A 71,719-nucleotide genomic window follows, 5' to 3' on the forward strand; every position below is an offset into this window, starting at 1 on the left:
AATGACTTCATGCTATCATGCAGAGCAACTTAAGTGCTATTAAAAACTGCAGTAATTTCTTCCTGTTCTCTTACTATGATCTTCAGAATTCTTTTTCTCCTACTAAAACAGATTTTTCTTTTTACTGTGTTCAGTGAGAGGGGAAAATAAACCTGAAAACAGTGTATGCTTGCAAATCCTCAAACGCTTGTTCTTGAATCTCTCTATAAAAAAAGTAAACATTTGATGTAATTTTTATGTAGTGTTTGACAATTTGGCTAAGTGTCAATGACTCTTGCTTTGTGCATAGTGTATTGAAGTGTCATACTGGTTATGTGTACTGCTTTAAATGTTTTTGTACTTGCCAATCTTTGCTGCTACATGTCAACTTTTTATCTTAGTACTGCAGAAGCAGTCTTGGCAAAAAATGGATGACACGGAGAAGGCGCGTAGATGGCGAGTGACGCGAGACCTTAGGGCGTTCCACGACGCAGAAGTAGTAGATACTCATTTATTTTACTATTTCTATATGCGAGTAGTGTGTTTCACATAGGGAAAGTATTTAGTTGTAATTTTAATTTAGCTGAAATAACTTCTTCCAAAGAATAGCGTAGTCTAAAATCACGTTTGTTTTTGCTCTCTAATTCTAATTTACCATCTTACTGTTATGGTCGTGCTATAGATACACTCTAAGGGTGGAGGAAATACCTTCTTCAGAAGACATGAAAGAACAGTGATATGCTGAAATACATGTCTTCTACCACACTTTCTGAATTGCCCTGTGATTTTTGCATGGACACATTACAAACAGCTGGTTCAGGGCTTGTTTATTTTTTTGTCTGCTAGGAATCGCTTTTCCCTGGGTTCTGCCATACTCTTGAATTATTAACCTGTGATTAATTGATGCACTTGATTTTGTATCTGGATAAGTATTTAACTCTCACAGGTATTCAACTCTATTGTAAAGAAGAAATTTTTGCTAGTAATCCTGGGTGCCATAACGATGTTCCTTTTCTCTCCTCCCGTACCTCGCTTGAATCTTTTATGTATATGGAGTGCCTTGATAATGTTACTATATAGGCACCAAATAATGCCCGTGTCAGGTTTTCTGCATATTTGTAACTGATCTTTCTTGTTTCTTTTAATTAGGAGAACCTCGATAGGTACTCCCGAGGAAAGAAAGAAATCCAAAGAGCTGATGAAGAAATGGCTGATAATCAAGGTAGGCTAGTTCTGTTTTAAATTTTCTTTACTCTGCTCAGGCCAAAAGCATTGTCTTAAACAGTTGAGATGAGCTGAACTACTGAGTATTTTTCATCTATTAAAAAGAATCTGTATTGCTGTTGACATTACAAGCCCTAGTGACAGACTCTAGGGCTGTACTGTAGTGAACTCAGAACAGGTATCCAGAGAAAGAAAAAAATAAATGGTGCTGTTCCAAAATGCTTCCAAGTTAAAAGGCAGCAGATGGCTGTGGACAGGTTGGAATACAAAGAAAGGGACGGTATTACTCAGAAAGAATGATGTCGCTCCAGCAGGAGCATGACAGTTTTCAGTTTTGAGCAGCACAGGGAGAATTTTCAGGAAGTAAGGTGGGCTGCCAGATGTGTATGGAAAGCTCCTCCCGAGCATGAAGATCAGCAGGGGAGAAGATAGTGTTGTTCATTTTTGTGTTTAGCAGGTAGTGAGCGGAAGCTGCTGTGTGGGCCTGTAATTAGGAGCTGTCATCCCGGTACTCAGTGGGAAATAACACGAGGAGTAAGGTTAAATAGTACAAGGCCGTATTTCTGTTTGAAGTGAGGGGCAAAAACTTTGAAGTTTTAAGGAGAATGATAGTTGTGATTAAGGCAGTCAGTCCAACGATCCTTGTAGGAGCTTTCTGGATGGAACAGAATGGGGCAAGACGGTACTTAAGGACAGAAAAGGATGATAGTTGAGCCGATGATCAGTGTTAGGTTTTGTGATAGACCTCCTCTGCCCAGCCACAACGGAGCTGAGAGAGACAGTGGCAGGAGGGGGAGCCCAAATAATCCCGTGCCGGGCTACTCCCAGGGCCATCATCCCACCACAGTCCTGTCTGCAGAAGCCCAGAGGAGCACCGTGGGGGGGGTGGGTGCGTGTGCACAATAGCAGGCAGGGACACAAATGAAGGACTCAAATCAAGGAGGAACAGCCCCCTTGTGTGGGTCCCTCCCACGGCTGTCCCAGCAGAGCCCTCAGCCCCGGTGGCGAGGTGTGGAACCCATCTGGATGAGTGATGGGGGGCAGCACTCCAGATCACCTTGCGGACTAAGGGGTTATTGCCTAGGGGTGGGACATACTGTGGGATGCAGGGGAAAAGCAGTTCACACAGGCCTTATTATGGGATCTTTAGGGCAGGAACCAAAGGTGGGACAAGGGAGGGGTTTAGATGATGTTTGGAGGAACAAGAGTGGGAAAATAGAGGGGCAAGGGGAGAAAAAGGACCAGTCACGTGTAAATAGTTTGCTGGTCACTATGCTTGACTGGCTATGCCCTGTGCCTTATCACGTGTCTGACCATCAGAACTTGAATAAGAGCTGATGTATGCAATACCCAGTGAGGGCAGTATCTTGTACATGTTACACAGACTGTGTAAGACTTGACTGCTGGCAATGGAGACTCACAGAAAGGTTCAGGCTACATGTCCAGGTATTAATGAGCACTGAGGTGATCTTGTTCCGAATCAAGAACAGGCCAGAGAACAGTCCGTGGCCTGTTGTTAGTTCAGACCTAGCCTGTGGCTCCCAGGTGCGCACCTCGGTGATCACACCTCCTCATAGAGCAGCGAGAGAACACCTGGAGCCACAGGAGGAGTCCAGCCTGTGGCTGAGCTAAAGAAACCAAGGTAGGGAAAGGCACTAGCAAAAGAAACATGATCAGGTGTGCCAAGGGCTTTTGACTGGTAAGGGAGAAGCACAGCTGGCTCATCATTTGGAGATCTAGTTAGGAGAGCATCAGCTCAAGGCTTTAATGAGAGCAGCTTTAACACAAGGCGTGGGCAGTCTAGAGGGAGGAACTATATGGCTTGGTTCAAGGGTGTGGATCTCAGCATGTTGGGCAGGAGAGACTCGTAGAAAGGAGTTAAATAGTATGTTGAGTGGGAAGGAAAGAGTATGCGGCAACTCATTTGTGGTCAAAGTGAAAACTCTGGCGTTTTCAATTAGGAAACTGATGGGGGCAGCTCAAACCTGTGACTTGGCAATTATTGCTTATGTAATCTGTGGCAGAACTAGGACGTGGAGCTAGATTACCATGCTTAGCCTTACCGCTATATTATTTTAGTATTAGTACTAAAAACATTTCCTTGAACAGCTTTCTCAAATTAACAAGGAATGACTTTCTGAAATAGTGGTTTTCCTAGGAGCTGCATCTTACTTAAGCCGGATGACAGAATTGTTGTTACTAAGACTGATGAGAAGTCACCCAGCAATTTCAGCGAGGACAGAATAATATCTATATATATGCTTCCCTGTGTTTTGTAATTTCTAGAATGTGTCTCGCATAAATTGATCTTAAGGTTTTGCAGGTTTTGAGATCTATTGTGTCATTAACATGAAGGTAATAGTAAAACCTATAAGCATCTGTGTAGTGCATTTTGAATGTAATAGAATTTGCAACAGTACTCAAACAGTTTGATGGTATGTCGCTATACAGTAGTTTCATCGAAAGAAAGTGAAGCGAAAGAAGATGATGATGATGAAGACACTCTAAAGCATTACCCCTCCAGGCAGAGGAAAACCGTTCAGCGCTATCAAGCTCCATTGGAAAGTAGGTTATATGCACAGTTTCTCTTAAGAGTTCATTTTTGGCATATAAGTGAGGGTTTTTTTAATTTAATGAAAATACGTACGCATACTCAACTTCTGTTTAAATTTCTTACCTTTATTCTGCAAATGAATTTTATTAAATGCATGTATCCTGTGCACATTATCTTTCTTTGCCGTTTGGCATACTTTTTGTTGTTTTTCACTTCAAAAATGACCTGTGTATTCTTGAAAGAATAGTAATTAAACAGACTTACTACTCTTACTCTTGTGGTTTTCAGTTCTCCTTATAAAGCAGGTGTGTGTTCTTTCACTTCTCCTATGCACTGATTTAAAAAATAAATGTCACCGCCTCCAAATCCCTTGAAACTTCCCTTGAAATTAGAGATGGGTGAAACATCACATTTTCTGCCTCTTTCGCTGTCCTGCTTTCTCTTAAACTTGTTTGTACCATTATGCTAAATTCTTTGCTTTCAACAGAACCAAAACAACGAAAGAGACGTTTTTTGGGCCGGTCTTCACCTGTCGGAGAGAGAGATTCGTTTAGAAGTGCTCAGTCACAAGGCTCTTGCTGCAAAAGAACTGACAGGTTGGTGTATGGTTAGCACTACTGATAAAGAAGAACTATCGCTATCAGTCTTATTACTGAATAATGCTTTCAAGCATTTTTGGATTGGTGGTAATTACAGATTAATAGTATGATTCTTGCCGTGGTAGTCTGAAGGTATTAAAAAAACAAATAATGGGAGAGGAGACTATGCTTTTTGTGGGCCATTAGAATTTTTAAAAATGCCGTATTTTTTGGTCACTTATAAGGTGATTATGGAGGCGGTGGCTGAAACCATGTAACTGAAATTCTTTTGTTCTGGAATTGTAGCCAGAATCTCCCTCTCAAAATCTTAGACTGTTTAATCTTGAAGGATGCCAATTATTTTCTTAAAGCTGAAGATAATTCAGTTAGGGGGAGAGCCTGTGTGGAAGTTTCAGTGGATTTTTTCTTTTTAATCACTCAAATACTGATTCTCGTTTCATTTTGGAATCGGTTCATGTTTCTGTGTGAAACTGTCCTTAAACAAGAAAAATGCTAAATGAAATTATAAACTGTAAATTGCAATAGTAACGACAAAGGGGTTTTGGATCTTGTCAGCAGTTAGAGCATGGAGAGTGCTGTCTCTTGCTCAATAGGAGCTCTTTGTTTAGCATCCTTGAAAGCAGATGGTAATGGAAGGAAGGGTTTTTTGAAACCAAATCTTAAATGAGTTCGAAAGGTTTATGTTTCACAGAGCAGATACCTAATGGTAAGTGACACTCGATTTGTGTGTGTGTGAGAGAGAGAGATTGGACAAAACGAGTAATTTGTTTATGAGGTTTATTTGCAAAATAGTTAATCATTTTACCTTCCTAAGAACAATGAAATTTTGCTGCCACAAGGAAAATCACGTGATGTACCTTGAAGTCAGATTCATAAGGAGTACAGCGATCTGGAAACTTAATAGATCTCTGAGATAGAGTTCACTTAAATTTTGATATTACTTAGTGTGTACTTTAATTTTCAAATGAATATTTAACTGCTTAGGAAGCGTATGCTCATTTATAAGGTCTTCTACATTCCCTTGCCATCATTATGAAAGCAAAAATCTTGTAGCTGCATCTTAAGGTACAAAGTACCGTTCTCTTTCTCCTTCATTCAAACCAGGTGTCTTCCACTAAACTTTGGGAAAGATGGCTTAAAGGGAATTGACAAGGATCGAACGAAAATTGGAGCAAGTCTGGCTGATGTTCATCCAGTGCAAATAGATTGTTCGGTGAGTATTTTTAGTTGTGGCGGTGAGATGTTTCCAGTGTTTATGAAAGCTTTCAGTAACGTGCTGTCTACAGCTCCCTGGGTTTACAGTTTTCTCTCAAGCAGTTTGAAAATTGCCCAGAACATTTCCTGTGTGCTAACATATAATTTCTGATGGTACCTTATCGAGGTTGCAGCTTTCTTTAACATGCAAAATGTGTTCTGTTGAATTTATCTTTAGGTACCGTTTGATGGCGTGGGTGGTCTTTCTGACCACATTTCAGCCTTAAAAGAGATGGTCATTTTTCCCTTGCTTTACCCAGAAGTCTTTGAGAGATCCAAAATTCAGCCTCCAAGGTAACAGACATTGTTTAAAACGAGAAGTTCTAACTCACCCGTTTTCAGGAGAATATTCAACAGAGGTATCAATACGTTACCATGCTTCAAAATTTTCAGCAGTGGTGATGGGGTTTTTTGGCAGTAGTAAAGTAATTTCTTAAAAACGGATAGCATATATATATGTTCAAAGGATGTACAAGTCAACTTGATTAGTTAATAAGCAGGAAGGAAGCATCTACTGGTAGTCAACTGTAATTTGTTGCTTGGAAGTCCAGTTCTCTCTCCCACCGACCCTTTTTTTTTTTTTCCAGTGCTCAAGTATCAATTTTACAATTGATAGGACTTGCAGCTAGAACCTTGCAATGTTTGTTGTGCTTGGGCTAAAATAAGAATCTGTCCACTTCTTAGACAGCTAAAGTAGTTCTGCATTATGGAATGAAATCATTAGAGATTTGTTAGCTTTATATATTTTTGGTCAGCAAAACTCCATCATGGTATATTGAAATACGACTTTCAATTCCTTGCTTTCAGTAACTCTGAAAGTATTACAAATAATGACAAGAAGATCTTTCAGCGTTTTGCTGCTTTATTCATTGAAATCCTTTTTGAAACAGCAGTGTATTGGCTTTTCGAGTTGATGGCTGTATTTAATCTGGAAATGCAGAGTACCCTCCCAGCTTTAGACTTCCTCCTCATTTCTCATAAGCAATGGATGGTCTGGGACACCAAATCCAGTAACTTAAAGCTTTTTAAGGGAGAATGAAATGTTTTACTATCAAACCTTGCCTTTTGTGCAAATAAGAATGAATATGCAGTGTATCACTGAAGAATGACCTGGTGATTCATAAGTTAGCCCAATCTCAGATTCTGCACTGAAGTTTGTTCTTGTTTGGCTCCGCTGTGCTGTAAACACCCCTGTTAGTTTGTCAGCCGTTTTGGAAGTGTCCTTCTGGGACACTACGATCTTTCCTCGAGGTTTTGTACGTCTGCGTTATTCTCTTTTTATTCATTTCATTTACTGCCTTGTTGAATTGTGTAGGAACACAAAAGTTCCGTCTGTTTTGACTTTTCTCCCACATCAGCTGTTACTGCTGTATTCTACATGAAGTGTTTTGGTTCGGACAGTTGTGTGTTTTAGGGATGGGGGTTATAATAGGTACTTTTCCGTGATGTTTTTTTTCTTATGTGAATCTTCTTTTTTTAATTGCAGAGGCTGTCTATTCTATGGTCCACCAGGGACTGGAAAGACACTGGTTGCTCGGGCACTTGCTAATGCATGTAGCCAAGGTGACAGGAGAATAGCCTTTTTTGCGAGAAATGGTGCTGACTGCCTGAGGAAATGGCTGGGGGAATCTGAGCAACGGCTTCGTTTATTATTTGATCAGGTAAGGTTGAAATGCGCCGTGTGTTCTGAGTTGTAACTGTAATTTTCCGTGGTCAGTATTTTTAAGAAGAACTCACTCCTTTTTGTGTTTTGTCAGTTCCTGTCACTGAAATGGGTTTGTCAGTGTTTCCCTTTTCAGTGGGTTTTTTAGGGGCTTGAAATCTCGAGATGTATTGGGAAAGGTTAATAAAACAAATGAGAAAACCCTCACAAAGCAAACACCACCCTCGTCCCCCCCCCAAAAAAAAGAAACAAAACCAAACAACAAAGCACCACAACCCAGCCACAAAAAGAGGTTGCAAGAGGCAAGAGATGGTGGCTTTAGATCAGAGGGAAACAGATGCAAGCTGGAAGCGTGGTCATTTATATTCATAACGGAAGCTTGCTTCCAGAACCTGTAGTTGAATTAAGTCCCGTCTCTGTTCTCAGTGGTTGCCAAATAGCGGTAAAAACTACTGGTATGATTTGTTTCCTGTTCCCCAGTCTCAGTGGGTTGACAGAGGCTGCTGTCTTCTGTTACTCGTGCCACTTACTCCATTAGCTTCATTAGTAGAGGTCCCTGGTGCTGTTCTGAAAAATCTAGTTCCAGCGACTTTCCAACGATAACATTTTTCACGCATTTTTCTCTTTAAAATAGTGCTGGTTTACTTATGTCAATATTCCTGTGTTATCATTCTAGGCCTACCAGATGCGACCTTCAATTATTTTCTTTGATGAGATAGACGGTCTTGCTCCTGCGTGGTCCAGTAAGCAAGACCAAGCTTATAGGTAAAACATTTTTTTATCTACATAGGAGCTGCTTGATCTTTGTGAAAAGAAGAGCACAACCTGTTTAACTTTATGTGACACATTCATTTGTCCTGAAAACTAGTAATTCAATGCTATGAAATTCCAGATGATTTTTAAACAAGAATTGAAAACAATTCATAAGCCTGATATCAGCACAAGGCCTGTGTTACCTTATCTCTTTTTTTATGTCTTAAAAATGAGTCTTTCGCTGCTTAGCATCTCATCAATCAAAGCTTGTCCTTTTTGAGTGATCATTGGAGAAGGTCACGTAGAACGTAACAAAATTTACTAAACAAATGAATGAAAATTATATTTTCCTGTTAGCTCTATTGTATCCACACTTCTGGCGCTTATGGACGGCTTAGGCAGCAGAGGAGAGATTGTGGTAATCGGAGCCACCAACAGACTGGACTCTATAGATCCTGCTTTACGAAGACCTGGACGCTTTGATCGAGAGTTCCTCTTCAGCTTGCCAAACAAAGAGGTCAGAACTTCAACTCGGCGTTAATGCTAATGTGGCAAAGTCCGTCTTTATAACAAAACCACATAACAGTGCAACACCACAGAGCAGTTCAAGTCAAAATCAGTATTGTACAACTTGGACAGAAGCGGGTATCTGGAGAGGCTGTGCTGTACTGTGGAGGGCAGATCTGGTACTGAATGTATATGATTAAGACGATTTCAACAAGTAGTCAGTTGTAGGATTAGTTTTGGTTTCACTGGGACCGGACAAGAAAATGGCATGCTGCTAGCCATTGAAATGTTTAAGGAGGAAAATCTGCATTAGCCGTAAATTACTGCTACCTCATCTTGAAAATGAAAGAAATGGTGTGCACGCGGGAATTTCTTTTTGCTGACAAAAACTTTTATCAAGGCTGGTGCTGGAGCGAATTAAGGTTTTTCATTCCCAAAGCGGTTCGTGTTTGCTTACTTATTTAATCCCCTTAGGCACGTTCATCCTGAAGCGCTCTTGCCCCAGTTGTTGGTTTATGAATAGATAGTGGATGTACCTGTGTTGGATTGTTCCCAGGCTGGGTGTCCTGGGAGAGAATACCTATAAGTATTTTGGGATCTGATGTTTTTACTGGTACTTAGTAACAGGGACTTGAACAGCGATGTGAAGTACACTGCCCAGGTGCAGGGCTTGGGAAGCTTCGAGTTCAATGGCAATAGCTAAGCAAGGAAAACCAGGTGTACAGGAACCAAAAAATATTGGAGGGGGAAGGTAGTGTGCAAAACTGGAACCCTGTTCTTGTGTTTTTTCTCTGGCTATCACTGATATTTCCTTTTCTTTTATTCACACCTTTTGGAAAAAGGATAAAATGCGTATTGGATTGGAGGCTAGTAAAAGTGCCCTAAACAGTGTATAAACATTTGCCTACAGTTTTAATCTGCTTTCAGAAACAGGAGGGGAGATGCCGTGAAACAGATCTAGTACGTGATTCCCTGCTGTGGAAGAATTCTAGAAATCTGCCGTAATTAATCTGTGTACCCGGCAATACTTAAATGACAGTCTTGCTAAGATGAGAGACGAGGACAGACAACGTTTGACATTTTCTGGATCAGTGACAGTCTTTGAGTCACAATTGTTATTCTTTAGAGTAACTGTAGCAATTTGAAACTTAGTGCTAGGACTGCTTTCCTGGAATGAACTGGCAGAAAAGCAAATGTGCTGAACTAATGAGACCGTCACCATGAAATTTTGCTACATTTGAGAGAATTTGCTTTGCTCAAGAATCTCTGATTGCAGATAATTTTTTTTACTACAGTCTTTTCCTCAGGACCATTAGGTCTCATACTTGCGGAAACTGATTTTTTTATGGAAGCTATAAATGCCTTTTATTTCACTGCAGCCCCCCAGAAAGAGTTTAATGGAACAAGCTGAGAATTGTTAAATTTTCTGCTTGAAAAAGCAGAGAGCATATTGAGTGAACTTCAAAATACTTAAAAGTTTCGCAGATAAGAAAAGTATTTGTATTAATGTGAGGAGTTTTGGGGTTTTGTGTTGTAGGTTTTTTGGTTTTGTGGGTTTTTTTGTTTGTTTGTTTTTCTTTTTTTTTGTTTTTTTTTTTTAAGAGAAAACTTTGGACAAACTAAAACACAACCATTTTGTTTCCAGGCTAGAAAAGAGATTTTCAAGATTCACACACGAGACTGGACCCCTAAGCCATCGGACATGTTGCTGGAGGAGCTAGCTGAAAAATGTGTTGGTAAGCTTGAAAACAAAGCGAGTTACTGTATGTAACTGAGTCCTAAGGAATCTGAGCTTGTAGCAGGCAGTACCCGAGCTCTTGTGTCTTGCTGCAGAGCGAGGCAGTGAGGCAGCTGGCACCCCTTGGGACCAAACAAAGTTAGATGCTTCTTTTAATTTTCTTGTTGTCTCTCAGAACATTGAATGGGTTTTGGGCATCTTCCTCGGGAGTAAAGTTTTGATTAGGAGGCTGCTTCATAAGCGCAGGATATCAGGCTGCGAGCCACCTAACAAAATTCCTCTGCAGTGCAGTAACTCTTTAAATTCTCTCTTAACTTGTTAATTTTTGGCTGCATACAAAGTCTTTCATTGTTGCACTTTGGAAGCCTGAGACTGACGTAACATTTGACTCTTGTTTTGTTTATTAGGATACTGCGGTGCTGATATTAAATCCTTATGTGCTGAAGCTGTCGTCTGCGCTTTGCGCCGCTGCTATCCTCAGATCTACACAAGTAGCGAGAAACTGCAGTTAGATATTGCTTCCCTTAAAGTAACAGCACGGGATTTTGTCATGGCTATGCAGAAGACTGTTCCAGCTTCACAGAGGGCTGTGGCTTCACCTGGGCGAGCGCTATCCCCTATTTCAAAACCGCTGCTTGAAAATTCACTAGCAAGAATTCTACAAGCCTTGCGGAGAGTATTTCCCCACGCAGCGCTTGCACTAAAGAAGGACCAACAGCAAGGTATAACAGTAACGTCCACTTCTTCAAAATTCTGCTAAAGCAAAAACTTCTGATCTGTGCAATCAGCATACACAAACCTCTCAAACTTAATGACAGTAGCATTTGATAATACGCCTGTGCACACCTCTTTTTCAGGCATATCGTGCATAGTTTTTATTCTGGATTCTAAACTGAAGTGCTGGATTGGAGCTGTGAATGACTTGCAATAAGCAGTAGAGAACTATGCGTTCCCTACTACAGCACCCTGTTTCTGATAGAAGCTAACATCATGCTTAGCATTTGTAGAGGTGGATCTAAGGTTTAATGTATGAGGCACCTCTCAAAATAAATGTTTAGATGGGGGGGAAGGGCGTTTTTGCATGAATGCTTCTAATTCCCGTCTGAAGAACGTCAGGATCGCAATACAAGTACAAGGGGGTCAAGATGAATCCTGTTTTAGCTATCGTGATTTTTAACCATAGTCTCTTAATTTTAAACGTTTGTGGATCACGCCATACACTTGCGCGTGAGATCAGAATGTTTTAGTAGTGTATACTTTGGGGCTTGGCTTGCATCGCATGTGTGAGCTCGCACTCCTGACTGCCTCAGCCCTGATCGGGTTTATTGGTGACAGCAAATAAATTGATAAACTCCCTCCACTGCTGATTAATGAAGATCCATGAATAGTTAGTTCTTATGCTAATCCCTGGAGAATATTTTACCAGTATTACTCCCAGTAGAGCTGGTAGATGATTTGCATTGGTAAAACAGAGGTAGAAACCCACCAACAAAAGAAAAGCAGAGAGGCTAAGGGATTGGCAATTGCACCTCCTCTCTGTTGTCCGCCTTCCATTAGCTCCTCCTTTGGTGATCTTTGAGGAGCCTTATTTAGAAGATGGGTTGGTCTGTATATTCTGACTCACTAGTCGTAGACAAATGGAAGTCTGTGGCCATGGCATTCACTTAATTTCCTCACATCTGGTGGGGGAAACCTGCTCCAGAAAGAAGTGGCCTTGTTGGGTTTTTCAGGTGTCTATGAGCTAGAGAAGTTGTTCCTAATCATCTTCATTCTAAGGACAAAACCCTCACAAGTTTTCACCAACAGAGAGGTATACCTTATGCAAATCCTGGGACTTAGGACAGCTTTGCAGGGACTTGTGCGACCTCCTTAGGTCTGTGGTAGGATGAACTCTTCAGGAAATAGCACTCAGCGTTTGCCCTCAAATGAAGAAATACAAGGGGTTTCCAGCACTCATTTAGAGGCTGTGTTAATGCGAGAGGGAGATACGGACCATTCAGGAGAGTTAACAAACCTCTCTTGTCTTTCAGACAGTTTAAGTCATATTTTAAGAAATGATGCGATTGACAGTGATGATGAATCACCATCAATCTTTGAAGATAAGCCAACACATAAAACGCCTGGTAGGCAAAAGGAAAGATTCCTCAGTTTTAGCAGGTAAATATTTGTCCCCTTTATGTTTACATTTTTAAGATGGCTGGGTCTGTAAACAGTTCTGACGTGAGGGGTGGCAGATGAAGGAGTGAAATGTGGGTGGGGGATGTATAATATTTGCAAGAAGCGACTGGGAAGATCCATCTGGGTACTAATGTTCTAATGGAATACACTGCCGTAACCCATGAAACTGAATGGCCCAGCCCTCTTCTTCCTAAGTTGAAGTGAGCCATACGCTATTAGAACGTGTTGATTTAATCCATGGTATTCCTTGAAAGAGTCAAAACCAAAGAAATGTGCTGTCTGTCCTTTTAATGAAAAAAACAGTATGGATTTGTGTAGCCATCTTTTGCCTTTCTACCTTCCAAGATTGTTTAACTAGTAGCGAATTACGTAGCAGAAGCAAAATTGAGAAATGGTTTGTTAAAACACTGTGAGTGCGGCGGGCGGCAAGGAAGGCACAGACTCTGAGATGGAGGATGCAAGGGCCTGAAGCCGAAAGGCCTAAGGCTTTTTATTGTTATTCTACTACCCTGTTTAACTGCTACAATGCAGGAGCCAGACTATGCCGTTCAAGATAACATCAACATTCACACACTAAGCACTCATCACCCATTCTGGGCTCAAAACATCAACAACCATTCCCTGTTTTCAGCTCTGTGTTCAGAACTGACCTTCAACACATGTTTACTTCTTTCATGCCTCAAAAGGCCCTGTGAACTGGTCTCGGCTCCTCTATCTTAGAAGCAAGCAAAACCTATTCTCAGTGCAGTGGTCCCAAGCAAATCTTCTGCTCCCCAAGTAAAGCACAGCTGTTTGCAGGCCGAGGGTCTTCCACATGTGAGAAAAACTTAAAGGTACAAAATGCAGACATTGGTTAACCTGATAAGTTTATGTTAATCTTTTGGCATCTTAACGTGGAAGTCATCTAAGCCAACAGTTGAAAAAACAGATTGTTGTCGTCACTGTTGGCTCAATTTCTATTGCTGTGTTGTCCAGAAAATCTTCTGACCTGCTGATCTTGATTAGGTCTCTAGGATCTTTGATTTCAGTCAGTACAACAGTACAACAGTGTTGTGGCGGAAACAAGAAATGCTCTTCACAAATGTGTTTCATGCCAGTAAAGCAAGATTGCTAGGAAATTAATACGCAATTCAAAGATGAAACAATGAGAATGACTGGATAAAATAAATAGAAATCTCATCTGTATTTAGTGTACTGCTGTAATTTAACCAATCCAATTGTGTACTTCTTCAGATACAGCTAATGTGTTTCAGTGCCCACGTTCAGTTTTTTCCTAGAAATGTTGTTCTGCTCCTTCCTTCCCACCATCTCCACGAGCTATGGCCAAGTTTCAGCTAAACTTGACAGATGTAGAGACCTCACTGTTACTTAAACTCAAGACTTAACTGAAAATTAGTGTGTACAGGCGGTGAAGAGATGCAGATTGGTGTGTGCTGAGAGAGAGAGAGAGAGAGTTGTTATTCTCCCCCATATCAGGTTCCCAACCCGTTGTGGTGTGTGTATGTAGCTGGGCAGTACCCCTGTGTGATTTAAGAGCTGTTACTTAACCCAGCCAAACAAACAACAGACATGCTGGGGATTGACAGGGTTTCTTAGGGGAGGTATGGTACAAGTTTGTAAGAAAATGGGCTTTGATAGTCTTCCTGATCACAGACCGGCTTATTATTTGCTGGAATATGGAGAGTATTTACAAAAAAAAATAAAAGTGTATAGGAAAATAATTTTTAACATCTGTGTGCCTATTCGTCACTTCATTTTTAAACTTGTTTTCTTCTTATTGTTCTAGAAATGTGTATGACCAGCCAACATCTTGCAGGCCACGGTTCTTACTAGTTGGAGAGCCAGGATATGGGCAAGCTTCTCATTTGGCACCTGCAGTAATACATGCCCTGGAAAAGTTTCCAGTTTATACACTAGAAGCATTGGTTTTGTTCACTAGCATCACATCGCCAGCAGAAATGTGTGCGCAGGTATCCTCTTTCTCTTTAATCTCATAGGATTCATGACCTGTATAGAAACTAGTAAAGTAAGCAAAATGAAGTGTTAACGGAGGTGTCCCGGTTTGAATGTGCCGATAGGTTTACTTCTGTTTGAAAATCCACTTTTCTTCTAATGAAACAGTGAGGATGTTGCTAGCAGCTCAGAAAGCTGGGAGGTGCTGCTAATAAACCCCTCTTTATGGCAAGAAATCCTGCACATCTCAGTGGGATCATTGCTTCTAAGACTCTGTGCTCCCCGTAGATGGCTCTGCATCAGCCTGACTGCGTGTCGTGCGCTTTTTGTAGCCTTCTTTTTTATTATATTTGTAAGGCAATCAAGGTTTTGGAAAAAGCAGTGTTTCTTTTTTTTTTTTACATATACATATGCAGCTTCTACTGCTGCAGTATATGCAGTAAAAGCATTAAAGTTCGTGGAACGCTTACATTTGTACACCGGTATGCTTTCATTAACTAAGAAAATTAAATATAAGCAGATTTAGTGCTGTTTTCCTTTTTACTTTTAGGCATGAAATCCATTGCGTTGTTTGGCATCACTCTATTAAAATATTTTTGACCTTTAGTAGCAGCCTTTGAGAGCTGTACAAGTAAGGACAGACCCATTACGTGACTGGGTACTCCTTTGTCACGTAAGAGGAACAAATCCTTTTTTCTGATGTGATGGTGGCATCTGCGGTCATGTAACTACCACGCCTAGTCACTGCCTGGACATACCACGTGTGCTTCCCATCTTGTGATGGGAACTCCCAGAATACTGATAATCTGAAAGGGTGCACAGAGAAATTTGTCGTGGGAAAGGACTGTTGCCACTTCCTTCATGCGGTAGATGCACGTCCTCTTCTGTGACTGAGGAACCATCTGTAGGCAATGGCTTGTGATCTTCCAAAGCACGTCATCTGGTCTGGTGGATCCTTTGGTAATAAGGAGGGGCTGTGAGTAATTTAGCAGTTCAGGCAGGCTGAAGACTGGTCACCTCTTCTAAAATATACTTGAAATTATCAATTGTAACCAGGCTTCTTTCACAGTGTCAGCCCTCATCTTTTCACACAGGTCTTTGTTTGTTCAGACTGTGCTCCAGACTGACTTGGATATGTGCCCACTCTGAACTGAAAATGGTGTAGTCGCAGTCGTGTATCGTTTTACCGAGACAAATACATCTTGCTGAAGGGCGAGTCTTGTTTTTTCAGGCACACCAGGACACCAGCCGAGTTGTGAGGCTCTTTAGGAGTTCTCTTACACCTAAGTAGTTTTGAAGTCGGGCAGAGACTCAGATCTGTTTCTGTCTGCATAGCAATGTCTGTACTTGAGCCAAAGTGAAAATTTTACCTTATTGTTAAGGTGGTGTTCTTTGTTTTGATGTTTGGGCTTCATATACTCCTATGTCATAAGATAGTTTGAGTGATACGTAGTTATTTATTAGCCTGTTCTACGTGGTTTAGTTTTCTTATCCAAGCTTTCATTTTGCCAGTTGATGCGAGAAGCTCAAAGAACAGCACCAAGCATAATTTATATCCCACGTATCCATTTGTGGTGCGAGGCTGTTGGACCTACAGTGAACGCTACTTTTACAACACTACTGCAGAACATGCCAGCATTTGCTCCGGTTTTGCTGCTTGCAACATCTGATGTGTGTCATGCAGATCTCCCAGAAGAGGTATTTCTTTCTGTTGATACTTTCCTTACTTTTTTGTTCCATTTCTTGTTAATTTATAAATCCTGTAAGCGTTGGAGTACTGTGCACTCTTAGGCACATTCATCCTGTTATTACCCAGGCACCGTAAGCAGGTCTCTTAAAAATTTACTTAGACAAAACGGTGCTGAAAGCATTTGTCTAAAGTGTTTTCTGAGTAAAGAGACGGACTTTGACCCAACTTTTTCCCCCTTCTCACACACTCATGCTTATTAGACAGATGCATAAATTTACTTCAGACAGTAATTCCAGTGACTTGAAGATGGTTAGTTATGTACTTGGTCAACAATATATGGTGCTTGAAATGTAAATGGGAAAAAGATATTTTTACTGAAAAGTGCAAGACATTTTTACTATTCAATATATTCATTAATGACTTGGATGAGGGAATAGAGTGCACTGTCAGCAAGTTTGCTGATGACTCCAAACTGGGAGGAGTGGCTGATACACCAGAAGGCTGTGCTGCCATTCAGAGAGACCTAGAAAGGCTGGAGAGTTGGGCGGGGAGAAATTCAACGAAATATAACAAGGGCAAGCATAGTGTCCTGCATCTGGGCAAGAACAACCCCATGTATGAGTATAAGTTGGGGATAGACCTGTTGGAGAGCAGCATAGGGGAAAGGGACCTGGGGGTCTTAGTGGACAGCAGGATGACCATGAGCCAGCAGTGTGCCCTTGTGGCCAAGAAGGCCAATGGCATCCTGGGGTGTATTAGAAGGGGTGTGGTCAGCAGGTCGAGAGAGGTTCTCCTCCCCCTCTACTCTGCCCTGGTGAGGCTGCATCTGGAATATTGTGTCCAGTTCTGGGCCCCTCAGTTCAAGGACAGGGAACTGCTAGAGAGAGTCCAGCGCAGAGCCACGAAGATGATTAAGGGGGTGGAACATCTGCCTTATGAGGAGAGGCTGAGGGAGCTGGGTCTCTTTAGCTTGGAGAAGAGGAGACTGAGGGATGACCTCATTAATGTTTATAAATATGTAAAGGGCAAGTGTCATGAGGATGGAACCAGGTTCTTCTCAGTGACATCCATTGACAGAACAAGGGGCAACGAGTGCAAGATGGAGCACAGGAGGTTTCACATAAATATGAGGAAAAACTTCTTTACAATGAGAGTAACTGAACACTGGAACAGGCTGCCCAGAGAGGTTGTGGAGTCTCCTTCTCTGGAGACATTCGAAACCTGCCTGGACGCGTTCCTGTGTGATATGATGTAGGTAATCCTGCTCCGGCAGGCGGATTGGACTAAATGATCTTTCGAGGTCCCTTCCAATCCCTAACATTCTGTGATTCTGTAATTTTAACAGGAAAAGTATGGTGGTCATACTGTTAATGATGGAATGTAATTTCAAATTTAAAATCTTTACTAAAAATTTCAATTCCTTTCTTTATATAGGTGAAAGGATTACAAATTAGAAACCTAAGTTCCAACTTTTGTTTAAGTAACTTGGAAATCAATTTTTTAGTTGTATTCCCTAACAGAATTCAGTAAGAACACATGCTTAGCTTTCTAGTCATCTGAGAGTGTGCATTAAAGGAAGGTGTTCAAAATGTGAATATGCTGCTCTGATTATTTTGTCTCAGCTGGGGGGAGGGGGATTTACCTAGGTGTGTTGATCATCAAAGGCTTTGAAAGGGCTTAACTTTCTATGGAAGTTTTTATACTGTTAATAAATTACTTCTAAAATAAGTATTGAAATTCCTTCCACACCTTTTGGTAGTAGAGATTGAAAAATGGAGTAAAACTTGGAAGTATGCCAGACACCTCATTTAAAAAAAAAAAAGAAAAAAACAAACCCCACACCTTACCAAAAAGCCTGCACTTGTCTCCTGAACCCTGCCTGTTCCCTCTATAGCTGCCATCCAGATTCTAACTGAAGGAGAGCGAGGCAGGTAAATATGAAATAAGCAGTCTTGGAGGTGGTGAATGTCACGACTTTATCAGTGTATCATATGGTCCCTTCATTGAGCTTTAATTCTAAAGGTGTTCCTAGAGAAGATATTTTAATTTGCCGTGCTAACCTGTGAAAGTCTAGCCTTTTAAGGCCAAGAAGATAACTTTTCACAGTTGTTCTTATCTAGATGATTATTCAGTTTAATTTAGAAAGGTACTCATCTTTTTTTTGGAATAGAATATGAATTTGCATGGCCTTATATCTGAAATATCTTCTCACGCTTTAGATAAAAGAATTGTTTAATAATGATTGCGAAGAAGTTTTCGAAGTCCCGTTGCCTAATATGGAAGAAAGAAGAACATTTTTTGAGGACTTAATTGTAAATCAAGCAGCTAAACTTCCTGCATCAGAAAACAGCCCAGGTGAGGATATTCTACATAGAAAACTTTGCTAACTGTAAGTTAATAGCTCTACAGTATCTGGTGGTAACTTTCTTTCAATAATTTTTCATATGCTTGTATTTGAGTACCATAAATGGACTCAAAGTTTCTGATGAAATTAAGCTCGGCGGCCATTGGAAGTACTGCCTGTAGCACCGCCGCCTAAGACACTGGCCTTGATGACCCAGCTGACATTTAATGGCTCCTCAATAGCTACCTGGTGAAGTCAAAAATGTTGTACGTGTCAGTTTCTGAATACTCAAACGAGTTTTTAGTTATATGAAACAGTATTTTTCCCTTCCCTGCACTGATAATAGCTAAAATCTATTGCCACCTCTTACTGTGATTTCCAAGTGAAGGGGGAAAAGGGAAAAAAATAGGGGAGCGATAATGATAGATGTGTAAAGGAAAGATCATTATTTCCTTACTTTTCCTGTGAAAAGGACACAAAAGGACAAAGGGACTTGGGTTTCTTTCAGTTAAAGCGCAAGACACGGTGTGAAGTTTCCTGGTCTCACTGGCATGCCTGGGAATTCTGCCATTGACTTCACCCGTATGCTTTGTGCAGTACTCTGTGAATACAAAGAGTGGTGGGTTTTTCTGGAAGGCAAAAATGCAAAGTGTGTTTTAACCACCACTAAATGAATCAGAAAGCAGATGAGGTGTAAGTCTTTACGGACAATTTTTTCTCCAGCAGATATTCCCTTAAAATTGTCTCTTTTAACTCTGCCCAACACGTGTTTAGCTTTTGAAGTTTACAGCTTTATAAAAGATTTGAAGAAGGGCTCATCTCCAAACACTTTTCTGTTGTTCCAGAAGACCAAAATGAAGTAGAGAGGGATGAAGAGTCCCCAGAAAAACAAAATGGTAAGTGAAAGGTCAAACAGGTCATGTAGCTCCTATTTCTTCCTGAGAAGGATGACACTATTCATTAGGTTTTAGCCTTCTTTCATTCCATTCTGTTATTCCTGTGGTAGCTCTCTGAAATCAGCACACAGTGTTTCTGGCATAATGATGCTGCCCCTCTAGTTATGCTAGCCAAACTCATGTTTTTCTACAGCTGCTGTTTTTTTGATTCTGAATGTTGTTTTTCAAGTGGTACCTAATTGAAAAACACTCGTTGACTTTCTCTTATTGTATGAGTATCTTCCCAGTAACGAGCAGCGTTAAGTTAAAAAGCTGTACTCCAAGCAGTGTGGACCCAGAGTCACACGTGGAATAGGAGACTTATGTCCTAACATTTGCAGTGTAAGATGTGTTTCAAAACCTAAATTACTTTGCAGTTTTACCGTGCAGTGCTGTAATGGCAACATGACTATGTTTTTTTTCCTGTGTTTACCCTGCCTTTTTCTCTAGTGCTTTTTATTTGTGTCTGAATTTCTAATTTTAATGGAGCGGTGACTTTTGCCAGAAAGAAAGTAAAAGTCAAGCATTTCTCAGTGAAAACATGGTAACAGTTCAGTCTCTGTCATTGCAGACAGACACACTATTCCAGGTACAGGATACTTCACTGATACTGTGTTCTAGATAAACAGAAATCCTGACTTAAGAAATTTTGTGTCTTTCCAGATTCGGGGCTACACCTTGTGACTCGTGCAAGACGTTCTCGGCTGGAAGAGCAACGGGTGACAGGCGTCGAAAAAGCAACGGAAATTCTCACACAGCCAGTGATTGTGGATTACTGTGAGCTCCAAGTAAGTCTAATTTCAATTTTGTTCATACTGAAGTAGGATATTTTCTTGCTTACGTGCACAGTTGTAAATTAAGTCAGCTGTTAACCAATGCCAATTAAAACAATTTACAGGAAGGATATATCGCTTGTGAAATAATTCAACCTGTAACGGACTATGACTGCTGTGTTTCCGCACCTGGTGTAGACGGCTGTTCTTGCTTTTGGTGAACTGAATTTTAGGTGACTTGGTTCTCTTCCTCATTTCTAATTTAAAAGGGCCTGTTGAATTTTAAAATAGCCCGCTGACAACCTGCTAGTACTGTTGGTTATTAATGTCTTAAGAGTTTTCCTGATGGATTTGGGGGTTTTGTTTTGGGTTTTTTTGCACGTTTTCGATTATTAGGAACCCAAAAAGGACCTTTATTTCTAGCAGTGATGAGTTTAAACCTTAAGTTAACAGGTTCACATCAAGCTCATCATGGAAAAAGTATTAATACCTACTTTTCTGAATCTCTTTCAAAATCCAGTGTTAAAATGCAGCATTCACACAGTTACAGTGTTGTAAGGGTTTTCCAGTCCCTCGCAGGAGGCAAGTTGCTATCCTAGGCGAGAGTTGGGGAAAGGGTTAAAACTGGGCCTAGCTGCAGGGTGCAAAAGAGGTTCCTTTGCATGAATTGGAGAGGGTGGAACAAGGACCTGATCTTCAGGGGATACTGCAGTGAGGAAAACTAGGAAAATTGCTGGGTTGGAGTCCTGGACGTAGGCCAGTGCAGAGGAGGGCTGCTGTTCACCTGCCGTGATGAGAGAGGGAGTATTACATGGATGTTTCCCCTATGTGGGGAGAATGTGACCAGACAGGAATCCCCTTTGGTGAAGCGGCTTGTCGACACAACTTCTGTCCCATTTTTAAGCTGTGACCTAATTTGTAGAGATGAAACTGACTTTTTAAAGCTGGCTTCCTAAGGAAGCAGGTTTCAGGGGGTTTTGTTGTTCATGTCTGCCTGTGTACGTAGAGAAGCCCCACAGGGTTTTCCTAGAGTCAGGGTGCTAACAGCGTGTGTTCGGAAGTTATTGCCCACTGGAAACGGTATGGTAGAGCCCTTCTATGTGTTTCAGCTTATATATGTTTCAGCTATGAGGAGAGCTACAGTCGTGAAATGTGTCTTCTAGAAAACTTGTTTCGTTAACATGGGTGCCATTGGAACTAGCTGCTCATACCAGAGCGCCTCTTTGGAACTCAAGTGCGGTGAATCAATCGCTCTCATGAGACCCCACCTGGAGTACTGCGTTCAGCTCTGGGGCCCCCAACAGAAGAAGGACATGGAGCTGTTGGAACGAGTCCAGAGGAGGGCCACGAAGATGATGAGAGGGCTGGAGCAGCTCTCCTATGAAGACGGGCTGAGAGAGTTGGGGCTCTTCAGCCTGGAGAAGAGAAGGCTCCGAGGAGACCTCACAGCAGCCTTCCAGTACCTGAAGGGGGCCTCCAGGAAAGCGGGAGAGGGCCTTTTTACAAGGGCACGTAGCGATAGGACAAAGGGTAATGGTTTTAAACTGAAAGAGGGTAGATTTAGATTAGATATTAGGAAGAAATTCTTTACTGTGAGGGTAGTGAGACACTGGAAGAGGTTGCCCGGAGAAGTTGTGGATGCCCCCTCCCTGGCAGTGTTCAAGGCCAGATTGGATGAGGCTTTGAGCAACCTGGTCTAGTGGAAAGGTGTCCCTGCCTGTGGCAGGGGGTTGGAACTAGATGATCTTTAGGGTCCCTTCCCACCCAAACCATTCTATGATTCTATGAATAAGCTAGGTGGACCTCCCAAATGTAGCTGCTTTGTTTTGTTTGGGGTTTTTTTTGTTCGTTCATTTGCTTGGTAATAGGCCTAGAACTTTGTGATGATGTAGAGGAGCATGCAGTCATCTACGTGGCAGCGGTTAGAAATAGTTTCACAGGGGACGTTGACCATACACCTCTGTCACATCCTACCTTTTCTGTTTTCAGCAGCTGAAAGCACTCTGCATCGGTTTTGTGTGTCTTATCTGCATGTTGTACAGAATGAAGTTGAGGGGAATGCTCAAATTTTGTGCTGGCTGACCCGAGGGAGGCAGAGTTTGATGAAGGGCGGTTGGGAGGCAGTCCTATTTTCATTTGGTATGGCTGCTCTCTTAAGCTACATCTTCACAGCCTCACCCGACACACAGTTCCTAAACAGCCGCAGCAGTGGCAGAAGGTGCTGCCACTAGCTTGGTACTGCTGCTTTCCCAGAGAGTATCACATTTCCATCTCTGGTAACAGAAGCAACTGTGTGAGAGGTTGGTAACCTGCTACAGGCCGAGTGACCCTGCTGGTTGATCCGCTCTGCAGTTTAAAGGCAGGAGCTAACTGATCTAACTTTGCTTCCGGATCTGCTTCAGACACTCGAGCAGTGTGTTCTGCCAGCAGAGCTGCAGGCATGGTACGCGTTCAGCTAATGGGTAAAGGTGAGCACCTAAGGATGCTTCCGTTGCCAGCTGGCACAGCTGTATCGAGAATATCTGTAGCCTGGCTTCCAAAGGCCCATTTTACAGTGCCCTGCATTGCAGCAACGTTTTCTCTAATGAAATGCGACAGTGGGTTTGCTGTAGCAGCCACTCTTCGGCAAAATGGATCGTGTCATTCCCTGCTGTTCTGGAAGCAGCTGATTCGCAATTTTGATCGTCGCTGTAATAGATCGATCAGTAATAAAATATTGTCTGAAATGTAAGCCTTCCTTTTCTCTGAAGTACGAAAAATTACCTCATTTTCTCCAGTTAAATCTTGTGAGCTATTTAATCTGGTCTCTAAAGTGTCACTCATTTTATTTAACAAGGTAAGACAGCAGGATGTCACTTGTGTTGTTATTGTTTAGCTTCTGAAAACATAAAGAGCCTATGCAAAGGATCTGGCACTATTCTAAACTTGCCGTTTCCTTTTTCTTTTCCTTCAGCAACTGTTGCATTTTGTCACTGTGATAACTGAGAACTTCAATGTATTCGCTTTGGAAAAACTACATACTCTTCTCAGCCAGTGCATTTACCAGCATCGGGAGGATTACAACAAAACCGAATTAGTGAAGGTAATTTTTTTTTGTAGCACTTTCTATCACTGTCACGCATTTGTGTGTTATGCAGGCGTATGTGTGCACTCTGGACATCACGCTTATTTAGCATGACTCTTTACTGCTTAGTTGCCTGCGTTACAAGACTTTCTCATTTCAGTCTGGAAAACTTTTGTCCCTATTGCAAAACCATTGTTGTATTTGGCATAATTGTTGGCAGTTGCAGCAGGAAAGGGCTTGCACTTGAAGACAATGGGTCCACCCACACAGCCCTCTCAAAGCAGTTAACCGCAGTCTGTCAATAGTCCTTCTCCAGAACCTTTTTAAGGGTGGGTGGGGGGCTATGAAAGGAGGGCGCTTTTCTCAGTCTGTCACTTCCTCTCTCTCCCCTTACAGGCAGTCAGACGTGGCAATACTTCGTATAGTAGTCATTCTAATCTTGAAAAGAAATGAAGTAGGAAACATAACAAGAGGTTGAGACTTTTCTCTAGTCTCGCCATAATCCCTTCTTAACTAGCATGGCTCGAGCATCTGTAGTTTGACGTAAGGGGAGATTTCTGCCTGTGCCAGTTTAATGCTCATGAGTCAAATTCTCAGATCTCTTTGTGTAAGGGAGGATTTCTGAGTTGTTGGAACTCAACAAAAATTTTCCAGAGGCACCCATGGTCCCAGTCAGATATTCCCGATATTGAGTCGATTTAGATAGGCTGCATCTTCAGTCTTCAGATTCACCGTCTGTGAATCCAGTTGTCTTTGAGATGCTTGTGCCCAAGAATAGATAAAATTCTTTATGCCTCTCAGTCTGCCTTAAAAAAAAAAGAAGCCTCTGTTCTGATTGTGTGACAGTGAGGATTATTTGGAATCAGGGAGGCCATTCCTGACAAATGCGCCCTTCTCTCATCCAGTATAATGCTGTGGTTTAGCATGAGAAGGGTTTATTTCTGTTATCTCAGGGCTTGTGAACTTGTGTGACTTAACTTTTAATGCTTAAATTAAAAGGGACTTGATTTCTTTGTTTTCTACTTCTACATTTAGCTTTAACAAAAAGAAATCCCCTATTCAGAGGGCCTGTGCAAGTCAGTCAGGAGCAGGCTCTACTGTACTAAGAGACAGGCTTCAACAAGTAATTATTCTGAGTGCGGGAAATAACATTTCCAGCTTTTAGTTGTGGCTTCTCAGGAACTGTCTCCTCTTTCTACCTGTTGAAGCCACTGTTGATACAGATCCGCAGTCTCTTGATACAGATCCATACAGTTTCTCTAGACTGCTCTCTAGTTTGGCTGCCTAAGGATGCGTTTGAAGCTAGTGGGTATAGAAAGACATTGTGATGGTGGTAGCACATGTATTTGCTAAATATTACTAATAATTGTATGTATGTACAGATTCTTTCTTCTTTTATGCAGAAAGCAGCAGGGTTCTTAAGCTTTTATTCCTGCTGACTGATAGTTTGTCTTTTTTTTCTTACTAGGAAATGAGGAAAGAAATTGCAGCCTTCGGTCATGCACAGTGATACTTGATTTCAGCATCCTTCTGCCCTGTAATGTTTCCTTTTCATTGAGTGCTGTTATAAAGAGGATAAAGATTGCTTCTACGTACCTACTCATACATGTATTAAACAAATAAAATTTGTCTTAAAATTCCTTAAGACAGCTCAAAGTCCTTTTATTTTATATTTTCGTCCTTTATATGTATTTTTATGTGACACACTGCTGTGATTGCCCTTGGAACACTGCAGATCTGAACACCTCCCAGATAATTTCGGTACCTCTCTTTTAAAGAAAACGATTGAAAACTTGATAAACTCCTATCACTGGCATATTTTTCCCTGTCATAAAATACTAACTTGAAACAAAGCAAGACCTACTCCTGTAACTTTCTAAGGTGAAGTTTAGTCTTACTTGTCATAATGACAACCTTCTTGATACTGGGGAATAGCATTTAAATATAAACTGTTAGTTGCAGGTCAAGTGGTTTGTAGATGAATTAAATTGGAAATAGTTTTCTAATTCCCTGGAGAGAATTGGATCTGTTTATTACATAAAAGTGAATATATTGTTGGTGATGAATATATTTAAGTAAAAGCAAAGCACTACCCTGTTTTGAAGAGGTATGCCTCTTCAAACCAGCAGAGAAAATTTCTCTCAGTTAATTTGATGAGAGTTATTTTTTAAAAAATTGATAAGAAGATAGGCAAAGTTTAATTTTACAAGAATAAAATTGTATATCCCTTGCGATAAAATACGTGGCACGATCCATTGCTCTTATGTCACCTCATGTACACAACATCTGCTGATACTGAATGCCTAACACGGAATCACAGAATCACAGAATCAGCCAGGTTGGAAGAGACCTCTGGGATCATTGAGTCCAACCGTTGCCCTTACACCACCCTGTCAACTAGACCATGGCACTAAGTGCCATGTCCAGTCTTTTCTTAAACACATCCAGAGATGGTGACTCCACCACCCTCCTGGGCATCCCCTTCCGATGTCTAATAACCTTTTCTGTAAAGAAATTCTTCCTGATGTCCAACCTGAACCTCCCCTGGAGAAGCTTGAGGCTGTGCCCTCTTGTCCTATCGCTAGTTGCCCGGCAGAAGAGGCCAACTCCCACTTCACTACAACCTCTCTTCAGGTAGTTGTAGACTGCATTAAGGTCACCTCGGAGCCTCCTCTTCTCCAGGCTAAACAACCCCAGCTCCCTCAGCCGTTCCTCGTAGGTCAGACCCTCCAGACCCTTCACCAGCTTGGTCACCCTCCTCTGGACTTGCTCCAACACCTCAACATCTTTCTTGAAGTGCGGGGCCCAGAACTGAACACAGTACTCAAGATGCGGCCTCACCAGTGCCGAGTAGAGAGGGACGATCACTTCCCTAGACCGGCTGGCTACACTATTCCTAATAGAGGCCAGGATGCCATTGACCTTCTTGGCCACCTGGCCACACTGCTGGCTCATGTTTAGCCGGCTGTCCATCAGCACCCCCAGGTCTCTTTCCACCGGGCCGCTTTCTAACCACTCTTCCCCCAGCCTGTAGAGCTGCATGGGGTTGTTGTGGCCGAAGTGTAAGACCCAGCACTTGTTCTTGTTGAACCTCACACCGTTGGTCTCGGCCCATCTATCTAACCTGTCCAGATCCCTCTGAAGGGCCTTCCTACCCTCCAGCAGATCGACACTCCCACCCAGCTTGGTGTCATCTGCAAATTTACTGAGGGTGCACTCAATCCCTACGTCTAGATCATCTATAAAGATATTGAACAGCACCGGCCCCAGAACTGAGCCCTGGGGAACACCGCTAGTGACCGGCCGCCAGCTGGACTTTGCCCCATTCACCACCACTCTCTGGGCTCGGCCATCCAGACAGTTTTTAACCCATTTAAGAGTCCACCCATTCAAGCCCCGGGCAGCCAGTTTGTCTAGGAGGATGCTGTGGGAGACAGTGTCAAATGCCTACTGAAGTCTAGATAGACTCCATCCACAGCCCTGCCCTCATCTACTAAGCGTGTCACTTGGTCATAGAAGGAGACCAGGTTGGTCGAGCAGGACCTGCCTTTCATGAATCCATGTTGGCTGGCCCCGATGCCCCGACTGGCCTGCATGTGCCGTGTAATGGCACTCAGGATGATCTGTTCCATCACCTTGCCTGGCACCGAGGTCAGGCTGACAGGCCTATAGTTCCCTGGATTGTCCTTCCGGCCCTTCTTGTAGATGGGCGTTACGTTTGCTAATTTCTAGTCAGCTGGAACTTCTCCAGTTAACCAGGACTGCCGGTAGATAATCAAGAGTGGTTTGGCAAGTTCATTTGCCAGTTCCTTCATTACTCTGGGGTGAATCCCATCCGGGCCCATAGCCTTGTATGTGTCCATCTGGCACAGCAGGTCACTAACCGTCTCCTCCTGGATCATGGGAGGTTCACACAGCCCCCCCGTCCCTAACTTCAGGCTCTGGGGGGCCGAGTCTCTTGAGGACAACAGGTCTTGACATTAAAGACCGAGGCAAAGAAGGCATTGAGCACCTCTGCCTTTTCCTCATCCCCTGACACTACACTACCCTCCTCATTCAGCAAGTGGTGGAGGCTCTCCTTGACCCTCCTTTTGCTGTTGATGTATTTGTAAAAGCTTTTTTTGTTGTCTTTGACTGTAGCAGCCAAATTGAGCTCTAATTGAGCTTTGGCCCTTCTAATCTTCTCCCTACACGACCTGGCCACGTCCCTATAGACCTCCCAAGTTACCCGACCCTTCTTCCAGAGCAAGTAGGCTCTCTTTTTTTCCTTAAGTTCTAGTCTAAGTTCCCTGTTTAACCAGGCCGGTCTTTTTCCCCGACAGCTTGCCTTCCTACAGACTGGGACAGCCTGCTCCTGAATATTTAACAATTCCCTTTTGAAGTATGTCCAGCCTTCCTGGATTCCTTTGCCCTCCAGGGACTTGGTCCACCAGCCTCTTAAACAGGCTAAAGTCAGCCCGCCGGAAATCTAAGGCAGAAGTTCTACTCTTGCCCCTCCTTACTTCCCCCACTATTGAAAATTCTAACATTTCATGGTCGCTATTCCCAAGACGGCCACCGACCCTCACATCTCCCACTAGTCCTTCTCTGTTCACAAACAACAGGTCAAGCAGGGCCCCTCCCCTAATGGGCTCGTTTACCACTTGCATGAGGAAGTTCTCCTCCACACATTCGAGGAACCTCCTAGATTGCTTCCTCTCTGCCATGTTGTATTTCCAGCAGACATCTGGCAAGTTGAAGTCGCCCATGAGTACAAGGGCCGGCAACCGGGCGGCTTCTGACAGCCGCTTGTAAAACGCCTCGTCCACCTGCTCATCCTGGTTGGGTGGTCTATAACAGACTCCCACCGTAATGTCCTCCCTGCCGACCTTCCCCTTGATCTTCACCCATAAACATTCAACCTTGTCATCCTCACCATCTTCCTCAATTTCCACACAGTCCAAGCACTCCCTAACATACAGCGCTACCCCAGCGCCTCTCCTGCTTCGCCTGTCCCTCTTAAAGAGCCTATAGCCATCCATAGCAGCACTCCAGTCATGAGAGTCATCCCACCACGTTTCTGTGATGGCAACCACATCATAACCTTCCTGCTGTACACTGGCTTCTAGCTCTTCCTGTTTTGTTGCCCATACCTCGTGCACTGGTGTAAACACACTTCAGCTGGGCCAGTGGCCTTGCCCCTGACACAGGCCTGTCACCCCTAGGTTCATTTGTGGTTGACCCGGTCTTATCCCCCTCCCCCATTGAACCTAGTTTAAAGACCTCTTGATCAGCCCTGCCAACTTCTGGGCCATAACCCTTTTCCCCTTCTGACTCAGCTGTTCCCCATCTGGCCTAAGCAGGCCTGGTGCCATGAAAACCACCCCGTGGTCAACAAACCCAAAATCCCACCTACGGCACCAGTCTCTCAGCCACATATTAATCTGTTGTATTTTCATAGTCTTTTCCCTATTTTCACCTAACACTGAAGTAATTGAAGAGAATATCACCTGCGCACCTACCCCTTTTACCAAATGCCCCAGGGCCCTGAAGTCCCTTTTGATAGCCCTGGGACTTCTCTCTTCAATCTCATCCCTACCCACCTGGAATACTAATAGTGGGTAGTAGTCAGAGGGCCTCACCAGTTCAGGAACCCTCCTGGCAACATCCCTTACCCGAGCCTCAGGAAGGCAGCAGACTTCCCTGTGAGTCGGGTCTGGCCTGCATATGGGGCCCTCCATTCCCCTTAGCAGGGAGTCGCCTATAACAATTACTTTTCTCCTTTTTGGAGCTGGTTGCAACCCTCTTACTTGGTTGCTTCTGTTTACGTAGCCCCGTAGAGGGTCTTTCACCTAGATTCGTGTCTTCCTGACACTCAGGAAGACGCTCAGGCTCCAGCACCTCATACTTATTCTGCAGGGGCACGTGGGGAGGGGAGGAAGGTCGGGATGGGATTCGCCTGCCACCCCGAGCAGGGACCTGCCTCCATTCCCCCCCATCCCCTAGGTCTCCTCCTGCTCCTTGTGGAGGAGGAAGAGGATCCTCCACTACCCGGGGAGCATTAGGCCCGTCCGTTTTCCCCAGGACGGGCCGGGAACAGCACTGCCCGCCAACCTCTTCCTGGGATGCTCTTGTTCTCCTTAACCTTTCCACCTCCTCCTTGAGTTGGGCCACCAAGGAGATCAGGTCATCGACCTGTTCACACCTCACACAGGTGAGGTCTCCATTACCCTCGAGTGCCAGGGCCAGGCTCTGCCACTCCCTGCAGCCTGCCACCTGCACCTCCACATGCTTCCAGGGCAGGTCCGTTTGGGTTGCCATGTCTTTTCTGGCACCCGCAAGGGACTTAGGGCCCAGCCGAGTGGAAACCATACCTTCCTGCCCACCTACTCTGCTTGCCCTGCCTGTGCGAACTGCTGCGCAAACTGCCACGCCCCTGTTTGCACGCTCCTGTTCACCACACTCTGGGTAGCTCGCGCTCCCCAGGGGGCCCTTCAAGTCTCCCACGGTGTCTCTGGCTACGCTCCCTCCTCTCCTCAGTCGCTGCCGCTGCTGCCAACTGACATATAGTCATATAGTTTAGTTTTAGGTATTCCTGCGAGGAGCAGGGGTCTGGACTCCATAATCCTTATGGAGCCTTATGCAGCCCCCCCTCTCCCCTGCAAGCCCTCCCTTTTATAGTGACCTTGATTGTTAACGATATAGAACACACCTGTGGGCCAGCCTGGGTCAGCTGCCCTGCGTTTAACTGCTAATGGCCCTGATCACCATGGCTGGCCACAAACTGAAACAAAATCCCAGTGAAACCAGGACAGTCCCTTCCTACTTGAGATATTCTATGATTTGATGATTCTGTGTGCTTTTGAAAGGCATTTAAAGGACAATGTAAGTATCAGGCACAGTCAACATGGGTTCACAAAGGGAAAGTTCTGTTCAACTAATTTGAGATATTCTACGATTCTGTGATTTGTTCCTTCAGGTTCCTCTCATTTGCCAGTTGCTGCTGTTTTGAGCTTCAGGTATTTAAGAGATTTCCTGTCTTTCAACAGCCTAATTGTCTCCTTAAACAGCTCTTTAATTATGTTTATATCTATTCTTTTTTATCTACCTATTTAAAATATTTCTCATAAGTTTATCCCTTGTAGAAAGGTGACCTCATTAGAGGCAGCTCGTACTCAGCATATGGTTGCAGAGTCTGTTTAATTGTTTATGAAATTTTATCATGCTTTAGTTTTCTTTCCTTGCAAATAAGAAAAATTCTTCTGTGCCTGTGTGCAGCCAGTTCTCCAAGGAGAGCAGGTGGGAGATGGTGCAATGGAGCTGTAACATCCAGCTGCAAACTTTGGTGAAGAAGTCTGATGTAAGGAACAGTGACCTAAGTCCCAGGTGGCCAATGACAGAAATGGTGGGGCTGGGGACGTGAGGAGTAAAGTTGCCCATAGAGTGTCAGACCTCAAAGGACTGTTTTCCTAGCTTTTATCACCTCTTCTTTAAACTAAAATGTAATAAAAAATATCCTTTAAAATAAGAAATAATTATTAGCTGCACTTTGAAATCTTTCTCCTTAACTACACTATGAAACCTCTCTAATCAGCTGTACAAGTCTTGAAGACTTGAAGAAAATTACAGGAAGAGACATGGCTCCTTTAGGGCTTTCTGTATTTTAATGAGCCCCATGGTGTATTGGGTGCTGACTCCCTGAACCTCAGGTACTGAGAGAAGGTTGAAGAAACTGCTCAAGAAGTCAGAAGCAAAACTCAAAGTACCTGGAAGCATTAATGGGCCCCACTGGAGGCCATTACTGACAAAGCCTCCCCAAGGACTCGTTAAAGGAGATAATTGGAGGCTGTGATTATAGGTAGGCAGAGGCCCTGTGCAGGTGGCTGTAATGCTGAGAAAACCCTTTGGTTTGTTTGATGAAGCAGAAAGGCCAAGCCCTGACCCTCCAGGCCCTGGGAAGGAAGATCCTGTCCCTCACATGTAGGTCAGGGCTCTTCCTGGGGACAATGGGATATGAGGGTGAGCAACGACAAGTGTAGGAAAATTCTATAATATCTCCTGATGTCCCCAAGCAGGGGAAACAAAGTCTAGACCTTCAAAAGAAAGTTTGTCCTGGTGGGCCTCGGTGGCATAGGCAACTGCCATGGCCAAGGGGACAAAGCCCTCAGTCCTGCGGAGTCTTTTATTCTGGCCAGAGCCTTTGGCCATCTCTACTGCAGGCTGTTCTACACTGTCCCATGCCTGCATCTCTATTCTTGCTGGCTGTTCCTTGAAACACAAAGGCATCACAGAATCACAGAATGTTAGGGATTGGAAGGGACCTCGAAAGATCATTTAGTCCAATCCCCCTGCCGGGGCAGGATTGCCTAGACCATATCACACAGGAACGCGTCCAGGCAGGTTTTGAATGTCTCCAGAGAAGGAGACTCCACAACCTCTCTGGGCAGCCTGTTCCAGTGTTCAGTCACCCTCACCGTAAAGAAGTTTTTCCTCATATTTAAGTGGAACCTCCTGTGTTCCAGCTTGCACCCATTGCCCCTTGTCCTGTCAAGGGATGTCACTGAGAAGAGCCTGGCTCCATCCTCTTGACACTTGCCCTTTACATATTTATAAACATTAATGAGGTCACCCCTCAGTCTCCTCTTCTCCAAGCTAAAGAGACCCAGCTCCCTCAGCCTCTCCTCATAAGGGAGATGTTCCACTCCCTTCATCATCTTCGTGGCTCTGCGCTGGACTCTCTCTAGCAGTTCCCTGTCCTTCTTGAACTGAGGGGCCCAGAACTGGACACAATACTCCAGATGCGGCCTCACCAGGGCAGAGTAGAGGGGGAGGAGAACCTCTCTCGACCTACTAACCACACCCCTTCTAATACACCCCAGGATGCCATTGGCCTTCTTGGCCACAAGGGCACACTGCTGGCTCATGGTCATCCTGTTGTCCACTAAGACCCCCAGGTCCCAGGCATGGGCTGATCCAGACTCCCTCTGCGTGACCTCTTACACCACAAACGTTACTGTTTGAGTGAGACATCTTTTTCCTCACCTCCAGTCTGAACCTTCCAAGTTGCATTTTGTGGAGGTTTCCTTCTCTTCCCACTACCAAGAAAAGCTCCATCATCTCTGAAACCACCCTTGAAGCAGGTGCAGTCTACCCCTGTAGTGCCCTGAGGGTCCACTTCATCAGGCTAAAGAAGCCCAGGGCCCTGAGGCTCTCCTCAGAGGCCCCAAATCCCATCCTGACAGGTCTCATCTAGAACCTCTCCAGTTCCTCCCCATTCCTCCAGACTTGGGAGCCCCATGCCCAGACACACTAGTCTAGCTGTGGCCACATCAGTGCTGAGTCAGGGGGGATGATAACTCTCTTTCTGGGTGACCAAACTCCTCCTCATGCAGCCCTGTATGCAGTTGGCCTTATTAACTGTGAGCACACACCACTCACTGCTATGGCATCCCTCGTAACGCCCAGGCCTTTCTCCTCAGGGTCACTCCTGAGCTGTTCAGGTCCCAGCCTGCCCTCATGTCTGGGGTTATTCTGCTCCCAAAAAAGGACTTGCAACTTCTCCTTGTAAAACTTCATGAGGCTTCTATTGCCAAATCAGAGACTTTCTTAAGGTCCCCCTGCAGTGAAGCTCTCTTTTGACAGCTGTTAATGTGTACGTACAGATGGCCCAAAAAAGTTGTGGTGCCTCTGACAAGATAACAGCATGAGGAACTGCAGGACACTCCAGATAATAAAAGGAGGTACTATTTTAATGGAACTGCTGACTAAGGTAGGAAATGCAATGGCGACAAGCTCAGAAACCCCAAATGAATGTACAAGGAAGCCAAACAAGGGTTGGGGAGGAAAGAGAAAAGAGAGGTGACCTGTTTACATAGGAGGGTACAAGGATGGTCAACAGGAAGAAATTGTGAGAGGAAAAAAGGAAAGGAAAGGTGAAGCAAAGGAAATAATCAGGTACCCCCAAACAGCCCTGCATGTGTACTACAACGCCTGGAGTCAGACAAGGAAGTCACAGATCGCCTGATAAAACTTCTCTCTGACTGACATCAAAGATCACTGGGAACCTGAGTGCTTTCCCTCCCATCATAAAGGAAAGATCAGTTGTGGATAGAAATGCAGAATCATTCATGCTGGAAGGGACCTCAGCAGGGTCAGCTATGGGGTCAGAGCAATTTGCTCGGGGCTTTATTCATTTTGGGCTTGAAAATCTCCAAGGATGGAGATGACATAAGGTCTCTGGAAAATCTGCTCCAGTGCTTGACCATCTTCACAGAATGTTAGGGACTGGAAGGGACCTCGAAAGATCATTTAGTCCAATCCCTCTGCCGGAGCAGGATTACCTAGATCATGTCACACAGGAATGCGACCAGGCAGGTTTTGAATGTCTCCAGAGAAGGAGACTCCACAACCTCTCTGGGCAGCCTGTTCCAGTGTTCAGTTACCCTCACTGTATAGAAATTTTTCCTCATATTTATGTGGAACCTCCTGTGTTCCAGCTTGCACCCTTTGCCCCTTGTCCTGTCAAGGGATGTCACTGAGAAGAGCCTGGCTCCATCCTCATGACACTTGCCCTTTACATATTTATAAACATTAATGAGGTCACCCCTCAGTCTTCTCCAAGCTAAAGAGACCCAGCTCCCTCAGCCTCTCCTCATAAGGCAGATGTTCCACTCCCTTCATCATCTTCGTGGCTCTGCGCTGGACTCTCTCTAGCAGTTCCCTGTCATTCTTGAACTGAGGGGCCCAGAACTGGACACAATACTCCAGATGCGGCCTCACCAGGGCAGAGTAGAGGGGGAAGAGAACCTCTCTTGACCTACTAACCACACCACACCCAGGATGCCATTGGCCTTCTTGGCCACAAGGGCACATTGATGAGGAGAAAGTTTTTCCTCCCTTGTTTCAGCTGATGCCCATTGGCCCTCATCCTCCCATCATGCACAACAGGGAAGAGCCTGGCTCCATTTCCTTGCTGATATCCTGGAAGCTGTGGGAAGGCTGTGATACAGTTTTTCCAAAGGTTTTTCCTCTCCTGGCTTTGCACCTTTGCAGCAAAGGCGGACAACGGCATGTTGGGCTGAGGGGTTGGTGGAGGTCATCCTTCCTCTCTACTCAGCACTGCTACAATTTGTCTTGCTCGCTGCCCTCAGGGTTTTCTGCTATAACACCTCACTCGCACTGCAGTGAAATCTGCCCTCCACATCTTCCACCAGTCCTGCCTTGTCTCCTTGTGAAAACCAGATCCAGGAGAGCATTCTTAACATGTTGGAGCAGGGATCACCTTCCACCTACCCTCTGATTTCTTTTAGCAGAGGTCCTTTGTCTTCAAAGTCCCCAGTGATTATCAGGGCCTAAAATTGTGTCCCTTCCTCCAGCTGCCTAGAGCACCTCATGCTCTTCCCAACCTTCTTCGGGGAGTTCAGTGATCCTGACCCAAAGACCATTGTATGTCAAGGAGTCAGCGATCCATGTAACAGTAAACCTGAGCAGACCCAGGCCTGTGCTGTGATGGGCTCTATGTACAACTTGGCCTTCAGGCTGTGTTGCGGAGATCGTATTGCTGGGTTGCAGCATAAATCTGATTGTAATGAAATGTCTGTAGGAATCTCCCACTCAGTACCAGTGATCAGCCTAACTGCATGTCCTTACCTTTATCTAAAACTGCCACAACTACTTCACATGTGAACAGCCTCTTTTGGGGGAGCAGAAATGATGACTTGAACTTTTTCCTCATAAGAAAACACTGGAAGTGATCACAGGAGCAAAATGCAATAACCCTTCTACAGATGGGATCTGCAAGACTCGCTGCATGATCTGACCAGACAGAAGTAACCTCACCATGATCTTGCAAGCCACGTGCCTGCTGCTGACCTTTCAGCTTCTCAGACAAACACAACCAAACCATGGTGCTGCTGTCCCATCAGGTACTCAGGAGGAAAGGATGTGACAGCCCATATCCAAGCCCTCTTCCTGGATGGGCCTACCAGGTACCTAGCGAAAGGGATTCCCACAATCAATGTGCCAACCACGTGCCTTCTGCTGCCCTGTCAGAGACACTGGCAGGTGTGAACCTAAAAGCCCATATCGCAGCCAAGAGTCAAGGGCTGACCTATCAGCTGCTTCAGAAAGAAGTGACCTCACAGGCCCTTTCCCAGCCATGTTCCTGCTGCTGGCCTATCAACTCGAGACAGCAGTGACCTCACAGCTGTCTTCACAGTCTCGTGCCTCCTGCTGTCCCATGAGATCCTGAGGCACAACTGACCTCACCATAGCATTCCCACCCATCTCCTCCTTGTGGCCTGTGAGCTGATCAGATGCAGATCAACTCACATTCCTCTTGCAATGCTGTGGGACTGCTCTGGGACCTCACAATCCCCCTCCTGCCCCATGGGGCCAAACAGCTTATGTTAGTGTTACGAGAGGGTTGAAGGTGAGGTTTTTAGAGCATGAGAAGGAGGGCTTTGTGGGTGTCCTGGTTTGGGTTGGGACAGAGTTAATTTTCTTCCTAGCAGTTGGCATAGTGCTTTGGATTTAGGATGAGAAGAATGTTGATAACACACTGATGTTTTAGTTGTTGCTAAGTAATGCTTATACTGAGTCGAGGACTTTTCAGTTTCCCACGCTCTGCCAGGCGAGGAGGCGCACAAGGGTCTGGGAGAGGAGCACAGCCAGGACAGCTGATCCAAACTGACCAAAGGGCTATTCCATACCATAGGACCTCATGTTCAGTATATAAAGTGGGGGGAGTTGGCTGGGGGGGATCGCTGCTTGGGAGGTAGCTGGGCATCGGTTAGTGGGTGCTGAGAAATTGTGCTGTCCATCATTTTTTTTGTTGTATTCTTTTAGTATTATTGTTAGCATTTCCTGGAGTGTATGGAAGATAAGTTCTTGACACAACTGGTGAGTGGGCCAACTAGAGAAGGCACCCTACTGGACCTCTGTTTTGCGCACAGAGAAGGACTTGTCAGGTCCTTCAACCAATAAGGATGGTTGGACACCATCTTTGGCATAGCGATCATGAAATTATAGTGTTCTATTCTTGGAAAAGTAAGGAAGGGGGTCAGCAGAACTGCTACCTTAGACTTCCAGAGGGCAGACTTCAGCCTGTTTAGAAGTCTGGTTGAGAGAGTCCCTTGGGTGGCAGTCCTGAAGGGCAAAGGGGTCCAGGAAGGCTGGACAGTCTTCAAGAAAGAAATCTTAAAAGCCCAGGAGCAGGTCATGCCCTTGTGCTGAAAAACGAGCAGGCGGGTGAGGAAGAAGAGCAGCCTGGCTGAACAGAGAGCTTTGGCTGGAACTCAGAAGAAAAAGGAGAGTTTGCGTGCTTTGGAAGAAGGGCAGACCACTCAGTAGAACTACAAGGATGTCGTGAGTCTGTGAAGGGAAAAAATTAGAAGGGTCAAAGCCCAACTAGAACTTAATCTGGCTACTTCCATAAAAGGAAATAAAAAATGTTTCTATAAATAAATAACCAGCAAGAGGAGGGCCGAGGAGAATCTCCATCCTTTATTGGATGCGGGGGAAAATATAGTGAAAAAGGATGAGGAAAAGGCTGAGGTGCTTAATGCCTTCTTCGCCTCAGTCTTTAGTAGTAAGATGAGTTGTTCTCTGGGTACTCAGCCTGGAGGTGAGCTGGAGGACAGGGACGGGGAGCAGAGTGAAGCCCCCATAATCCAAAGGGAAATGGTTACAGACTTGCAGTGCCACTTAGACACACACAGGTCTATGGAGCCGAATGGGATCCACCCAAGGGTACTGAGAGAGCTGGCGGAAGTGCTCACCAAGCCACTTTCCATCACTTATCAGCAGTCCTGGCTAACCAGGGAGGTCCCAGCTGACTGGAAATTAACAAATGTGATGCCCATCTACAAGAAGGGCAGAAGGAGGATCCAGGGAACTACAGGACTGTGAGTCTGACCTCGGTGCCAGGGAAGATTATAGAGCAGATCATCTTGAGTGCCATCATGGAGCACGTACAGGACAACCAGGCGATCAGGCCCAGTCAGCATGGGTTTATGAAAGGCAGGTCATGCTTGACTAACCTGATCTCCTTCTATGACAAGGCGACCCGCTTACTGGATGAGGGAAAGGCTGTGGATGTTGTCTACCTAGACTTTAGTAAAGCCTTTGACACTGTCTGCCATAGCACTCCCCTGGAGAAACTGACTGCTCATGGCTTGGATGGGCATGCGCTTCATTGGGCAAAAAAACTGTCTGGATGGCCAGGTCCAAAGAGTTGTCATGATGGAGTTAAATCCAGTTGGCAGCCAGTCACAAGTGGTGTTCCCGAGGGCTCAGTATTGGGACCAGTTCTCTTTAACATCTTTATCAACGATCTGGATGAGGGGATCAAGTGCACCCTCAGTATGTTCGCAGATGACACCAAGTTGGGCGGGAGTGTTGATCTGCTTGAGGGCAGGAAGAATCTGCAGAGGGATCTGTACAGGCTGGATCAATGGGCTGAGGCGAACTGTATGAGGTTCAAGAAGACTCAACGTTGGGTCCTGTACTTGGGGCACAACAACCCCATGCACTGCTACAGGCTTGGGGAAGAGCGGCTGGAAAGCTGTCTGGTGGAAAAGGACCTGGGGGTGTTGATTGATGGCTGCCTGAATATTAGGCAGCAATGTGCCCAGGTGGCCAGGAAGGCCACCAGCATCCTGGCTTGTATCAGCACTAGTGTGGCCAGCAGGACTAGGGAAGTGATCGTCCCCCTGTACTTGGCACTGGTGAGGCCACTCCTCGAATGCTGTGTTCAGTTTTGGGCCCCTCACTACAAGAAAGACCTTGAGGTGATGATGAAAATCCAAAGAGCAACGAAGCTGGAGGAGGGCCTGAAGCACAAATCTTATGAGGAGCAGCTGAGAGAAGTGAGGGGTTTAGCCTGGAGAAAAGGAGGCTGAGGGGAGACCTTATCACTCTCTTATCACGTTTGCAGACACACGGGAGCTGCAGCTCTTGCACTTCTGGCTCTTCCTGGGCATCTACCTGGCTGCCCTCCTGGGAAACGGCCTCATCATCACCTCTGTAGCCTGCGAACACCTCTTCCACACCCCCATGTACTTCTTTCTCCTCAACCTCTCCCTCCTTGACCTGGGCTCCATCTCAGTCACTGTCCCTAAATCCATGGCTAATTCCCTCTGGGACAGCAGAGACATCTCCTACGCAGGATGTGCTGCCCAGGTCTTTCTGTTTGTCTTTTTCATTTCAGCAGAGTATTGTCTTCTCACCATCATGGCCTATGACCGCTACGTGGCCATCTGCAAACCCCTGCACTATGGGACCCTCATGAGCATCAGAACTTGTGTCCACATGGCAGCAGCTGCCTGGGCCAGTGGGTTTCTCAATGCTCTGCTGCACACGGCCAATACGTTTTCCATACCCCTCTGCCATGGCAATGCTGTGGACCAGTTCTTCTGTGAAATCCCCCACATCCTCAAGCTCTCCTGCTCAGATACCTACCTCAGGGAAGCTGGGCTTGTCATGTTTAGTACTTTTGTATTTTGGTGGTGTTTTGTTTTCATTTTGCTGTCCTATGTACAGATCTTCAGGGCCGTGCTGAGGATCCCCTCTCAGCAGGGACGGCACAAAGCTTTTTCCACGTGCCTCCCTCACCCGGCCGTGGTCTCCTTGTTTATTAGCACTGGCACATTCACCTACTTGAAGCCCCCCTCCATGTGCTCCCGATCCCTGGATCTGGTGGTTGCAGTTCTGTACTTGGTGGTGCCTCCAGCAGTGAACCCCCTCATCTACAGCATGAGGAACCAGGACCTCAAGGAGTCCATCAAGAAAGTTATTTCAGGGATGGTTCTCAATACTGGTAAATTTTCCCTCACTCTTCAAGAATGACTCCCATGGTGCCCCATTGCAGGCCTTTCCTTTGTTTGCCATTTTATAATATTTTATCATTTTCTGTCTTATTCATCATTATTATTTTCCTACATAAATATCTGAATCCATCTTACTCGTCTTGACGAATAAACCTGCTGTGACTAACCTGGAGCTGATAAAAAAGTGTGTCTTTCACTGGGACAGAGTTGACACTCTTATTGCATCTCTGAAATAAAATGGGATCACCCCCAGTTACTGATGTTTGGGCTCTTTCAAAGTTGATGTCGACAACAAGGAATTTCACCCCAAAAAGGCCTATTTCTCCCTGGAATTGGAAGAGAAAATCTCATGGTCCTGTTGGTAGCTGTTAAGAGACCAAGGGTTGGATTTTGGACTCACTCAGGGGTGTGTGGTGACTGAGGAGATGGTGAATGGTCTGTGAGGTACATGCCCAGGGCTTTCTCAGGTATGACAGTGCAGAAGAAATTCTCCAGGAAAGTAATCTGGAGCTTCCTGGAGAGCCTTGGGGTTCTAGGGCGACAGTGTGTGCCTGGGGTAAGGGGTGAGTGAAGCTCCACTAAGTCAGAGATCACCAAAGGTGGAGTCACCAAAATGGAATGTGCTAAATACTAGTATCTGCAAGGAAAAAAATATGGACATACCAGAACATACTGTGAAAAGGCTTATTGTGTCAAATTCTTAGTGATAAATTAAAGGAGCAAAAAGTGAGTTAGGCAATGTGCTTATCTTACAGGACATTTGGGGGAGGACAATAAATCACACCTTGCTTGCAGATAATTAGCACTACAAAGACCAGCAGATAGCTGAGTTGCGGTTCATGTCCAGCTTTTCATCCACCAGTACCCCCAAGTCCTTCTCCTTAGGGCTGCTCTCAATCCCGTCATCCCCCAGCCTGTATTGATACAGGAGGTTTCCCCGACCCAGGTGCAGGACCTTGCACTTGGCCTTATTGAACCTCATGAGGTTCACATGGGCCCACTTCTCAAGCTTGTCCAAGTCCCACTGGATGGCATCCCGTCCCTCAGGCATGTCAACCGCACCACTCAGCTTGGCATCATCTGCAAACTTGCTGAAGGCGTACTTGATCCCACTGCCTGTGTCATTGATGAAGGTATCAATCAGGACACCACTTGTCACCAGTCTCCATCTGGACATTGAGCCGTTGACCGCTACCCTCCGGATGCGACCACCCAGCCAACTCCTCATTCACCACACAGTCCACCCATCAAATCCGTACCTCTCCAAGTTAGAGAGAAGGATGTTGTGAGGGACTGTGTCAAAGGCCTTAGAGAATTCCAGACAGATTACATCTGTAGCTCTTCCCTTGTCCACTGATGTAGTCACTCCATCATAGAAGGCCACTAGGTTGTTCAGGCAGGACTTGCACTTGGTGAAGGCATGCTGGCTGTCTCGACTCACCTCCCTGTCCCCCATGTGCCTTATCATAGCTTCTAGGAGGATCTGTTCCATGATATTCTCAGGCACAGAGGTGAGGCTGACAGGTCGGCAGTTCCCAGGGTCCTCCTTCCTACCCTTTTTAAAGATGGGTGCACTGTTTCCCTTTTTCCAGTCACCAGGGACTTCACCTGACTGCCATGGCTTTTCAAAATCATATAGAGTGTCTTGGCAAATACATCAGCCAGTTCCCTCAGGACTCTGGCATGCATCACTTCAGGTCCCCTAGACTTATGTAAGTTCAGGTTCCTCAGGTGGTCATACCTATAGAAGTCCTTCTTATTATTCTTTGTGTCCCTTGCCAAGGTCAGCTCCAGCTGCGCCTTGGCCTTCCTGACCACATCCCAACACAACCAGGCAGAGACCCTGTACCTCTTCCCAGGATACCTGTCCCTGCTTCCACTGCCTGTGCATTTCCTTCTTGACCTTTGACCACCAGGTTTTCACTCAGCCATGGTGGTCTCTTGCCATCCAGGAGGAAGAAGTGTGTTGTGAGAATATGTCAGGGTTGAAGGCCCTTGTGCATATCAGGGAACATGCAGATGATTCCATCTTGTGTGCTTGCCTCAGGCTAGGAGATGAAAATGCCCAATGCTGGAGGAGGCCGTGCTCAGTCAAGCCCCGTGAGCTGCATTTGCTCTCTTCCCCTCCTTCACTCTCGACACTTGGTGGGCCTCAGGAAACATCCCTTAGCCTCGATATTGCACGAACCTCCTGGAGTGAGGTTCCATAACTGCTGGGGAAGTGGAAAGGGTTTGTGATGCACATGGGAGTGGAGGGAGAGACTGATGTGTGTGTAGCAGTCATTGTGTTAAAGACAGGAAGAAGGCTTGAATTAGAGGGGGAGGTGGGGTATCATGCTGAAGTGAAACATGTTCAGTTTGATTTTTGAGGCAGCAGAAGGAGGACATGCATTTCAGGGCTGGAATATGGAGAGAAATAGCAGATTCAAGCAAGTCTATGGCTGTGACATCTTGGGTGCTAGAGGAGCATGAGCAGGGTGTGGGAAGAAGGCAGGTGTTGGGAAACTCACAGGCATTGGCAATTCCTCAGCTAACCACATCTTTTTGTTTGAAGCAACAGTGAGTGAGGACAGAGGGACATGAGTAAAGCTTAGGAGATCCCAGGGTCAGAGTGAGATGGTAAAATGGGGCAGCAGCTAAAGTCTGCAAGGAAACAAGCACAGGCATAAGACAGTGTAGGACAGCCTGCAGTGGGGATGACCAAGGGCCTCAGTGCATCTGGGACAACCCCCTGCCAACAGAAATGAGGTCTTTGTCCTCTTGGCTATGGCTGCTCTCCCTTCCACTGAGGCCCATGAGAAGACACCAGTTCCTTACAGCCCCAGGGCCTTGTGGCCTCCTCACCCACACCCCATAGAGCCTGGCAGGTGTCCTGTTGCTGTCCTGCACTCAACATTCCACACCCTCATGTCACACTGCTCCCCAGAAGAGCCACGAACATCCTGTGAGGTAACAGAACCCCATTCCCAGGGGATGGGGGCCAGGGCTCGGCTGTCCTGCTTGGCAAAACACATTAAGGGCTTTCACAGCCACATTCCACATTGGATTTTCCTCCTGTCACCAGGGCCTCTGACTTCCTACTTCACCAGTCCCTAGGAACAGTCTCCTTGTCTGGTCATTCCTTACACGGTCTCTTCTCAGTGATGGTCCTCAGTGGGGCTTGCTGACATCCTCAGAACCTTGGACGTTTGCTGCTGAATTTTACTTCTCCAGAGGCTTGTTCTATCTCTCATGATCTTCAGTTCAGGAATTCAGTACCAGAGGGCTCATTAACATTCAAAACACCATAACAAGCCAAGCCTCTGGGAATAATTTTCCTTTAAGTCTTCAATTCCCATGTGTTTAACTAGAAAGCTTTCAGGAGTATAGTCAAAGTGAAAATATTTTATTACTAAACAAACAGAAGAAAAGAATTTTTTGCTGTTTTCTTTTTTCCTGTTTACACGTTAGTTGATATCAGCAATCTCCAATTGATATTGATCCTGAGTATCTCCTAATGCAGTCTCAATATATATGAAAATCAAGACCCCTTATGTCCAACAATCAACCCATCTTTGCCCCTACCCCCAACCCCACCATTTCCCATGTCAAACACCTGGCACTTAAAGCAGTCTTGTGCAAATCTGAGCTTCCTCCACTACAGACTGTAGCTACATGTTTCAGCCTGTTGACAGCAACTCCCACCTCTTTTCCTTGGAGAAAGAGCTGCACACAGACAGAGAAGGATATTTCTTAATTGACAACAAATAAAAACAAAAGAAGGCATAGTTCAATAAAAAATAAAATTCATTCCTCTGCTGTATATTAACAACCACATTTACCTCCACTGAAGTCTACTTTCCACATCAGATAACCTTAGAAAACACCTTCTGTGTCAAGCACAGATGCCAAGATCCCCCCAAACACTCCCTGCCCTGGACTCTGTCCATATCTGCTCTTTGCACACAGTGAGTCACAAGCAAAATTCACAAGTTCCCTCGATCCACTGATGGAAGAAAAGAGACCAAGTGAATGAAATGCTCTATTTTGCACAGCCAAATCTGCACTAATCCCAATATTTTTGGGGTACACGAACTTTATCAAGCATACTCTGCATCATCTACACGCACTCATGTTTTATTCACTGCAGGGTGAAGTACATGTGTCTCCAATGTAGGTGAAGGCAGGGATGAGAGTTATCTCCTCTAATGTTGGACACCTTACGTTCAATTGCCCAGGCTTCCCTTTCTAGTCAAGAGAAGGAAATCAGTTGTGTTAACTGAGATGCCTTGGGCTTCCCTGCCTGTCCACCAACTCCTCCTCCAGAAGTGCTCCTGTAGCTCCTGGGTCACATTTCCCAGTCCCACGTGGGGTCTTCAGTTACCTCAGGGTGTCTTGGAGTCAGTGCCCACTTCTGCGTGGACAATTGAATGATGTTAGATGTACGACAGCATATCAGAGTGGGCCTCCAAGTGCCAGTCCCCAAATGAGGCCCAGAGCACAGTGGTATCAAGAGGTCCACGTCACACCTGAGGCAAAAAAAATGTGACTCTATCTTCAAGAAGGGACAACAGGAGGACTCAGGGAATGACAGGTTGGTCAGCCTCACCTCAGGCCCTCCTTGAGGTGAAGGAGCAGCTCATCCTCTAAACTGTTTCCAGGTGCATGAAGGACTATAATGTCATCAGGAGCAGTCAGCATGGCTTCACTAAGGGGAAGTCATTGTTAACTGACCCGATAACCTTCTCTATTACATGCCTGGCTTGGTACATGAGGAGAGAAGAGTGGCTATTGTTTACCTGAATTTCAGAAAATCTTTTAACACTATCATCTCCCACAATATCCTCACAGAGAGGCTGTTAAAGTCTGGTCTGGATGAGAAGAAATTGAGGTGGACTGAAAACTGGCTGAAGGGGCAGACCCAGACAGTGGTGACCGGTGGCATGAAGTCTAACCGTCTACTGCTGGTTGTTCTCCTTCAGGGTCCTGCCTCCAGCCACAAAGGCCTGGGAGAAGACAGAGACAAAGAAGCCATTAAGTACCTCAGCCCTGTCTGCTCTTGCTCTAATGAGGTTCAGCAGCAGGCACACATTATACCTCTCCATTCTTTTACTCTTGATGAAATAGTGTCAGCTCATGTGGCTACCCTTACCCTCCCCTGCAAGTATCAAGTCTATGGGAGCTTCGGCTTTGGTATCATCCCTGCATACTTCAACAAGGTTTCTAAATTCCTCCTTTGCAGCTTCCCCTGCTTCCACCTTCTGTGTGCTGCTTTTTTGCCAGGGAACTCAGTCAGTTTATACCAGCAACCTCCTGAGATGATTGCTTCTCTCCATGGCTATTCAAATAGATCATTCTTGTCTTTGGAGGAGTCTGCCCTGTAAGGCCTATCAGATTTCCTGAGCTCCTTCACCCTTCAGACCTGCTTCCCATGGCACCATCAATATCAGTCTCCCAAGTATGTCAAGGTCTTGTCTGGAGTACACCCATCTGTGCTCCACTACTGGTCTTCCTCATTCCTCTTTGGCATCTTGGACCCCACTATTTCCTGGTCACAACAGCTGAGGCAGGCACTGATGGTCACATCCTGACCAAGTCTTCCTTGTTGGCCAGGACCAGAGCCAGGTGAGAATCACTTTTCCTGGCCAACCTGGCAGCTGTGTTAACAAGTTGTACCAAGATCCTCCAGACTGTTGGCACCCTGTATGCCTTGCCTGGCCAGTGAATGCCCTGGCCTTTATAGGAACCTGCTCATTGACCTGAGACTTCCTTGTATTGCTGACAGAAGACTTTTTCGGCTTCCTCACCCTCATCAAGTAGTTTGTAACTGCCAACACAATATTGTACTACGTTAATGGTTGGTCTTGATCTTAAAGGTCCTTTCCAACCAAAATGATTCTATGATTCTATGTCACCCTGTATCCCTCCATTGCCGCACCCCAGCTCAGCAAGCTCTCCCACCACTTCTCATTTAATCCAAAAATGTCACAGTCCTGTGACAAGTCATGGGGCTTCAGCTCCTCCTGCCTATGCTCCAGATCTTCCTGGCCATGCATCACAGCTGTTGCGCCAGGGTGGAGCACAGACTTCTCACAGGGAAAGCTGCTCACTGCTCAGGTACATCACCTGAAGATCATTGTACATCAAGCAGTTAGTGCTGTGCTGTGCTGCACAGATCCCTTGGCCACAAGACAACCTCAGCACCTCATTGTCACCGTGGAGCCTGCAGGCAGCTCTGACTCGGTACTGACCATTCCACCACCTGTGTGTCCCTGTCTCTATCTAACAGTGCGGCAAGACGTTCTCATAAGAACATCATTCCTGTTTGATTGTAGAGAAGATGAATAGAGTTGTGACCTTGTAAGGAAACACAATAAGAGCTTGAATGATCAAATTAGGAGACTGTCTTCTATGGATGATGTCTGTATGGCATGTTGCGTATGGGTGGGAGTCCCATCCGATTCTACACCACCCAGGCCTCCCACGACCTAATGGGAAGAAACATTATCTATTTTATTCTCTCCTCTCCTTATAATCTTAGCTCTAACAGCATTTTAAACGATACCTCACAGAGGCTGAGTCCCTTTCTTACTGAGATCATAACAGACCAGTGTCTCATGGTAAAAAACTTTCTAGGCACACAGAAATGCAGCCGCTCTACTCCCACAGACTGGAAAGGGTGTAGTTTGCTCAAGTGACCCTTGTCTTGATCCCCATCCACTGCCGGTTGTTCTCCTGCAGAGTCCTGCATCAAAGCTCAAAGGCCTGGGAGACCTTGCTGGTGGTAACTGAGACAAAGAGGACACAGGGTATCTCAGATCCACCTACACCTACTCCTGCTGCATTCAGCAGAGATCCCACATTAGCTCTGTTTCTTCTTTAACTGTTCCTAAAGTAGGAAAACCTCCTCTTGGTGCCCTTGAATGCCCTTTTGAGTTTCAATTGAGTTTTGATATGAACCACTGCTGTGCTTGGATTATGCTGTCCTTGAAGGCAAGATGTATCCAGGCTCACTGAAAATGATTGGTGTGTTCCTTGACTGTATCATCAAGGGTGTGAGTAAAGACCCCGGTGTGATGTGCTTTGTGTTCATGTAATTCCTGCAGCTATTGGGTAGAAGAAGGGACAGACCGTGCCTCTCTGATGGCACCTGATGACTGATACCTCTGACTGATGGCATCAGTCAATGGCACACAGGCACCAAATTGCACTCTTTGTGATGCTGTCTGGGGGGGGCCTGTCCTGCACCCACCCTGAATTCAAATTGCTTTGCTTTAAGTCCTCTCCTATACCTGCAAGCCCTGGCATCTCACATAGCTCTGTGGGACTGGATGTGAATTGAGTAGCTGCCCTGAATTCTGATAGGCAATGTGGGGCTGAACATGAAACAACTGTCAGTGCATTGAGGAGTGACCTAGTAAATACAGCTGAGGGAGAAGAGAAAGAGAGAGATTGAGCTCTCCTTGTGGCACATGGCTCCAGTTGTTCAGATTAATAACTCTGTAGGCTGCCCTGAACATAGATGAGACAAGGAGCTCACATGCAGGTGCCTATTTTGTGCCCACCTGAACACCTGAGGCAAGAGGAATCCCACCTCCTGTGGGTTTGTGGTGTGAGTGGGAGGGAGCTGAGTCCCCTTCTAGCCCCAGGACTACAAACCCACAAATGAGATACTTCTATTGACTCATCTGCATCCCTTCCCTCAGCAGGGGTAAAGGAGATCACTCCCGGTCACGGTCCAGTTGTCCTGTCTAATGATGGGACAAGGAAGTGTTAATCTTAGACCTAACTCTATCTCTCAGAGGAGAAATGCTGCTGCTGGAAAAAACTGTCTCTCCTCATGTGCCAGATGAAACATCAGTGATTGCATGAGCCTGATTCACAGCAGGTTCCCCTGAAGCCCCAGGGACACCTGGAGGGAGCCCAGAGGGGACACAGGAAGAGACACCTTGGGCTGGTCCCTCTGCTGCTGAGCTGGGCTGGGCTCCTGGGGTGGAGGGAGCTGATGGCAAGTGGGCAGCACTGCAGAGAGACAGCTCTGCCCAGGAGCAGCTCCTCTGCAGAGCGCAGCAGGGCTGAGGGCACTGCCTGCAGGCAGCGAGGGGAGAGGAGCCAGGCAGAGAGAGGGTGAAGGCAGTGTGGGGTGGGAGGGTGCTGAGAGCTCACTGGAGGAGAAATCTTTACAACCCTCGACACGGTGAGTCTCTGGCTGCAGGACAATGCAGGGGCAGTTGCTGGTGGGATTACCTGAAGCTGGTGCATCCCACAGTTTACAGGATCTGTCAGGATGTCTCTCACAGTATCTCTGTGGTAGAGGAGAAGAACATGCTCCAGAGCAGGGCTTCCCTGCTGCACTGTCAGAGGGACAGAGCATGACAGCTGCCTTCTCCTGGGGACAACTGCAGGGGTGTGCAGTCAGGGGTGCCCAGGGCTGTCCTTGAGACCAGGGTCCCTGCACCCCAGGGGTCTTTGCGACGGGGCACGGACTGTGCTGCCTACCATGGTCAGCACTCAGCCTGCCCGGGGAGCTCCCTACGGTGCTGCAGGGAGAAGCTGTGGGTGGAAGGAGTGACCCCAGTCAAGGCAGGGTCCTTCTGCTGACAAGGGGATGCTGTGTGGGCCAGGGCTGCTCACAGCTCCAGATCAGCACTAGAAATCTTCCAAGGAGATGTTTCAAGAGGAAGGTCAAGGCAGGGTTTACTCTAAAGATAAAGAGATTTTTCTGAACCTGTTTTCCTACTCTCAGGGCAAGGGAGAGGAGGGGGATGGAGGGAGAGCAGAAGAGAAATAGAAAAGGGCTCATGAAGTTTGAACAAGTCATTGAGACTCCTGAGCTGTATCTTTGAGTGGTCAGTAGGTCTGCTAGGAGCCTCCTAAAGTGCCTCCAGCCACTCCTCTGCCCATGGACAGCACCAGCATCACCTTTGCTGGACCCATCAGGGTGTTCTGCCCTTCTGAACCTCCAAACAGGAACATGCACACAGCCAGTGCCCTGCAAACAGGCAGGTTTGTGTAGGTGAGTGCACAGAGGTTGCAACGGGGTCTGTGAGCACTGACAGAGAAACACCTCCAGGTGGAAAATCTCCAGGCAGCAGGGAAATGATCTGGGAATGAGAGGAAACTAAAACCAGAAATATTGTGCGAGGGAGAGTTCAGAAAACTCTGTATGACCCCCTCCAATGCAGACCCCTTCCTCTGAGCAAGCCCCCTTGCCTCCTCTCCCACCCACCAAAGCCTCTGCCCTCAGGGCCGTGGGCTCCAGGACATGAACCCCCTCCTGTGCAGCCAGAGCTCCAGCAGAGCCGTGGTGCAGCTCTCCAGCCACGTGCCCAGTTCCCTCTGCAGAGCACAGGGGCTGAGAGCAGCTGCCCGGCAATGCTGGTGTGTGGGAGGTGGCGTGCACAGCTGGGTCAGGGTAACGCTGTCCTGAGGGCCCGGCTGCCTCTGCCCTGGCCTCTCCCAGCCACACCCTCACTGGATTTCCCCTTGTTTCTCCACTTGTCTCTGTTATTGCTGTGGTTATTTCATTCTTGCTGCCAGGCTCTCTGGGGAGGTGGAGTTTCAGCTGCAGAGTCACACACTGACCTTGTGGGTCCTTTCCTGCAGGTGTGTCCATGGGAACAAGTGTCCCAGCTTTCCTCCCATCTGTGGGATCTGTTCAATACAGTTTGTGGGGCTGGGATATGAGCTGGCTCCTACTGAGATGCCCTTGTTAGGACACTTGGCTGTCCCCTTGAAATGTCCTTCCAAGCTGCCCTCAGGAATGTAAACCTATTTCATAGCACTTCTGTTCTATCTTAAATCTCTGGAGATTGCAAAGCCTCTGCAACTGAGGAAATGCTGTTGGGTTGGTGAAATAAGGCATGAGTGTCGTGGGCTGGACGTGGGGTGCTGAGACCTTGAGAAAGGGTGAGACATTTAGTGGTCTGCAGTGGATCCCTCTGCTCTCAGCAGCATCTGGTTATTTTTCAGGATAATATGGGAGTGTGATAACCCTCCACGTCAGAAAGGTGCAAGCCCAGAGAAACTGGGAACTTGATGGAGGGACAGACCAGCTCCTCTCACTCTGCACTAACCCACAGGCAATCCTCTTGCCTCGCAGGACTTGCTCTGTTCTCCCTGAGTGCAGCAGAAATGCTGAGGGTTTCTGACATCCAAGAGAATACTCCTCCAGTGAGATGGAGGGGGAGCTGTAAAAGAACCTAGAACTCTTAAACTGCCTTCTGCCCTCCCTGTTCCTTAGCACTGGGGGTGCAGATGCTGACAGACCGTTAACAACAGTTTCATTGGATAAAGTTGACCACTAGGAACGGTCCCTGCCCCTACCCACTTCTGCAGAGGAGGGCTGATCATCGAGAGCCCATGGGCAACTGTCCTGCTCTTCATTGCACATGCTGCCAGCACCAACCACGACTCCAGCCACAAAGCTGAAGGAAGGTCTCCTCTAGAAAAAAAAGGATGTCTGTGTGTTACAGAGGGGGAGACTGTGGGAAATGGCTTTGATTTTGCTTAGTGAAGTCTCTGCTAACTTGTCTCTCTCTTTTTCTCCTATGACAGGTCCCCATGCCCAGAGGCACCAAATGTCCAACAGCAGCTTCATCACCCACTTCCTCCTCCTGGCATTTGCAGACACACGGGAGCTGCAGCTCTTGCACTTCTGGCTCTTCCTGGGCATCTACCTGGCTGCCCTCCTGGGCAACAGCCTCATCATCACTGCTGTAGCCTGCGACCACCGCCTCCACACCCCCATGTACTTCTTCCTCCTCAACCTCTCCCTCCTTGACCTGGGCTCCATCTCAGTCACTGTCCCTAAATCCACGGCCAATTCATTCTGGGACAGCAGAGACATCTCCTACACAGGATGTGCTGCCCAGGTCTTTTTCTTTTCCTTTTTGATTGCAGCAGTGTATTCTCTCCTCACCGTCATGGCCTATGACCGCTACGTTGCCATCTGCAAACCCCTGCACTACGGGACCCTCCTGGGCACCAGAGCTTGTGTCCACATGGCAGCAGCTGCCTGGGCCAGTGGGTTTCTCAATGCTCTGCTGCACACGGCCAATACATTTTCACTACCCCTCTGCCATGGCAATGCCCTGGACCAGTTCTTCTGTGAAATCCCCCACATCCTCAAGCTCTCCTGCTCAGATACCTACCTCAGGGAAGTTGGGCTTCTTGTGGTTAGCGGCTCTTTAGTTTTAATGTGTTTTGTTTTCATTTTGCTGTCCTATGTACAGATCTTCAGGGCTGTTCTGAGGATCCCTTCTGAGCACGGACGGCACAAAGCATTTTCCACGTGCCTCCCTCACCTGGCCGTAGTCTCCCTGTTTACCAGCACCGGCACGTTTGCCTACCTGAAGCCCCCCTCCATTTCCTCCCCATCACTGGATCTGGTGGTGGCAGTTCTGTACTTGGTGGTGCCTCCTGCAGTGAACCCCCTCATCTACAGCATGAGGAACAAGGAGCTCAGGATGCCCTGTGGAAACTGATGACTCGATGTCTTTCTGAAGCAACAAACTGCCCATCATCTTCTGCAGAGCAGTTATAATGTAACTCATTACAGGTCCAGCCTGTTTTTTTTTTTTTTTTTTTTGGTGGTGTTGTTTTTTTACTTGTGATAATGTTGTCATCCCCTTTCTAATTCACTGTCTGCTTGTCTTTTGTGGCTGTGGAAATGAGGAGCCGTGCTCTCTGTGTGTTTACTCAAAATAAAAGACCCTGTAGTGACTATTTCTGTCCTGAGATCCTTCCTCCAAAGCCTTTTTGGAGCTGCAGGGACAGTTCCTTTGTGCATGGGTGGAGGGCAAAAGAGTCTCAGCATGGCAGCACTGCCAGGGATCACCACCATCTGATCTTCCAGTGCTGTTCTCTTTCCACTTCCACACTCTCTGATCCCTTGCATTGGTGTAAGGCCTGAGTGTTCTGGCAGCTTGGTCACAGTTGTGCTGCATGGTAGTCCTGTGACCACAGGCAGGGACAGGCAATGGGCACCTCTGTGACAGAGCTGGCCTCCATAACAGCTTTTCGATAAAGAAAGGTGATCTGCTCAGGGCAGTGCCTGAAGGCTTGGGTCTTCTTCCAAAGATTATCTCAAGAACATGCCCAAGAATGTGTCCTGAAGATGAAAACACCAGTGTACATCTAGACAGTGTGGGTGTGCATGGTTGGGCACACAGCAGTGTCCTCGCAGCCAGACCTCCTACAGGTGACCTGAAGGACCAGCAGAGTTGTGTCTGGTGTGTACTCATGTTCACTGGACACCCCAGGGAAGCTTCCCCAGGGCAATCATCATGGACTAGTCCCTCAGCCTTCAATCCCAGCACTGGCCTTACCCCAGCTTGGAGAGGTTCTTTATCCCTCCATGGAAGTACTCCAAATGAGCAGGTCAAAAGTCCATGTTTGAATGTTACAGATGAGATGTAAGCATGCACATCACGTGCGTGTGGTGAGTTGAACCTGAGTGTACAAAAACAGCTATTCCTTGGGGTTCCATGAAGGTCTGTGGGACACACAGTGTGTCGAGGTCACATTATGTTGGGAGTAACACCCCATGGGAAGCCACCTGAATGCAGCCCTGGGATGTGCTTCCTTGAACCAAGTTCCCTGTGCCCATTCTTCATGACGTGGGGCATGTCAGATGAGTGCAGAGCAGGAAGGTACACCACAGGGCTGTGGTGTCTCCCATCTTCTGGGAGTGGCACCAGCAGTCCAGGGAGACACTATGACTCCTGCCTCCTTGTGTAAAAGGGAAAGACTCTGTCTCTGAACAACCCTGGGTGCATAAGGAGTCCATGAGGCCAGCTCAGATGTGGACATCTCACAGAACCTTGACATTTGTGGGCGTAACTCCAAGAACAAACCTCACCGGCCCATGAGATTCATCTCAGCTGCCTTGGACAGATGCATTGCAAGTGCTCCTGTCTGCTACATCTCCTTTTCCTCTGATTCTGGATTGTGCTCTCAAAAGTGCCAGAGCAATCAGAGAGGTTCTGGTGTCCTTGGAAAAGGCAGATGTCAAACCCATCTTCAAGAAGAGCAGGAATGAGAATTGGGGAAATTACAGGTTGGTCAGCTTGCCTCAGTCCCTGGAAGAGGATGGGACATGTCCTCCTTTAGCCATTTCCAGGCACTTGAAGGACAAGAAAGGGATTGCTGAACCATAATGGGCAGGGGAAAGAAAGCATGTTGTGTGCATGGAGTTTTTCAAGGCCTCAGATGTGGTGTCCTTATAGCCAGATTAGTGGTATCTGGGCTGAAGAAGTGGATGGTGGGTGGGAAGCTGGCTGAACGGTAAAGCCCAAATGTCACCAGTGGTACAAAGTCCTCCTTGCAGCCAGATACTAGTGGCATCCCTCAGTTTCCAGCACTTGGGCCAAAGCTGTTGAACATCTTTATTGTCCCACTGTATGATGTGACGGAGCACACTTTCAGCTCCTTTGTGGATGATGTAAAGCTGGATGGAGGCCTTGAACAACCTCATCTGTTTCACCCTGCCTTGAGCAGGAGAGTGAGACAAGATGATGTTCAAGGCCCTCTTCAAACCTGAGTTATTCTGTGATTCAATGAATCTTTCCCTTGGAGAGGTTTTTGAAGACAGAATAGGCAGAGGAATAAGGAAAAAAATAAAGATGCAGAAAAGGATATATAAAATTTGTCAACATAAATAGAGCAGTTCCTGTAAAGAACGTTTCTCCACTCAAATTATTAGCAGGAACTATATTGGATAAATTTGATAAAACAGCATAATTTTATCTGATCAGGTCCTGGGCCATAGGAGGGTGATGGATGAGTATGGTATTATGAGGTCAGTTGTGTCTCAGAAACTCGTAATCCAGCAGGAAGCGTATGGCTGTGAAGGGGACTGTGAGGTCAGTTCTGTCTCTGTAGGCGATAGGCCAGCAGCAGGAACATGACTGGGAAATTACCTCTGCAAAAGTGCCCCATAGGCCCTATCCAGGAAGAGGGCTTGCATATGGGTTGTCATGTCCATTCTGCCTGAGTACGTGATGGGACAGCAGCAGGCACATGGTTGTTCTGATCTGAGATACTGAAAGGCCAGCAGCAGTCATGTGATTTAGAGGATGATGATGAGGTTACTTCTCTCTGGTCAGGTGAAAGACCACAAGAAGGCTAGCAGGTTGGGTTCCCTGTTTGAAGTTTTTGAGATGGTAGAGCTTTCCTTAGTGGTGGGAAAAAGCGAGAGAGAGGAAAAATGTCACAAAGTGCAATTTGGAAAGTCAAGACTGGATGTCAGGAGGAAGAAATGTCACTTGAAGGGTAGTGCTGTGGTGCAAGAGATCACCCAGAGGGAGTCTGGATCAGCCCATGGCTTTGTGTTTCAACAAACAGCCAGTGAGAATGGAGACACATCAGTGAAGATAGATAGGGAAGTGGTATGTTGAGAGCAAGGCAGCAAAGTGAGATGCTACTCACTACAAGGGTGCCTACAGCCTGCAGGGAAAGAGGGGCAGGTGTAGAAGCATGTAGAACAGTCTGTGATGGAGATGGCCAAGGACGCTGGCAAGGCTGGAATGCATCAAGCTGTGTGGAGCTGAGACAAATAATATTCTACTGGATTCTTTATTGATATTATGTAAACAGGGAGCCTGGATCCATATGTACATGAAGTCTTTCTGTCAAGACAGAAACAAGTGTGTGCCAGGGAAGGTTATGGAGCAGATCATCTTTACTGACATCATGCGGCGTGTACAGGACTACTAGGCGATCAGGCCCAGTCAGCATGGGTTTATGAAAGGCAGGTCATGCTTGACTAGCCTGATCTCCTTCTATGACAAGATGATCCGCTTACTGGATGAGGGAAAGGCTGTGGATGTTGTCTACCTAGACTTTAGTAAAGCCTTTGACAAAATCTCCCACAGCATTCTCCTGGAGAAACTGACTGCTCATGGCTTGGATGGGCGTACACTTCACTGGGTAAAAAACTGTCTGGATGGCCAGGCCCAAAGAGCTGTCGTGAAAGGAGTTAAATCCAGTTGGCAGCTGGTCACAAGTGGTGTTCCCTAGGGCTCAGTATTGGGGCCTGTTCTGTTCAATATCTTTATCAACGATCTGGACGAGGGGAACGAGTGCACGCTCAGTAAGTTTGCAGATGAGGCCAAGCTGGGCGGGACTGTTGATCTGCTGGAGGGTAGGAAGGCTCTGCAGAGGGATCTCGACAGGCTGGGTCAATGGGACAAGGCCGACCGTATGGGGTTCAACAAAGCCAAGTGTCAGGTTCTGCACTTGGGGCACAAGAACCCCATGCACCACTACAGGCTTGGGGAAGAGTGGTTGGAAAGCTGCCTGGCGGAAAAGGACCTGGGGGAGTTGGTCAACAACCAGCTGAACATGAGCCAGCAGTGTGCCCAGGTGGCCAAGAAGGCCAACAGCATCTTGACTTGTATCAGAAATCGTGTGGCCAACAGGACTAGGTAAGTGATCATCCCCCTGTACTGGGAAATGGTGAGCCTGCACCCCAAATACTGTGTTCATTTTTGGGCCCTTCACTACAAGAAAGACATCGAGGTGCTGGAACATGTCCAAAGAAGGGCAACAAGCTGGTGAAGGGTCTGGAGCACAAGTCTTGTGAGGAGCGCATAAGGGAACTGGGATTGTTTAGCCTGGAGACAAGGAGGCTGAGGGGAGACCTTATCACTCTCTACAGCTACCTGAAAGGAGGTTGTAGAGAGGTGGGTTTCAATCTGTTCTCCCAAGCAGCAAGTAGTAGGACAAGAGGAAGCGGCTTCAAGTTGCACCAGGGGAGGTTTAGGTTGGATATCAGGAAAAATGTCTTCACTGAAAGGGTTGTGAAGCCTTGGAACAGGCTGCCCAGTGTAGTGGTTGTTTCACCATCCCTGGAGGTAGTTAAAAGACATGTAGATGTGCTGCTTAGGGACATGGTTTAGGGGTGGACTTGATAGTGTTAAGTTAAAGATAGGACTCGATGATCTTAAAAGTCCTTTCCAACCAATACAACTCTATGATTCTACGATTCTCCTGCTGCCTCCTCCTCCTCCTCCTCCTTTTCCTTCTCTTCATGCTGTGGTCTCCTGCTGCCTCCTCTTTCTCCTCCTCCTCAGACTAAAATCCCTTCCTGCTTTTTTAAGTGGGTCCAGAAGGTGTCACATAAAAATTTGAGGTAAATCAAAAGAGACTTCAGAGCCCTGGGAAGAACGCTAAAAAATTCAGGAATACAGGTAGGGTTTTCCTTAATCCTCCCAGTAATGGGGGGAGACTTTGGAAGAAACAGGCGAGTCCAGGTTATGAATACCTGGCTCCAAGACTGGTGCCTCCACCAAAACTTTATGTTTATAATCCATGAAGAGCCTTCAAGAGACAAGGTATATTGGGACCTGATGGTATCCACTTGTCCCGATGGGAAAAACGTGTCTTTTGGCGTAAGCTTTAAACCAGAATCGATGGGGAAAGAGGATACCAATAGGATTGCAGTAGGTAAGCCAAGAGCTGGCATGGCACCACCTGAGGGTGGCAATACTAGTAGGAACATTTATACTGCTCCTGGGAGCATGGAGGGCTCAGGAGCATATCTGACATGCCTATACACCAACACAGGCAGTATGAGAAACAAATAGGATGAACTGGAAGCGTTGGTCAGCTCCCAGAGCTACAATATCATTGGTATTAGTGAGACTCAGGGGAGTGAGTCCCACGATTGGAGTGCTGGGATGGAGGACTACAGGCTGCTCAAGAGGGACAGGCAGGGCAGGCGAGGTGGAGGTGTCGCACTGTACGTGAGGGAAAGATTTGATTGTACAGCCCCTACAGTTGTTGATGATGTGGTTGAGAGCCTCTGGGTGAGGATTACGGGGATGGAAAACAAAGGAGATGTTGTAGTGAGGGTATGGTATCAATTGCCCAGCCAGGATGTAAGCATTGATGAGTTATTGCACAGGCAATTAGGAGAAATCTCTGGATCGGTAGCCCTTGTCCTTATGGGAGATTTCAACTTCCCAGACATCCACTGGGAATATCATACCGTGGTGATGAGCAGGTCTTGGAAAATCTTGAAGTTTGTATGAGATAACTTTTTGTCACAGGTACTCAGTGAGCCAACGAGGAAAAATGCCCTCCTGGATTTTCTGTTTCTGAATAGAGGAGGACTCGTGGGGGATGTGACGGTATGTGGCTGTCTTGACCACAGGGATCATGAAACGGTTGAGTTTATAATTTTTGGTGTAATGAGAAAAAAAGTTCAGCAAAGTTGCTACTTAGCAGTGTCCCCTGGGAAATGCTTTTGAGGGCTTCAGAGTCCACGAGTGCTGGTCAGTTTTTAGGAGCCGCCTTTTAGAAGCACAGGAGCAGGCATTATCCTATTGTGTCGCAAGCCAAGCAAGTGGGGCAGAAGACCAGCTTGGTTGAACAGAGAACTGCTCTTGGAAGTCAAGAGGGAAGATGAATTGTACAATCTCTGGAAGCAAGGTCAGGGTCTGCAGGAGGATTACAAAGCTGTGGTTCATATACGCAGGGAGAAGACATGAAAGGCCAGAGCTCAGTTAGAATTCAAACTGTCCAATGTTTGTCAGACAACAAGAACAGCATTTTATGTATGTCAATAGCAAAAGGAGGTCTAAAGAAAACATTAGACCAATACTGCTTGAAGATGGTCACCTGACTAAGAGGGTTGAAGTTAAAGTGGAGGCATTCAATACTTTTCTTGCCTCAGTCTTCAATAATACTGATAGACATTGGGCTGCCTGATAGACATTGGGCTGCCGGGTCCCCTGAGTTGCAGGAACGTGGCTGCAGGAACAGTGACTTTCCATTTGTGGACACTGAAATTGCCAAGGACCAGCTGTATCAGCTGAATGGTCACAAGTCCATGGGGCCTGATGGGTTTCGGCCCAGAGTACTGAAGGAACAGGCTGCCCAGGGAAGTGGTGAAGTCACCGTCCCTGGAGGGATTTAAAAGACAAGTAGATGTCATGCTTAGGGATGCGGTTTAGTGGTGGACTTGGTAGTGTTAGGTTAATGGTTGGACTCAATGATCTTAAAGGTCCTTTCCAACCAAAATGATTCTACGATTCTATAATTCCATGATACTATGTTATGACAGGACCCCTCTCGATCACCTGCCAAAGGTCTTGGGACCTGAGGCGGTCCCTGCTGAATGGAAGCTAGACAATGTTATTCCAATTTACAAGAAGGGCAAAAGGGAAGACCCAGGGAACTACACACTTGCGAGTCTAACCTCAGTTCCTGGAAAAATTATGGAGAAGATGATACTGGGTAGTACTGAAAGGCATTTAAAGGACAATGCAATCATCAGGCACAGCCAACATTGGTTCACAAAGGAAAAGTCCTGTTTAACTGATTTGATGTCCTTTTATGATAAGGTCACCTGACCAGTGGATGAAGGGAAGGAGGTGGATGTAGTTTTTCTGGACTTTAGTAAGGCTTTTTATATTGTCCCTCACAGCATCGCGCTACAAGTTGTTGAACTGTGAGATGAGCAGGTTCACAGTGCACTGGGTGAAGAACTGGATGAAGGGTAGTGTAGGGACATATTTGGAGGAAAACAGACATGTTCTGAGCCAGCCATTTGGGACCTGGGACTAAGCACGTAGCAAGCGGCAAAAGCAACTTTGAGGAGTCAGCAGCCTTGAGGAGAGAAAACAAGAAATTAGCAGTTAAGCAACTAAGAACTGAGAAATCAGCGAAAAGTAACCGATGAAGAGCGGAGTAAGAAGGACCAATCATAAGAGACTTGCTATATTGCGTAAACCAATCAGTAGTTCGCTAAGACGTGTGACTGCCTCGTGGACAAGAATTATAACCAATAAGAATATGCGTGATCGCGGGTAGGGAAAGTAAAGATTGTATATAAAGGGATAGTTTTGCTTAATAAAAGGACTTTCACTTGATTCATATTGAATCGTGTGGAGTCCGTTGTTTTCTCTCCTCAGATGGTGACGCCAACGTGATTCTGACTTAGCGAGGAACCGACGTGATCCTGAAACAACTACCAATCGGCAGACGACTCGGGGAACAGCCCAGAAAGAGACACCGTGGCTGGAGAGCGGCTCAGCTGGACTGAGACCGGGATGGGACGGAGCACGGCCCGAGGGGAAAAAAAGAAAAGAACATACATTGCAATGGGACAACCAGTGAGGTGAGCAGCCAGGGAACGGAGATGAGCCAAAATATTTCTAAAGAGGAAAGTGCGATAGTGAGGCTCCTCCTGCATATACTCTCCAAGAGGAGTGAAATACAATGAGCATTCGCTCCGGAGACTGTTAGTCTGGTGTCGAGAACATGGGTTTCCCCCCGACCCACAAAGTGCCTTTAAGGTAGACACCTGGGAAAAAATCGGGAAAGTACTATGGGATGCAGTGAGTAGTGGGGATAAGGATGCTAAAGAATTAGCTACTGCATGGAGAGTTGTTCTTACCGCTCTCCAAGATATGAAAGCAGAAAGATCCGTAGCAGCTGGAGCATTTGCAGCCTTGAGTCCTTCAACACCGGAGGCGTTTCCAGCGGGGCTCCGAGTTTTTGGCCAAATGCCAGTTCCAGTCTTCTCTGCTCCATTGGCACCTCCGGCGGAGGACAAGGGAGGAGTGGAGACTAAAAAAGCAGCTGAGCCACCAAAAGCAGAGGAGGCAGAGAAAGTTGAAATGGTAGTCGATGAACCATGGCCCGAACCCCCGCCCCCGCTCAAGCTGCCAAGACAGTCAAGATACGAGTATCCTCCTTTACTGCCATCAATCCCTCCGTCTCCTGCTACTGCTGCTGATCCATTTAAGCCTGTCCGGGACCCAAAGTGGGCGGAAAAACTTTTAAGGAAGCTGGAGGAGTTGGAAAGACAAAAAATATTAACTGAAAGGCAACAGAAAGAGGAAGTTGATGCTTTAATCCATTTACAGAACCAAATTGAGGAGCGGGGGTCGCATGGAATGGGTGGAGGGGACGCGGGTGCGAGCGGTGGTGCGGGTGGTGAGGATGTGAATAATGACGGGGATCCATGGCTGCGGTGGAGAGGAGTTATTCAAAATGCATTAGTGGAAGACGAAATTCTTCCAACAGCCTTCCCAGTAATTCTAGGAGGTCAAAATAGACCAAATCAGTGGGTGGGCTTTCAATGGGAGATTATTAAGGAAGCCCGTAAAACAATACAACAGAATGGGCTGCATTCGCAGTATACGCAATCATTTATCAATAACATTTTTATGTCTATGCTTTTAACCCCATTTGATTGTAGGCAACTTATGGCAATGATACTAACACCTATGCAGGAACTATTGTGGCGATCCTGATGGTATGATGCAGCAAAAATTACTGCCTAAAAAAATCTGGAATGAGGGGAGGGCGATCTGTTACAGCTGGCAACATATGGCAAACTTGTTGGGGAAGGTAATTTTAGTGACCCGCAGCTTCAGTCTGGTCTGAGTGCAGAAATCCTAACACAATCGGCAACTTTGGCAAGGGAGGCTTTCAAAACCCTCCCTGAGGATGGAAAGGTAACACTTTTATACACCAGGGTGAAACAAGAACCGAATGAACATTATATGCATTTTTTGGAAAGGTTGTGTGAAGCGTTAGAACAGGCGTCACTAACTGATGTTGCCCGAGAAGCTTTATTAATGATATTAGTGGTAGACAATGCTAACCCCACTTGTAAGCGCATTTTACAGGGACAGCCGAAACATTCTAGCCTTGCAGAAATTATGGATGCTTGCGAACGAGTTGGCACAGCTGAAGAAACTGCCGGACACTTGGCAACTGCTTTTGCAGCTGCTGTTAAACCCTAGTGCGCCAAGGGAAAGGTGATCAAGGCCCAAAATGTTTTAACTGTGGGAAACCAGGCCACGTCAAAACACAATGCCGAGTGGTAAAACAAAAAGGGAACGGTGGGAGCGGTTTTGTGGGAACCTGTAATCGTCAGAAATACAGTCACTGTGCAAATGAGTGTAGGTCCAAATTTACCAAGGGTGGAATCCCTTTGGGAAACGGGGGTGCGAGCGTGAAGAGACCCAGTGCAATGACACAAAATGGGTTCTCAGTCCAGGCTGCCTGGATGGCATCACCGCCGCCACAGCAGGGAGTGTCGGAGTGGACGTGGCCACAGTGGTAGAGGTAACTTTAGTGGACTCGCAAGTACAGTGTATTCCCACCAACATGAAAGGCCCACTGGGCCACGGCCTGAGTGCCTTGCTTATTGGGCGGTCTTCCACAACTCGAAAAGGTCTTTTCGTGTTACCCGGTGTAATTGATGCTGATTTTACAGGTATCATATCCATAAGGGTGTGGACACCTTTACCACCAATTCACATACCTGAAGGAGCCAAAATTGGACAACTTGTCCCCTTCCAATCAGCTGTGCCCACAACTGAAAATTGAATAAGAGGAAGTGGGGGATTTGGTTCAACAGACCAAGCTGAAATTTACCTGGCAATGGACATCAGTAAAGCAAAACAAACCGAAGGGGTAACACTAAAAGAACCAGGTGGGAAAACTTGCATGGTCACTATGTTAATTGATACTGGAGCAGATGTCACCACAGTAAGTCAAGAGGCGTGGCCTCAGTCATGGCCCCTGGAGACCCCACTAACGTCCATTATGGGGGCTGGGGGAATACAGACCACCAAAATTAGCAAAACTGTGATTTGTTGTAAATTGAAGGATGGGAGCACGTGCACAGTAAGGCCGTATGTGCTGCCTGTCCCCATTTGTCTATTGGGGAGGGATGCTTTGAGTCAATTAGGAGTCCGTTTGGTAACCAACAGTGAGGGCTTTTAGTGGCAGCGATTGATGAAGGGCGACCAATCCTAAAATTAAACTGGAAAACAGAAAACCCAGTTTGGGTTGATCAATGGCCGCTGTCTGCAGAAAAAATCGCCCATCTTGAAAACTTGATACAGGAGCAACTGGAAAAAGGTCACATTGAACCCACAACAAGTCCATGGAACACCCCAATATTCACCATACCAAAGAAAAGTGGAAAATGGTATTTGTTATATGACCTTCGAAAAATCAATGAGATCATGGATGATATGGGAACCCTGCGACCGGGACTCCATCCCCTGATATGATTCCTAAAAACTGGGACATTTTAATCATTGACTTAAAAGATTGTTTTTTTGCTATCCCATTGCACCCCAAGGATTATCAAAAATTTGCCTTTTCGGTGCCATCAGTGAACAAAACTGCACCTATGAAACGATATCATTGGGTTGTGTTACCACAGGGTATGAAAAATTCACCAGCAATGTGCCAAATGTATGTGGCCTGGGCACTTGCTCCTGTACGAAGGAATTACCTAAATTTGATCATATACCATTATATGGATGACATTCTAATAGCAGGAAAACAACTGGACAAGAAACAACTGATTAATACACTGCAGACTGAACTAGCAAAAAGTGGGTTGCAAATAACCCCAGAAAAAGTACAACAGGAGGAAAATTGGAAGTACCTGGGGTGGGAAATTACGAAAACAACTGTTAAACCCCAAAAACTAGAGATTCGAGTAAACATCAGTACTTTAAATGATGTGCAAAAATTGTTGGGAGACCTCAATTGGGTATGCACCATGTGTGGTCTCACCAATGCAGAATTGGCACCTTTGATGCAACTGCTAAAGGGAGGAGGTGGTGTAGATGCTCCTCGCACATTGACACAGGAAGCTGAGCAGGCATTGAAACACCTGAGCATCAAAATAACTACAACATATACTCACCACTGGGACCCAAATTACAGTCTTGGACTGTTGGTTATCAACCACGACAGACATCCCCTGGCACTAATTATGCAGTGGGTGTCTGGCAAGGATCCTTTACATGTGCTGGAATAGATATTTTTGCCGATGCAACCAAAACGTACCATTACTACAAAGCTAGAGGCCATAGCTCAACTTGTGATGAAAGGGAGACAGAGGGTTGTAGAGATGGCAGGCGTCGAACCTGATTTTTTAGTTGTTCCACTGGTTGCGGAGTATTTACAATGGGCATTGCAAAATTCAATACATTTACAGATTGCATTGATGGACTATAAGGCTAGCACTACTGGGCTCCCTGGGGTTACTGGGAGCACTGGGGTTACAGAGCCGACTGGGAGTACTGGTGTTACTGGGAGCACTGTTGTTACTGGGCGCCCTGGTGTTACTGGGCGTGGTGATGTTACTGGGTGTCCTGGTGTTACTTCGAGCACTGGGGTACAGGGCAGACTGGGAGCACCGATGTTACCAGGAGCCCTCGTATAACTGGGTATACAGGTGTTACCACTGTAACTGGGCGCCTTGGGTACACTGGCGTTACTGGATGCACTGGTGTTACTGGGCACCCTGGTGTTAATGGGCGCACTAGTGCTACTTGGGTCCCTCGGGCTACTCGGCACCCTCTTGTTACTGTGAGCACTGGGGTTACTGGGGAGACTGGGAACACCGGTGTTACTGGGAGCACTCGTGTAACTGGGCACATTGGGACCGCTAATGTTACTGGGCGCAATTGTATTACTGCGTGCCCTGGAGTTACTGGGCACACTGGGATTACTGGGAGCCCTGCTGTTGCTGGGTGCACAGGTGTTTTTGGGACTACTGGGCGCGCTGAAGTTACTGGGTGCCTGGGGTTACTGAGCACACAGGGGTTACTGGGAGCACTGGTGTTACTGGGAGCCCTGGGGTTAGTGGGAGCACTGGTGTTACTGGGAGCACTGGGAGCACTGGTGTTAATGTTCGCCCTGGTATTACTGGGAGCGCTGGTGTTACTGGGGGCACTGGTTTTACTGAGATCACTGGAAGACCTGGGATCACTGCGATTAGTGGGAGCATTGGTGGTACTGGGAGAACTGGGAACACTGGTGTTACCGGGGGCATTGGTGTTACTGGGAGCCCTGGCGTTATTGAGCACCTGGTGTTATTGTGCGCCCTGGTGTTACTGGGAGCACTGGGGTTACTGGGCAGACTGAGAGAACTGGTGTTTCTGGGCGTGCTGGTGTTACTGAGCACCCTGGTGTTACTGGTCAGACTGGGAACACTGGTGTTAATGAGAGCCCTGGTTTTACTGGGCACACTGGGTTTACTGGGAGCCCTGGTGCTACTAGGCGTACTGGTGTTACTGGAAGCACTGGTGTTCCTGGGAGCCCTGGTGTTAGTGGGCGCACTGGTGTTCCTGGGAGCACCGGGTTTACTGGTAGCTCTGGTGATCCTGGGAGTGCTGGTGGTATCGGGTACGCTGGGGTTACTGGGCGCTATGGGCTTACTGGGAGCACTGGGGTCACAGAGCAGACAGGGAGCACTGGGGATACTGGGAGCAATGGTGTTATTGGGAGCACTCTGGTTAATGGCAGCCCCAGAAGCATTCGGTTACTGGGAGCACTGTCAGCACTGGGTGTTACTGGGAGCAGTGGGGTTACTAGGCAGACTGGGAGCACTGATCTTACTGGTAGCACTGGTGTTACTGTGAGCACTAATGTAACTGGGTGCGCTGGGAGCACTGGTGTTACTGGAAGCCCTGGTGTTACTGGGAATGCTAAAGTTACTGGGCACACAGGGGTTACTGGGTGCCCTAGGGTTACTGAGTGCACTGGGGTCACAAAGCAGACTGGGAGCACTGGTGTTTCTGGGAGCCCTGAGTTTATTGGGCAGACTGGGTGCACTGGTCTTACTGGGAACACAGCACACTGGTGCTATTGGGAGCCCTGGTCCTTCTGGGTGCCCTGGAGTTAGTGGAACTCCAGGTGTTACTGGGAGGCCTGGGGTTACTGGGCACACAGGGGTTACGGGGAGCACTGTGGTTACAGAGCATACTGGGAGCACTGGTGTTACGGGGAGCACTGTTGTAACTGGGCGCACTGGGAGCACTGGTGTTGCTGGGAGCACCGGTGTTATTGGGAGCACTGGTGTTACTGGGCGCACATTGATTTTACTGGGTGCACTGGTGTTACTGGGAGCACCGGGGTTACTGAGACCACTAGTGTTACTGGGTGCCCTGGCGTTACACCAGACTGGGAGCACTGGTGTTACTAGGAGCGCTGGGGTTAATGAGCACATTGGTTTTACTGGGAACCCTGATGTTACTGGGAGCACTGGGGTTACTGGACACACTGGTGTTACTGGCAGCACTGATGATACTGGAAGCACTGGGAGCACTGGTGTTACCGAGAGCACTGGGAGACCTGGGATCACTGTGCTTAGTGGGAGCACTGGTGTTACTTGGAGCACTGGTGTAACTGTGTGTACTGGGAGCACTGGTGTTACTTGGAGCCCTGGGGTTACTGGGCACCCTGGTGTTACTGGGTGTCATGATGTTACTGGGAGCACTGGGGTTACTGGGCAGAGTGGGACAACTAGTGTTTCTGGGCGCCCTGTTGTTACTGGGCGTGCTGGAGTTACTGGGCACCTGATGTTACTGGAAGATCTGGTGTTACCAGACACAATGATGTTACTGGGCACCCTGGTGTTACTTGGCACACTGGAGTTACTGGGAGACCTGGTGTTACTAAGTGCACTGGTGTTACTGGGAGCACCAGGGTTACTGGGAGCACTAGTGTTATTTGGAGCATGGGGGTTACACCATACTGGGATCAGTGGTTTACTTGGAGCTCTGGGGTTACTAGGCGCGTTGGTTTTACTGGGAGCCCTGGTGTTATTGGGAGAACTTGGGTTACTGGGTGCCCTCGTGTTATTGGGTGCCCTGGTGTTACTGGGAGCACGGGTGTTATTGGGAGAACTTGGGTTACTGGGCACACTGGGGTTACTGGAAGCCCTGGTGTAACTGGGTGCAAAGGTGTTACTAGGTGCCCTGATGTTACTGGGAACACTGGAGTTTCTGGGCATTCTGGGAGCATTAGTTTTACTGGGAGCCCTGGTGTTACCGGGAGCACTGGTGTTATTTGGAGGATCGGGGTTACTGGTAGCACTGTGAGCACTGGTGTTACTGGGTGCCATGGTGTTACCGGGAGAACTGTTGTAAATGGACACACTGGGTGTGCTGGGAGCACTGGTGTTGATGGGCCCCTTGGTGTTACTGGGAGTACCGGGGTTACTGGGAGCGCTGGAGTTACTGGGCACCGTGGTGTTACTGGGCGCCCTGGTGTTAATGCCAGACTGGGAGCTCTGTTGTTACTAGGAGCGCTGTGGTTACTGGGCACATTGGTTTTACTGGGAGCCCTGGTGTTACTGGGCACCGTCGTGTTACTGGACGCCCTGGTGTTATTGGGAGCGCTGGGGTTACTGGGAGCACGGAAGTTACTGGTCAGACTGGGAGTAGTGGTGTTACTGGGGTCCCTGGGGTTACTGGGCAAACTGGGAGTACTTGTATTACTGGGCGCACTTGTGTTACTGGGAGCGCTGCGTCACTGCAAACATTGGTTTTACTGGGATCCTTATTGTTACTGGGAGCCCTGGTGTTACTGGGAGCCCTGGGGTTACTGGGCACATTGGTTTTACTGGGCACCCTGGTGTACCTGGAGCACTGGTGTTACTGGACTCCCTGGTGTTAGTGGGTGCACAGTTGCTACTGGGAGCACTGGTATTACAGGGTGCAGTGGGAGCACTGGGATCTCTGGGAGCACTGGAGTTACTGGGAGCACTGGTGTTACTCGGCATCCTGGGGTTAATGAGGAGACTGAGAGCACCAGGATTACTGGGAGCACTGGTGGCACTGGGCACCCTGGGATACTAGGATCTCTGAGAGCACTGGGATTACTGGAAGCAGCAGTGTTAGTGGGAGCACTGGGAGCACTGGTGTTACTGGGCACCCTTTTGTTACTGGGAGGCCTAGTGTCACTGGGATCAGTGTTGTTGCTGGGCGCCCAGGTGTTACTGGGTGTCCTGGAGTTATGGGCACACAGGGGTTACTGGGAGCCCTGGTGTTACTGGGCACACTGGTGTTACTGGGAGCACTGGGGTTACAGAGCAGACTGAAAGCCCTGGTGTTAGCGTCAGAACTGCTTTTAATGGAAGTGCTGGGAGCACTGGTGTTATTGGGCACTCTTGTGTTACTGGGAGCCCTGGTGGTACTGGGAGTCCTCGTGTTACCGGGTGCTGGGGTGTTACCGGGCATCCTGGGTGCCCTGGTGTTACTGGGAGCACTGGGGTTACTAGGAACACTGGGTTTATTGGGTGCACTGGGGTTACTTGGCCTCCTGGGCTCACTGAGCAGACCGGGAGAACTGGGGTACTGGGAGCCTGGGGAGCACTAGGTTCACTGGGAACACTGGGGTCACTGGGCGCACTGGGGTTACTGGGAGCCCTTGGAGCACTGGGGTTGCTGAGAGCACTGGGGGCAATGGGGGCAATGGGGTTACTGAGAGCACTGCTGTTACTGGGAGCACTGGGGTTACTGGGCGCACTGGGGTTACTGGGAGCACTGGGATTACAGAGTAGACTGGAAGCCCGGGGGTTACTGGGAGAACTGGTGTTACTGGACAGACTGGGAGCACTGGAGTTACTGGCCACATTGGTGTTACTGGGTGGCCTGGTGTTAATGGGCACCCTGGTGTTACTGTGCACCATGGGGTTACTGGGAGGATTGTGGTACCTGGTAGCACTGGGAGCCCTGGTGTTACTGGGAGCACTGATGGTACTACAAGCACTCTTCTAACTGGGCACGCTGGTAGCACTGATGTTACAGGGCGCACTATTGTTACTGGTTGCCCTGGTCTTACTGGGCACTCTGGTGTTACTGGGAGTGCTGGTGTTACAGGGAGCACTGGGGTTACAAGGAGCACTGGGGGGAATGGGAGCAATGGGGTTACTGGGCAGACTGGAAGCACTAGGGGTACTGGGAGCACTGATGTTACTGGGAGGCCTGGGGTAACTGGGAACACTTGGATTACTGGGAGCCCTGAAGTTACTGAGAGCTCTGGGGTTACTTGGAGCACTGCTGTTACTGGGAGCGCTGGTATTACCGGTTTGCTCGGGGGTTCCAGAAGGCAGCTGCATGCTCCTGCCCTAAGAGCTGCTCAGCCACCTACGACATCATATGCACCCATGCACAGAAGGTTCCTGCTCCAGCCCTATCGCCTGCTCATGTACACGTGACATCACAAACCCCTGCACACCCCAGCTGCAGGCTCCTGCCCTGACAGGTACAGAGCCACCAGGGACATCACAAGCAGCTGCACATCCCGGGGTCCTGCTCCACGCCTATTGGCTACTCGCTCAACTGAGGCCTCCCAGGAACCAGAATAAATCAGAGGCGGGTTTCTGTCCTAGCACCCAATCAGCCATCAGTGACATCAGAATCAGCTGCAGAAGCCAGGTGCATACTCCTGCCCTATGATCTGCTCAGGCACATGTGACATCATAAGTACCTGCACCAGCCAGCTGCACGCACCTGCCGTAACTGCTACAGAGCCACCAGTGCCATCACAAGCAGGTGCACCAGCCAGCTGCAGACTCCTGGCCTTATCAACATCTAAAAGTGGCATCAGAAGCACCTGCACAAGCCAGGGTCTGCTCCTCCCCTGTCACCTACTCAGCCACCTGTGACATCACAGAATCACAGAATCAGCCAGGTTGGAAGAGACCTCTGGGATCATCGAGTACAACCATTGCCCTGACACCACCCTGTCAACTAGACCATGGCACTAAGTGCCATCTCCAGTCTTTTCTTAAACACATCCAGAGATGGTGACTCCACTACCTCCCTGGGCAGCCCATTCCAGTGTCTAATAACCCTTTCTGAAAAGAAGTTCTTCCTAATGTCCAACCTGAACCTCCCCTGGAGAAGCTTGAGGCTGTGTCTTCTTGTCCTATCTCTAGTTGCCTGGGAGAAGAGGCCGACTCCCACTCCACTAAAACCTCCCTTCAGGTAGTTGTAGACTGCACTAAGGTCACCTCGGAGCCTCCTCTTCTCCAGGCTAAACAACCCCAGCTCCCTCAGCCGTTCCTCGGAGGTCAGACCCTCCAGACCCTTCACCATCTTGGTCACCCTCCTCTGGACTCGCTCCAACACCTCAACATCTTTCTTGAAGTGCGGGGCCCAGAACTGGACACAGGATTCAAAGTGCGGCCTCACCAGTGCCGAGTACAGAGGGATGATCACTTCCCTAGACCGGCTGGCTACATTATTCCTAACAGAGGCCAGGATGCCATTGGCCTTCTTGGCCACCTGGGCACACTGCTGGCTCATGTTTAGCCGGCTGTCCATCAGCACCCCCAGGTCTCTTTCCACCGGGCCACTTTCTAACCACTCTTCCCCCAGCCTGTAGAGCTGCATGGGGTTGTTGTGGCCGAAGTGTAAGACCCAGCACTTGTTCTTGTTGAACCTCATGCCGTTGGTCTCAGCCCATCTATCTAACCTGTCCAGATCCCTCTGAAGGGCCTTCCTACCCTCCAGCAGATCGACACTCCCACCCAGCTTGGAGTCATCTGCAAATTTGCTGAGGCTGCACTCAATCCCTACATCTAGATCATCTATAAAGATATTGAACAGCACCGGCCCCAGAACTGAGCCCTGGGGAACACCGCTAGTGACCGGCCGCCAGTTGGACTTTGCTCCATTCACCACCACTCTCTGGGCTCGGCCATCCAGACAGTTTTTAACCCATGGAAGTGTCCACACATCCAAGCCCCGGGCAGCCAGTTTATCTAGGAGGATGCTGTGGGAGACAGTGTCGAATGCCTTACTGAAGTCTAGGTAGACTACATGCACAGCCCTGCCCTCATCTACTAAGCGGGTCACTTTGTCATAGATGAGACCAGGTTGGTCGAGCAGGACCTGCCTTTCATGAATCCATGTTGGCAGACCCCGATGCCCCCATTGTCCTGCATGTGCCGTGTAATGGCACTCAGGATGATCTGTTCCATCACCTTGCCTGGCACCGAGGTCATGCTGACAGGCCTATAGTTCCCTGGATTGTCCTTCCGGCCCTTCTTGTAGATGGGCGTTACATTTGCTAATTTCCAGCCAGCTGGAACTTCTCCAGTTAACCAGGACTGCCGGCAGATAATCGAGAATGGTTTGGCAAGTTCGTTTGCCAGTTTCTTCATTACTCTGGGGTGAATCCCATCTGGGCCCATAGCCTTGTATGTGTCCAACTGGCACAGCAGGTCACTAACTGTCTCCTCCTGGATTACGGGAGGTTCACACAGCCCCCCGTCCCTAACTTCAGGCTCTGGGGGCCGAGTCTCCTGCGGACAACCGGTCTTGACATTAAAGACCGAGGCAAAGAAGGCATTGAGCACCTCTGCCTTTTCCTCATCCCCTGACACTACACTACCCTAAAAGATATCAGGCATTGTAGTTCACATGCAGGGCTGCTTGGCAGGTACCCCCAAACAGCCCTCATCATTTCCTTTGCTTCACCTTTTCTTTCCTTTTTTACTGTTTTCCCACTCACAATTTCTTCCTGTTGACCATGCTTGTACCACTCTATGCAAACAGCCCACCTCTCTTTCCCCTGTCCTCCCTTGCCCTTTTTTGGGGTTTCCTTGTACATTCATTTGGGGTTTCTGAGCTTGCGCCGTGAGAATTCCTACCTTGGTCAGTATTGCCATTAAACTAGTACCTCCTTCTACTATCTCTAGAGTCCTACAATTCCCCATGCTGTTATTTAATCAGAGGCACCACAACTTTGTTGGGCCATCTGTACGCACACATTACAAGCTGTCAAAACAGAGCTTCACTCCAGGGGTACCTTGAGAAAGTCTCTGATTTGGCAATAGAAGCCTCATGAAGTTTTACAAGGAGAAGTTGCAAGTCCTTTTTTGGGGGCAGAATAACCCCAGACATGAGGGCAGGCTGGGACCTGAATAGCTCAGGAGTGACCCTGAGGAGAAGGGCCTGGGCATTACGAGGGATACCATAGCGGTGAGTGGTGTGTGCTCACAGTTAATAAGGCCAACAGCATACAGGGCTGCATGAGGAGGAGAGTAGCCACCCAGACAAGAGAGTTATCATCCCCCTTCACTCAGCACTGGTGTGGCCATATCTGGACTAGTGTGTTTGGGTGTGGGACTCCCCAGTCTGGAGGAATGGGGAGGAACTGAAGAGGTTCTAGATGAGACCTGTCAGGATGGAATTTGGGGCCTCTGAGGAGAGGCTGAGGGCCCTGGGCTTCTTTAGCTTGGTGAAGTGAAGGCTCAGGGCACTACAAGGCTAGACTGCACCAGCTTGAAGGGTGGTTTCAGAGATGATGGAGATTTTCTTGGTAGTGGGAAGAGAAGGAAACCTCCACAAAGTGCATCTTGGAAGGTTCAGACTGGAGGTGAGGAAAAAGAAATGTCACTCAAATGCAAGAGGTCACCCAGAGGGAGTCTGGATCAGCACATGGCTTTGTGTTTCAAGGAACAAGCAGCAAAATTAGTGAGACATCAGTGAAGGTATAGAAGTGCTGGGGTGAGAGCTAGGTGGGAAAGCAAGATGAGTGTCTGCAGCCTGAAGAGGAAGAGGTACAGGCATGGGACACTGTAGGACAGCCTGCAGTAGAGATGGCCAAGGGATCTGGCAAGATTAAAAGGCTCAAGAGGACTGAGGGCTTTGTTCCCTTGGCCATGGCAGTTGCCTCAGACACCGAGACCTACCAAGAGAAAATTTCTTTTGAGGGTCTGGACTTTGTTTCCCTTGCTTGGAGAGACCAGTCAGTGTCATAGAATTTTCCTACACTTGTCATTTCTCACTCTCACATCTCACTGCCCCCAGGAAGAGCCCTGAGCCACGTGTGAGGGATAAGATCTGCCTTCCCAGGGCCTGGGAGTTCAGGGCTTGGCCTTTCTGCTTCATCAAACAAACCAAAGGGTTTTCTCAGCATTACAGTCACCTGCACAGGGCCTTTGCCTACCTGCAATCACAGCCTCCAATTATCTGCTCTAACGAGTCCTTGGGGAGGCTTTGTCAGTAATGGCCCCAGTGGGGCCCATTAATGCTTCCAGGTACTTTGAGTTTTGCTTCTGACTTCTCGAGTAGTTTCTTCAATCCTCTCTCAGTACCTGAGGTTCAGGGAGGCAGAATCCAATACACCTCGGGGCTCGTTAAAATACAGAAAGCCCTAACAAGCCATGTCTCTTCTTCTAATTTTCTTCAAGTCTTCAAGACTTGTACAGCTGATGAGAGAGGTTTCATAGTGTAGTTAAGGAGGAAGATTTCAAAGTGCAGCTAATAAAAATGAGGGGTTTTTATTTTAAAGATATTTTTGTATTACTTTTCAGTTTAAAGAAGAGATGATAGAAGCATTGTCCTAGCAGCTTGGAAGAGAGTCCCTTGAGGTCTGACACTGTGTGGACAACTTTGCTCCTCACTTCCCCAACCCCACCATTTCTGTCATTGGCCACCTGGGACTTAGGTCACTGTTCCTTACATCAGACTTCTCCACTGAAGTTTGCAGCTGGATGTTACAGCTCCATTGCACCATCTCCCACCTGCTCTCCTTGGAGAACTGGCTGCACACAGGCACAGAAGAATTTTTCTTATATGCACGGAAAAAAAAACCTGAAGCGTGATAAAATTTCATAAAGAATGTGTAACCATATGCTGAGTACAAGCTGCCTCTAATGAGGTCACCTTTCTACAAGGGATGATCTTATGAGAAATGTTTTAGATAGGTAGATAACAAAGGATTGATACGAACATAATTAAAGAGCTGGCTAAGGAGACAATTAGACTGTTGAAAGACAGGAAAGATTTTAACTAGCTGAAGCTCAAAAAGGCAGCAGCTGGCAAATGAGAGGAACCTGAAGGAAAAAATCATAGATTCATAGAATATCTCCAATTGGGAAACAGGACATTCTGAACCCATGTTGACTGTGCCTGATGATTACATTGTCCTTTAAA

At 47.0% G+C, this 71,719-nt stretch overlaps 1 protein-coding gene across 1 annotated transcript; it reads left to right on the top strand.

Moving 5' to 3' along the window:
- Positions 1-380: 380 nt before the first annotated feature.
- On the top strand, positions 381-39,033 carry LOC137677502 (ATPase family AAA domain-containing protein 2-like; the record flags this gene model as incomplete). The annotated part of the gene is given in 21 exon segments (XM_068424804.1): positions 381-478; positions 1,129-1,201; positions 3,655-3,768; positions 4,245-4,353; positions 5,341-5,569; positions 5,789-5,904; positions 7,097-7,271; positions 7,950-8,038; positions 8,384-8,543; positions 10,179-10,269; positions 10,679-10,993; positions 12,302-12,428; positions 14,236-14,419; positions 15,915-16,100; positions 18,312-18,447; positions 18,589-18,685; positions 19,220-19,332; positions 20,035-20,159; positions 23,098-23,226; positions 23,605-23,632; positions 38,123-39,033. Coding segments are annotated over 21 exon segments (3,605 nt in total), but the record flags the coding sequence as incomplete, so codon positions are not given.
- Between the last annotated feature and the right edge of the window lie 32,686 nt (positions 39,034-71,719).

The sequence above is a fragment of the Nyctibius grandis genome, unplaced genomic scaffold (assembly GCF_013368605.1).
Source record: "Nyctibius grandis isolate bNycGra1 unplaced genomic scaffold, bNycGra1.pri scaffold_86_arrow_ctg1, whole genome shotgun sequence".
NCBI classification, from domain to species: domain Eukaryota; kingdom Metazoa; phylum Chordata; class Aves; order Nyctibiiformes; family Nyctibiidae; genus Nyctibius; species Nyctibius grandis.